This window comes from Micropterus dolomieu, unplaced genomic scaffold (assembly GCF_021292245.1).
Source record: "Micropterus dolomieu isolate WLL.071019.BEF.003 ecotype Adirondacks unplaced genomic scaffold, ASM2129224v1 scaffold_346, whole genome shotgun sequence".
NCBI lineage: Eukaryota > Metazoa > Chordata > Actinopteri > Centrarchiformes > Centrarchidae > Micropterus > Micropterus dolomieu.
This window is the reverse complement of record NW_025744333.1, coordinates 1-52,077: the sequence shown is the minus strand read 5'-3', so window position 1 is coordinate 52,077 and position 52,077 is coordinate 1. Positions and strand designations below refer to the sequence as shown.

Sequence of the window (52,077 nt, the reverse complement as noted above, 5' to 3'; positions counted from 1 at the left end):
AGAAGCATGTAATACATGCTACCACTGTGTAGATTATTTAAGAGGTCATATTATGCTTTTCTACCACTTTGCTGTGACGTCACAGCAAAATGCGCGTCATAATGCTCGCCTAGCGGCTAGTCCAACACGCCCTCAAATACACTGGTGGAAAAACACACTGAGCTGCAGCACATAGTGACAAGAGGTCCGCCTGCTGCCTCTCCTCTCCCTTCCAAACACTAGCTAACCTCCAGGCAGCAATGGACATAAAGTTGTTACTGTGATGTGGAGACAGAGCTCAGTTATAACTTTATGGATAGATAAAGTCCTCTCTGAAACTCTCATCTGACTAGAAGGCGGGATTTAAAGAAGGAGACAATAACATAAAATAATGGCGCAGCAGAAGCAGCAGGTAGGTAATCACAGCCCAGTGCAGCAAAAGTTGAACTTTTAATGGACAATTTTTTTGTTTTATGGTTAACCAACCCCGCAGGTCCCCTTTAGTTCTACGAAGCATTTTAACGTCTTCCAGCTCATTGTTTTGATTTCATTCCCCCCAACTTTAGTGTTTTAGTTCAGCCTCACTACTCTAATCAATCTAGTTTCCAGTCACAGCAGGCATCTGTTTTTAGTGAAAAAGCTCACATAAATCCAGTGTACACAATGGCAGACGGCAGACAGACAAAGTTAGCGACTAGCTGGTGCACATAGTGAAGCGCGTACAGCTAAAGAGCCAGCTATCTCCCTCAGGAGTGGGTGGAGACCAAAAACAGAGCTAAAAGGTGAATATTGGGTTTGTGTTTATCCAGTGGACACAAACACGACTCCAAATATATGCTAATTTTTTCTATGTCTGGTGGATATAATTATTATAAGGTGATAATATGTCAAAAGTTGTGTTTACAGCTTGCTTTCTCCACTGCCTATAAACAGCCAAACCACTAAAATAAAGCTAATTCTTGCCCCAGGGTCAGCAAGCATGTTAATCTCGCTATGACTGAATTGCATTATATTGTACGTAAGTAAGTTGTTGGTATTATTTTGTCCACCACCTGTACATTAAGCATAAAAATAAATGTAAAAAATGTAAAAAAATAAAAATGTTCTTCTCAGACTGAAAAGGGACATACATGTCTGACACTTCAGAACAGCCAATTGACAATAACCACTAAGCAGCATGCTGTCTTTATATCAAATCCTCTTTGTTTTATACCTTCATAAACCTGTGACCTACACAAATCTACCACACAGCCTGTGCCAGCCACCGAGGGCTCATGCCAGGCTAGTGGATAAGCCTGGGAAACTGCATGGGCACACACGTGTTCTGCTGATGCCAGCCTTGTTGTACAGTGTGTCTCCTTCAGCTGAGTATACTTTATGAATATACTAATTAAACAGGACTCAAAGCTTGGGAAGCAGCACAGTTCTTCCAGAAAATACGTGAAATGGGCAGAAAAAAATGTTCAGCTTGGGACTAGAGACCCACATGTTTTACACTATGCTTACAGCGAGCGTGTGCCAAGTGTAACAAGTTAGAAATATAACTTGTGTTTGTCATCCCTGTGATTTCAGACTTTAGGACATCATGAATATAAGGATCCAAAGGCTCTGTATCTTGTAATTACAGTCAGCCACCCCTGACTCACCATCATCATTACTATCATCATTATCATCGTCAAGGATGTGGCAGCTAGCTTGCAGAATGACGATCTCATCTCGAACAGCATTTATAAAAAGAAAGGCAAGACATGTCTAGCAATGTGGAGTAAGTTATGTTAAGAAGAGGCTACAAAACTGGTTCACCACAGCTTGAAAACAGGAAGACGGGATTCCGGAAGCTGGGGGAGGATAAAGCCGAGTCACCCTGGAGAGGCCAGGCGTACTGACAGGATGACATCCACAGAGGCCGTGACAAAGGACTCAAACAAACACACTGGGCACAGCAGAGAGGCAGAGAGCTGTATTGACTGCTTTGGCAAGAGACTACTACAGGCCAAACAGCTTCAGAGCACAGGGGAAGTCCGTGTGAAAGGCCACTCTGTGTTCCAGTGAGATTATACATCAGCCCCGGCACTGACTGAATAACACATCCTCTCTCAGGCAGCAGTCTCTGAGCCACAAACTATCTCCTTCCAGGAAAAAGAAACAGTCAGACCCTGGAAAAATACTACATAAAAGCATAAGTAAAGAGTTGGATTTAAAAAGAGGTGTTCTAAAGCCTTAGTTTACTGAGCTATTTGTGTCTTTTATAGGAACATTTTAAAATACACATGGCTTGGGCTGTGGTAAGTGTGAGAAAGTGGACTATGACAATAGATCCTCAGTGAGCACCAATCACAAGGGCAGCTTCTGAGGAAGTGTCCAGGCAGGTCTGTCCGGAAAATTCAGCAATTCATCTGCTTCTGAGAGGAAACAGGCTTTCTGCACAAGGTCATCTTTTCACAAACAGCTCCCACTCCTTACACACACGTTCATCTGTGGTCATGGCATCCATATTTACATTCCCGCTAACTTTGGGATACCTTTTTTCAATGAAAGACTTAACAGAGCCCCCACACTTTAAGACATCTATGCAAACAGATTTTTACCATTTCCAATGAAACACTGTAACTCAAAGTACAAGTCGATTTTAGACCCAGTTCTTCTTGCTACATTTTTCCTCTAACCCGTTAGTCCTGATTGTTAAACAGTTAAAACCTCAACATACCTGCAAAAGACACCCCTGCATAGTTGTACATGCACAAGTATACAGTTTGTTACGGCTAATACTGATAGATATTTCAGATTTCAAAAGGACGGACATAAGCCTATATTCCTATAGGCTATAACATAAACACATAACAAACAAATGTTTATAAAGATCCATTACATTCGGTTATTAAAGAGTTCTAACAAAGATATGTACTGATCTGGACATTTGTATTAATAACTATAAAAAACTAAATTTTAAGATCTACTAAACTATACTGAAATATAAAAATTAAGTCATCCGTATTGTGGGGACATTCATTTAATTTTTGATATTTAAAATTACCCGTCATCGCTGACTAATTCATCTATACTTATTGACCTATTTTTCAATAACTGTTTCTGTCTGTCATATACAAGCTACAGAAAAGCCGTTATTTATGTCAGCAGACAGGGACGCAGCCAGCATTATACAAAGGTCATGAGTAAAAACCTAAAAGACTGATTTGACTTATCATCAACTAAACTCTGTTGAAATTTAATTTTGTTAAAAAAAATATACTAAAATTCCAATTTTATTTAACTGTTAAATTAGATTTTCCCTAAATTTGATGTACCAATGTCATTTTCTAAAATGCCAGCATTTTCTAAAATGCCAGGTATGTAATTCTAGTAGAGAATACCAAGCCACTTTAAATTAATTATATTATTATATACTATCATATAATTGGCACATCTTAGTCAAAAATCCTTGAAATGAGAGTTTGCAGTCAATGCAATGGCCTTCTTGGAAGAGCACAATGTTCGTGAAGTTTTCCAATCTGGTTTTAAAACCCTCCATAGCACCAAATCAGCTCTTTTAAAAGTTTTTAATAATATCCTTTTAGCTACTGACTCCGGGGATTGTGTTATTCTTGAGCTTCTTGATCTGACTGCTGCATTTGACACAGTGGACCATGAAATCCTGATCTCTCGTTTGCAGTGGTGGGTGGGCATCAAGGGCATAGCACTCAAATGGTTCAGGTCCTATTTGGAAGGTAGAACTTTCTGTGTCAGCTGTGGTGATTCTGTGTCCTCTGCTCCTCTTTCTTATGGGGTCCAACAGGGCTCAATTTTAGGCCCTCTTGTCTTCTCTCTTTATTTGCTCCCGCTTGGTTCCATATTTAGGAAGCATGGTATGTCAGATTTATGTGCCTCTTAAAAAGAATGAAACTGACAGACCATTACTTAAGAAACTTGACGACATAAAGGCCTGGATGGCTCTGAACTTCTTAATGAAAGTAAGACAGAAGTGATGTTTGTTGGTGGCACCAATTGGACCCCCATCTCGATCTGGGTTCCTTGAATCACCATATCAAGCCAACGATCACTAACCTTTGGGTTAAAATCGACCTTTAGCTCGACAGATAGATAAGGACAGTCGTTAAAAACAAGCTTTTTTCAATTGAAGCAACTGGCCAAAATAAAGCCAATTCTTTCGAGGCAGCACTTTGAGACAGCATCGAGTCTTTTAACTGGAACACGTAAACATGAGCACATTTCCACCATTTTAGCCTCACTCCACTGGCTGCCTGTACATTATAGGATCCACTTTAAGATAATTTTACTTGCTTTTAAATGCCTAAATGGTCTTGCCCCTCCCTATATCTCTGAGCTGCTACACCCTTATAGACCCACCTGTTCTCTCAGGTCAACCTATCAACTGCTCCTAAGTGTGCCCAAAACAAAGCATATGCTCAAAGGGGACCGTGCTTTTGCTGTAGCAGCTCCGAAACTGTGGAATGATCTACCTCTGCCCATTAGACAGGTATCTTCACTGTCTGTTTTTAGGTCTCTTCTTAAAACCCACCTCTCTTCCGTGGCCTTTGAAACCTGAAGTTGACATTTTTTTGATTGTATTGATTTTCTTGTTTTTACTTGTATTTTATGCATCATGTGAGCTATGTATTTAGTGTCTCTTATTTATTTTTCTGTACGGCACTTTGTGTCCAATTTGGGTGTTTAAAGTGGTCTATAAATATATTTTGATTGATTGATCTGTACCCCAATGTCCAATCACTTAGTGACCAACACATATGCTAATACAAGTATATGTTTGATAAACTAAATTCAGTCAATATTATTAGCCCAGTTGATGTATCTGGCTCTATTACAGAGTCAGTTCTTGATTAGCTCTAAATTTTTCAGTCAGTCTAAGAGAAAATAATGCTGCGTAACACAGTGTTGATAATGAAAGCTACACATCAGAGATCACAGTGAAGAAACAATGTTTGTTTTTTGTTTCTAATCTGCAGTAACTGAATACAATCTGTAATACAAGATGTTACAAAGTAGGATTGAGATTGGCAAAGCAATCCTGGCAGTTCTACAGTATGTCCTCCCTGTCCCTACCCAACTTGCTGCAGCTTAAAATGGTTTCATTTGTGCAATAGAGCTGTAATAAATACATTCTAATGACATTACATAAGATTGCTGAGTCCACCAGCATGCTCTTCAAAATCAGCATCTCTCTGATCAACGACTCCTGTTGATCAGAGAGATGCTGATTTTGAAGAATTTGATTTGAATTTATATTTGAACTTATAGATTAGTCAGATTACTGCAAATCATCAAATAAAAAGCAAGATTTTCATTGAAATCACCTTTTAATACACAACGCACAGTATTTCTGCTTTCCCACACCACCACGCTGAGCATTCCAACTAAAAATAGAACTCAAGGATATATAAGGACTTGGCCAAACAACTGGTTCCTAACTCTCCAGTCCCCTTGCGGTGAATAATTTCCCTTCACTTCACTTTCCCTTCCTCAAGCATGCAAACAAGAGCCATGTTCAGAAGGCAATCACAGCAGTTTAATACAGGGTACATGCTGGATGTCCCATTGATGACAAAGCAAAGACACATTCAAAGCCCTAATCCTAATCCATAGAGATGAACTGCGATAAACAGGCAGGGAAGGAGTGACAGATGTGCAGCTGAGACTGTGTCACAGCATCACATTCCCTATCACAGAAATAATCATGTGGTCTTATTTCATTACGTGGCTAACACACAGTATCAAAAGAAGAAAGGAACTTTCCCTTGGCACTCTTTTTATGTGAATATATGAAAACTCCTGTTTGGTGTCAAAATGACATGGACACAAAAGCACTGCATTTCCACTTCACAGCAGGACATTTAAATATGAGAAAGGATGAGTTTGCTATTGGTTCTGGAAATAGTCAAAAGTGGGAAGTCACAATCAGAGAAACTTTGGAGGCTTTAGAATTAAATTTATTTAAATCATCAGTTAAAAGTACCACCGATAAAATATCAGTTTTATTCGACTGATGGGAAGAATTCAGACAGCAATTCCCAAAGATACAAATAAAAGAGCAAATATATCTATTGATTCATCCCAGAAAGAGCTGGAACTAGAATAGTACCATCCATAATTCTCCATTTCTCCACTGGGAAAAGGCACAGTGCCGCCCAGCCTGGTGCACTGACTGATCGCTGATCAATGTGTTTAAATAGCTCAAGGGGGACAGACTCCTGCTTGTATTGCTCTGACAAAGAGAGAGAATCAGAGCCCAATTATTGCTCCCTACTGTGAACATATTGACCATCTACACGAAGATCAGTCAGCTGATGGACCGAATTTAGATTGCAAGTTCCCAAAAATCAACACCACATAGCAAATGTGTTCATCGATCCTGCTCAGAAACGGCTGGACTTGAGATTTAAGCATCTATAATTTACCCCAGAGCAAAAAAAAGTACAATGTGGACAGCCTTTCTGTCGCCCCTCTAATGGTAGTATAGATCTGGAGAGAAAAGTTGCACCTTTGGAAAAAAGTAGCAGAAGATGCCAATGTGAGATGGTGTTAAAAGCTTAGCACCACTTTATGGCTCCAGCAAATGGATGCTCCTCCGCACTGTGTGGTCACTGGGGAAACAGCAGTGGCAGCGAGAGTAAATAGAGGGGAACAGGTTGAAGGGTGATGGCTTTTCAGACATTGGAGTTTTCCTCACTTCATGACAAGTGGAAATATCTTGACAGATTTATCTATATTGCACTTTACAATGACTCTTTGGTGACTACAAAGATTCTACTTGAATCCAACACTACTGTCTGTCACTGATCTGCGTGGTGGCACTCAAATCCTGTCATTGCCACATGATTTCTTTAAATGTATATTTCTGATTCTGAGCCATTATGTTAATGAGGCATCCACAAAATGTTGCACTTACAAAAAACTGATTGAGTTGCCAGAGACAGATAAAAAAAATGGATGCAGCAGAGGCTGTAGTAGGCCCTAGTATGGGTTAAGATACTGAATCCTACATTTACCAAAATGCAACTCCAAAACGTTTTTTAGATAGATAGATACTAAGTAACGTCCATGTCTTTCAAACTCCACGCCCCCTGTTTCTAATGCAGGCTTTCTGTTAACAAGACTAAGAATCTACAGCCATGTTAGTGGCTCAGTGTGCTTTCAGCTAAATGCTGACGTCACTATGGTAACATGTTCACAATGACGCTGCTAACATGCTGATGTTTAGGAGGTATGTTAACCATGTTCACCGTCTCAGTTCAGTGTGTTAGCATGCTAACATTTGCTAATTGGCACTTAAGATGGCGACTCTCTGTATGAGAAGTCTGAGGAAGCTAGCTTAATAAATCCTTCCAGTGGGAGCTATTTGGTGTACAGATTTATCTGTTTCAATTCTGCAGTACAAACAGCTTAGGCTTAGTATTTGATCATAAACCAAAGTCTTGGACAAATAAACATTTTGGCCTGATGATAGCGATGAAAATACATGGGATCACCAGAGTTATTGCAGTTCATCCTGAGGGGTTTGTGAATGTGTGTGCCAAATGTCATGACAATCCATCCAACAGTTGTCGAGACATCTCACTCAAAACCTTGGTGTTGCGCCAGAAGACAAGTCAGGGGTTTACCAACTTCAGTAGGATTCATTCTCTGGGGACCATGAATGTCTGTGCAAGTTTTCATGGCAATACATGCAATAGTTGTTGAGATAGTTCAGTCTGGAACAAAGGGATGGACAGTCCAATCTACCAGAAGACTGACATTACCATTCCCCTAGAGCCATGATCACTCACATGCCACATGAGTAATTTTCTCAGACTTGACAAAGCTCCTCCAGAGCCACAAAAGACATTAAAACAACTGTATTAACAGGCTGTATAGTACTCCCTGTGAGTAATAAATTGACGTATAAAATTGGAAAAGTATCCCTTTAACCTTGTACTGTAACTGGGGCATCTGTTGTGGCAAATGCAGACACCGGCTGTGTGTTTTGGCAAAAAAAAATGTTAGCCAACACATTCCCATCCTGGGCTATCTGAAGTGTCTACTGGATTGGGAGGCCCATTAAACCACAGGGCCGGCGAAGGCAGTGAGGCCCACCAGCACTGGCCTCTGATCTGTTGTAAGGCAGCCTAAAATTAGTGCCAGTCGTTGAGCAGTGTAGGTCAGAACTGGGCCGCCCAGCCCAGCACACCTACTAATCAGCGTGTGTTGAAATAGCTCAGGGTGGTCAGACTACTGCTTGTAATGTGCTAAATAAAAGAGAGAATCAAAGCCCAATAATTGGTCCAGTCTGTGAAAATAAACATAGACAATGGTGCACACGCATGCATTGGCTATACACAGATTAGCTTAAAAGCAGAAGGGAATACAAGCATGTCTAATGAGGTACAGTAGCTATATAGTCCTATTTTGTTATTTTAATAGGGAATTACTCTCATTTCCATAATTTGTACTTGAGCCCGGCCACTTTTAGCCATATACATAGCCTCATGATGAACGCACTTAAGAAATTTAATCAGCCACATGAAAAATCACAGTGACCTCCAGGTATGATCAAATATTAATATGCATGTCTGAATAGAATTAAATATTAGTGAACAAACCTCACCTGATGTGCTTTAATGTGATTGGCTCAGACATACTCTGCCTAGCAACACAGGTATTACAGCACATGTTTGCACTTAAGAAGTTGGTTAAAGCTAACAGTGTGTAGGCTGAGAGTAGAATGAATCAAATGATCAGATATTCAAAAATCATTTGCTTTGTTTCGCTAAAATGATAATTAAATTAATAATTAAAATGATGCGGCTGTGAAAACAGTTATTTTGCTCATGTCTTCCATGGCTCTGGGGAAGCTTCATTAAATCCCAGAGAAACACCCTAATGATGTCATCAGGGTTATCTGGGCTTGGACAATATGAATGTATAACAGAAACCATGTATTACAAATTGTGGGCATGAAGTTTATTTTTTCAGGCTATATAATGTCGCTCTGGGGGAGCTTTGTCGAGTCAAGAAAATAACCCTTAATGATATCATAGTGATGTCATCAAGGCTATCTCAGCATGGGCTTGGAGACTGCAAGTTTATAATAGAACGTTTGCATTACAATTTGGGGGCTTAGGAGTTTGCCTGGCAGAGAGGGTCAAATTAAGAGACACTACTGTGCATTATGGGAAATGTAGGATCCCATACTGGAGTATAAAAATCAAACTGACCAGTGACACAACATGCTCCACGGGTCAGTCTGTAGTGAGAGAGGTGAACTCATACTACACTTAACATTTCATTAGCTGTTTCCCCCCACACCCACAAGCAGCTGAGACATTCCATAAACACTTGGCCTGCCAGCCAGCAGCACAGTGGGCCCTTTGAGTGGGACCAGGGAGGGGAGCTGAGACTGCAAGACCAGAGGGCTGATGCCGAGCACGAGGGAGGATCACTGAGCCGGGGGAGGCCTGCAGGCTTATAAACATGCAAAAGCTTTTTTTTCTCTATTAAGGGTTATCTATGGAAACCCGAATGTTAGTATGTGAATAGAGGAGCTAATGGGATAATCTAGTGTGAACAATCTTGCATAGTTTCTAAACAAGTGTTTTTGTTCTGTTTTCTGATAAGAAGGAACAAAAGGTCTATTCATTCTTTTACTGCAAGAGCAGCTGGCAATGCCTGGCCTGGTGTACTGATGGCCTGCCAGCTTTTGACCACTTTACCCAGTACACTGCACAGAAGAACAGGTGTCTTACTTACACACACAGAGGCAAACTTGGCTGCCCTCAAGAGCTGCCTTGCAGGCCTACACTTACCATAGGAAAGGGAGAGGCTGAATTATTTAGCTTCCTTGACCAATAAACCTCAGATGTTGATATCCAGGTACAAGGATAGGCTTGTCTGGGCTTCCTTAAGGGACCTCAAATATTCATGAGTCTGCAATTAACCAGGAGTGCGGATCAGCACCGGTTTGACTCCCGCTGAGGCAGCAAGTAGTGCCAACCTCTGGACTAAAGCCAAGACATTCAGACAGACTTCATCACCTTTTAGACAGACACTTTCTATTAATGTCACATCCTTCCCAGGCAGCCCTGTCTACCTACAGAGCCAGTGCCATACCCTGACCGAGGCAGGCTCAGCTAAATGCATCCTAAAAGACAATCTCCTGATTTTTGCAGAGGGATTACGATTAAACTAATGGTGAGATTTATTATGTCCCTTTTGGCCGACCTCTTCCTCTATGCCCTCTCACTGTAATACTTTAACCATGAGACAGTCTACACACTCAGGCCCTTCCTCAGCCACAGCACAAAGCTGTGGCCACGGGCATGTCAGTGTCATGATGATAATTAATTATGGCAAAATAGACCCATCAGAGAGTTGGCCTTCTTAAAAGGCCCACAGCTAATCAGCAGCTCTATTTGCAGCTAGGCTTGACAAATGGCCTAGATAACCAGAAACCAGGAGACAACACGTATTCTTCTATTCATAGAAAAAATCCCTTGAGATGTGTCAATTTTAGACTGACCATTTCAAGATTTCACGCGGCAATGCAGCTGAGTAGCGGCAGGAAAAGAACGGGTTTGTTTCAGTCAGTTAGTACAGTAGGTGTTTTTCCCAGGCAGCGACATGCTGCAACCATGCCAGACACTGAGACACTCACACAACAGCAGCAGGGACCAAGTCAATTCTCTGTCTGCTGCAGCGTTCACATATTCCATGACAGGGTGCAAAAGTATAAAGTAAATAAACCATACACACCAAATCTTACCGTCCAGAAAGCCTAATTTAGACATGTGTGACGTATGTTGTACTGTACAGTTTAGGAATAGGAATATTTGAATAGTTACACAATACTCAGCTAACTGGATCACAAAGCGTCTTTACATACACTGAGATTAAGTTAGCTTTACTAGGCTGATTTAATAGATTTTAGGGAATGCCGCAGTGCTTTATCATAAATACAGCAAAAAAAAACTTTCCAACTGCTCCCTGAAAGTCACTCACCACAAGAAAGAGCAGTTTATTGCAAAAACTTGCCTCCAACCGGCTCGCTGCCAGAGGCCTAATCCAGCAACGTGCACAGTAATGTTATTTCAACATCAGAAAATAATAAATCCAGACTTCTGGTTATCCACAAAGCAAGGTCCACACGAGGCAGCTGTCCCATTCTGTCAGCAACAAGTCCTCTCTGGACAAAAACTTTTAACGTAAGGTGTCAAACAGGACAGGGTACATTAAAGGGGAACTCCACAGAATTTACACTTAAAAAGATCTGGTTACTGATCACAAGACGTACTACTCACCCTGTGAAAACAGGTGGTTAATGAGCGCGAAAGATTATTCTTGACCATAGAAACAGTAGTTTGACAAAAGAATACATTCATATCTCAAGGTCCACTTATTCCCTTTTTCCAGAGCTTTCGACCACATCTCAGTCTTCATCTCCATGACAAATGCGAAATGTCTCGAGATGTCTTGAGTTGAAAGCTTTGGAAAAACCTAGTAAGTGGTCCTTGAGTTAACACTTCTTAATGTATCTTAGGTGGCTCTGGAGGAGCTTTGTCAAATATGAGAAAAATCACCCCGGATGATGTCATCATGATTTCATCTGGGTAACTGGCTTAGTCAAATTTATTAGAATGCAGAATGCCTGCGTTACAAACTGGGGGCATGGAGCTTGAAAGACGTGGAATAAAGGGTTTAGCAAAAAATGATAGTGGTTGCATTATGGGAAATGTAGGCTACTTTGGGACTAAAAATCAGGACATCTCTGCCTGTGCTGCCCTGTCTATACAAGTCCCCCAACTTTATGGAATTGCAATGCAGAATCATTGGAAGGTAGTTTTAATATCATTCAAGTGAAAACAGGTTTTCCTCCAGGTTTTTTTTTTCAAGCAAGTGACTCATAAATGTATAAATTCTTTGGAGAAATAGAAACGTTCTGCTCCTAGGTATTGCTCCACAAGAAGGAGCTATGAGTGTGACCAAGAAAAATCCTGACAGTAGTACTGACCCAGGTCGAATGGATTTGGACATTTCAGTCATCCGAGTTTACACTGCATGCTGATTATATCACGGACTATCTGCTTGTTTGTCACATGCTTTGTGTCAAAGAGCTTTGGACTGGATCACCTTATATAACAACACACTATTCTGCTCATCTGCTTAATCTGACCCACAGTGGATAACACTTTTTTTTTGGGTAGAGGCAGACAATTTTGCAGCTCCAATCCTAATACTCGCTCTGTATCCCAATCCTTCTTTGGCCTCAGCCAGCAACAATATGTGTCCTCGCATGTCATTCACTTTGACAAATGTTCTCGCTGAGGAACACTCACTCCCGCCTCTCCTTCTGTCCTTGGCATTACGAAGTTGCCCAGACCACTCTCGTTATCCCACTTAACATTGTTATATTGTCATGTCAATACTCGTACTCAATGAGTGATTCTCCTATTGTGTTCACACATAACAACAGGAAACACTGATGGCAGGCGTTTTGATTGGAAGCCGCATGACACACTTTAAGCCCCTCGATTCGCTTTTTTAAGTGAGTTGTCAGGGCTTTTCCTACCCACCTCCCGTAACAAAGAGGCTCCCTAAATTTATCACGCTAGACAAACCCCTTTAAGTTAATTACTCGGCACCAAGGACAACAACACTGATGTGTGCTGACACGAAAACAGTCAGTGTGGACAGGGCCGAGAGGCTGGGAAGCCCGGGGGTAGTCGCTGTCTCAGCCAGAGCATCTCTGTGAGAGTGCTGCAGCACTCAGCGGGCAAAGAGCAGAAGGGGGAGAAAAAGAGAAGGCAGGCCTGCTTACAAAGGGTAAAGAAAACACTCCTGAAAGAACTGCAAAACCACTGGGTTACTATTAAGAATCAGTGTATTTAAAGTCCATCTTGTCAATCCCAACCCCCTCGTGGCAGGCTGGTGAAAACCTGTTTAGTCTTTTTTGTGCAAAGGCTAATCAGGCTTGACTGGAATGGGCTGACATTCCTGACGCACTCAATATGGATAAAGGGAGATAAAATAAAATTCTCATTAACGAGAGGAGAAGATGAATTCTGTAGTGGCCTCTTTTTCCCTTTTTTTTTGTAGCCCACTTCAATCATAATAGGTCCCCTCAAGCTAACTAACTCTGCTGAAACCCAAGAAATTGCTAAAACAACAAGAAATGTGCATAATCGTAGCTTCATGAAACATTTTTACATGCATTTAGCGTATATGTTCGAAATATTAGGACTTAATTAAAAGGGCCGCAGGTGCGTTTTATTCATCAGTGACTTATTCAGGATCAAGGCCAGGCAGGGCAAGCACAGGCATCTTTCAGACAGTGATTAGAGAGGGCCTTTTATGTGCTTTTTAGTACTTTATGATCTCTACCCATTAGAATACTTTGCTGTTTTAATCCTGAAAATGAAAGGCTTGAAGAACATCTGTGCTGTGCAGTGTGCCTTGCAGACCTACCCAGATCTCCTTGAACACTGTTGTCATGAGAGGTCCTGCTGGACGTGGTGGAGTCCCCATCACTGGGCCAGATCTGGCCCGTTTTACGGAGCCCGATGACAGAGGCCTCAGACACCATCACCTGCTGCTTCAGACGTTTCTGAGACAGGGGTGTGGGTGGGCTGCTGCTCTCAAAGGACTGCTGGGAATGCTGGGAAGGTGAGCGACTTTTCTCCCTGTACATCTGATAGGCGGTGGGGCTGGGAGACACGTGGCTGGACTGGCCCGAGGAGAAGTCCTCCTCGCTGGATGTTAAGTTCTCGTTGGAGCTGCAGTCTGGTGTGTACCCTCCTCCTACGTCATCAAAGCTGCCGGGAGAATAGGAGCGCCTCGGCCAGGTGAGGTGTGCATCCTCCTCTAGGCTGTGGTCCCTAATGTGGATGACTCGAGTGTCCCCGTCAGCCATCATTCCTCCAACATACACACTAGTGTAAGGCTGGCACTCAGCCTTTCCCCCAGTGGAACGGATCACACCGTCTTTCAGTAAGTGTGGGATGACCTCAGCATCATCATATGACCCGTTGTAGCTGCAGTTCCCCTCAGTGGATCTGCCTCTCTGAACAGCATGGCTGATGTCCCCCGTGGCGGCAGACAGGTTCCCTGGGAGCGAGTGCAGGGATCTCTTACGCTCCATCTGCATGGCCTGAGAGCCCAGGGTGCTGATCTTGTCTGACACCTCCCTGTCGTTGACTTTGACCAGCCCTCGCTCGTGATGGTACTCCATGTTCACATAGAAAGGTTTGTCCTGGCCGCCCATCACTGACAACCCTCTGCCATCTCCGGCTGTATGAGAGTTGGCTCTCCTGATGCGCTCAAAGTTGGATCTCAGAGCTGCTACCGAGCCTGTGCCCAGCGGAAAATCAGGAATCTCTGACTCCTGGCGGACGGATGACACCCCACCCACCTCTCCTTCTGGAAGTGGTTTACACCTGGCTGTCTTGCCAGGCACTCTCTTTTGCTGCTCTTCCACTGGTGCCTCATCAACATGGGACTTCTGGCAGTCTGGCCCAGTGGACAGGTCTCCAGCATTCATCTGGGGTGTCCTTTTAAATCCCCATCGCTGGCCATCATAAGACTTCCTCTCTTTTGCAAGCAGAGTCTGCAGGTAGATCATCCGGAAGCGCTCCTTGTTTACTTCCTTCTCCAAGTGCCTGATAGATGCCTTGCATTTGTCCAGCTCCTGTTCAATGTCCCCCATTGAATTCATCTCCATGCAAGGGGGATCAGACTCAGGGAACTGGGCTCTCCATGCCTCCACAAATCCAACCGGTTCAACCATTGTTATTACTGTGATAGAAACTATTCAATCAACTAACAACACAATCATATACATTCCTAAAGCATGAACTGGACCTAACTCTTTACAACTTAAAGCTTGCATAGTGCTATTACAGAGGAAGGAAGGATCCACTCCAGAGGACGGAAGGATCCACTTTACAGGGAAGATAACCTGTTCAGTTTAATACTCACAAAACACAGGAATAAAATCCTACAGAAGCAAGATCACTGGTCGAGTCTCTTTACTCCTGTTGACATAGTCCAAGAAATGCGAGTTTATCCTAATTCTCGCACTTGATCCCTTCTTGTGCTCGTCTATTCTCTGGAGATCCTCTGTCCTTGGTGTCAGACTGACTCGAAGCTCTTTCGTGTTTTGGCTCTCCGTCAGCGTTACAGTTGCAGCAGAAAGAGGAGGGGCTACATGGATGTGATTTACTCCAAATCCTTTTTTTTTTAAAGGGATGATTTGTCAAAATGCAGTTTCTAATCGAAAACGGAGTTTCCAGGTAAAGCTGATTACGACAACTGTCAAATTCACCAGAACATATTTCCCGAGGAAAACCGCTGCCAGCAAAGTTAGAAGACGGTCTGATAAGGGAGATAAACCGACCCTTTAAAGGCAGAAAACGTCCCACGTTGTGGCGAGAAGGGCTTTGTGCAGGAAAGTGTTGTCTTGTGGCCGTTATAGTTTAGGTGGATGAAGAAAAACGAGGTCCCGTCTTTCAAACCGTCTTTCCTTTGTTGGTTGTTCAAATTCAGCCTTGATTTTTACCCCCCTTAAGATAAGAAATCAACGACCCTAATAGCCTATGTCCCCCTGTCCAGCCTTAGGTCTCCAGATATGTGCCTTTCTGACAAAGCACACTTGTCCTTTCAGTGAACGTTATGCTCTGGACACTACCAACCATCCTACCAAAGTTCATTGTGTTGCAATCAACCTGAAGCCGTTCCTTGTGAAAACATCGCCATCTGACGGTTCAAAAGTTCAGACTGACAGTGGGATGAGTTCATACATCTCCTTTCAACTCGGGTCACTAACTTACATGATTTGTGCGCAGTTCAGATAAATGGCCCTAGACGTGTTAATGCTGCAGTTTATAAGCGAATAGCTGTTTTTACCATTGTTCATTTTTTTTGCATTAAATGCGACGCGATGCTACATAAATGTCACTTCACATTAAAGAGGATGAGCAGTTCGCATCCATCAACCAAGCAGTAAGTACTTTTAGTTTATTTTTAGCAGGTAGGTATTGAACATGCTTTAATCCTTAAGATATTTAAATTCAGGGGAAATACTTTTTAGATGCGGGGAAATAATATGTAAGCTAGCAGTCATTAAAAGTTAGCGTTATAACAAGTTAATTCTAACTACACACAACGGCAGGTCAGGGGTGTTTGTTGTAGTAAGCACTATTTTTTCCATGACCAACGTTATGAGTTTTCAGCAATTTTGTACTCACAGGTGTGTACATCCCTGTCTGAGCCAGAGGTAATTTGCGCACTTATAGCGCAACACAACGGTCTTAAAAATGTCAAAGCTACTTCCTGTTAGCAACCAACTCGCGTTTGATATGGTTTCCATGGGGCTCTTAAACAGCTGCTGCATTTTTCTCTACGCTAACTAGCAAACTGAGGAATTAACACGACGAACTAACAACTTTACCGGGCATGTGTCTTTATCATTTGTAAACAGTTGTTAGCCACAGTCACCAGCAAGTCGGGCTGGTTGTTTTTATAAAAGGTTTCTTTGCAGGTTGGATTGGGGAGCTAATGTTAGTTAGCTTAACGTTAGCTGGCTAAACCAAGCAAAGAAGACGACTCATTAACTGAACGTTAGAGCAAGCACGTTTCGTTCAAAATGAGTGAGCAGCTGAAATTCATCGTTGAACAACTTAACAAGGACCCGTTCAAGAAAAACTTTAACCTCATCACGTTTGACTCCCTCGAACCGATGCAGCTGCTGCAGATTTTAAACGATGTTCTGGCTGAAATAGACCCAAAGGTGGGACACAATCTTCAAGGACTGTACAGACTTCTGTTACTTGTGTCAGTGCAAAATGTTGTATAATGTCAGCCTGGGTCTGGCATTCATGAGATAATCTGAACTAACGCAATATACGGCCACTCTTGTCTTTAGCAAGCTATAGATATCCGTGAAGAAATGCCTGAACAAACCATAAAGAGGATGTGTGCTCTGCTGGGGATGCTGAAATACAAACCTCCGGGCAACCCCTCTGATGTGTAAGTAATGACATTCCATGAGAATTGAAACATGTCTATTTCTAGGGATATTCTCATCATGTGCTCCTTCCCTCATGCAGAAGCAACTTTAGACAAGGTTTGGTGATTGGCAGCAAGCCCGTGGTCCACCCTATCCTCCACTGGCTGCTACAGAGGGTCCCTGAACTAAAGAAAAGGGCTTATTTAGCTCGCTTTCTTGTCAAACTGGAGGTGCCTGCAGAGTTTCTGCAGGATGACATTATCAATGACACCTATCACCAGGTTGCCAATATATCATAAACATTTAATTTCCTAGTTTTTTAGCCAGTAATCCAAAAGACAAGAGAGGCTATGCACTAATGTTGTGTGTTCACAGTATGAAGAGCTGGTGGAAGGTTTTAAGACGTATCACAAAGAGTGTGAGCAGCTGAGGACGTCAGGCTTCTCCACATCAGAAATCAGAAGGGTGAAAAACACTCAATGACTCTTTATAATCCCTTTTTGTTAGACGTTATTGATGATAAGCGTTGCTCAGCATAGCCTGTCACTATACCTATGCCTGTCACACATGTCACTACATTATAATTCAACTTATCAAGCTTAGCTGATGTAATTCAGTAAGGTATTGCCCCTTTTCTCCAATAACAGGACATCAGTGCAATGGAGGAGGAGAAAGACCAACTAATCAAACGTGTGGAGAGGCTGAAGAAGAGGGTAAGGCAAACTGTTCCGAGAGGCTGCATCTCTCTTCTAATCCTTGGAAGGCTTTAGGATTCACTGAGGAATGACAACATGACCCCAGACATAAATGATCAGCTTCTATAAAAGACCTGACAGGGATCTGACAGGCTGTGAGGCTGTCTTAGCAAGGCGGTGAAGTAATGAGGTGTTGATTTAATAGGTCTCCCGCCAAAAGGTGAAACCTGACTCTGTTTGAGGTGCTTGCTTATTTCTGCTTACCATGTGACAACCTGCAATCTGAAGTCGTCGTATTAACTTGTTGATCCTCCACTAGGTGGAGTCAGTGTCTAACCATCAACGGATGCTGGAACAGGCCAGACAGCTGCGAGTGGAGAAGGAGAGAGAGGAGTCACTGACTCACCAGAAGCAAGAACAAAAGAACCAAGTAAATGCTTGTTGTTAATTGTGGTTTATCATCATGTTTGCTCACCTTGGTATAATTTAATAAGACATCATCAACCATCATTAAAAGATGCTGTCTGCTGGGCTTTTTGAAAAGAAAAATGAACCTGTAGAATCTCAGGTGTTTTTCCGCTGTTTTTTTCTTCTCAGTTTATTGGCTTACTATTATGCCCTAAGACTTTTCAACACCTCACACTATTATTTGGCCCTTGTTTCTTGTTTGATATTAGGGCTAAAACAATGAGTCAATTCATCGATTAGTTGATCAACAGAAAAAGCAGCTATTTTGATATCAATTAATAATTTCAATGACTTTTCAAGCACGAATAGTGAAACATTTTCAAACATTCTCTTGTTTCAGAGGATGATAATTTGAGAGGATGTGTTGCTTTTCTCTGTTTTATAAAATTGTAAACCGAAAATCTTTGGGTTGTGGCCTGTTGGTCAGACAAAACCAGACATTTAAGGACACCACCTTGGTCTGTGAGAAGTTGCAATGGGCATTTTTTTACTATTTTATCACTATTACTTAAAGTAATCTGCAGACTAATGGATAATTGAGATAATCTTTTGTAAAGTTGCTGCCCTGTTTCATGTAGACATCAACAACAGAAAAGTTTCAAATAATTAATTTTCATCCTTCTGCAAGCTTTGGTTTATAAATGTAAAAATATTCTACAAACATTTTTCAAGAGATTAGAAAGTTGCAGAAGAATCAGATTGGTGTGAACAGTGTGACCAGACGGCTTTCAGCTCAGTCACTTGTCAGAAAATGAATTGGCAACTATTTTGACAATCACTTCATCACTTTGTCATTTTTAAGACCAAATTGCTTTTTTCTTAGTCTTCTGTGATAGTAAATTGAATAGCTTTGGGACAAAACAAGTATTTTAAAAATGTAATCTTGTACGCCAGGAAAACGTGATGTGCATTGTTCACTATTTTCCAAACAATTAATGTGCTAATCAAGAATATGATTTGAAGGTTAATCACAAATGAAAATAGTTGAACAAACAAATTATCAGTGGTAATGGCAAAACTCCCACATTACCTGTATTAGTAATCATTTTTGTGTGTTCAGCTGTTCCAGGCAGAGCAGAGACTGCAGAGATCACAGCAGCAGTTGAAGGATTTGCGACAGGCAGCAGCAGATGCCAATCCAGAAAGTGAGTGTCCTGCTGTTGCCTTTGCAGGACACAGCTGGATGGGTAGCTCAAGGACACAGCAGAGCATTAGAGGGTCTCTTAGCTAATAGGCTTTCATCTGTTGAGACCATCTAATTATACTTTGATCTTTGAAGTACCATAATAAGGCTTATCTGATGTTCAAATTGTCCCCTTTTGTTCTCATCTCGTATCGGGCTCTTCAGCCAGAGGAGAGATTTACACGTTTGCAGTTTCTAATATGACCTAAAACTAAGGTGGAGCTGCACAATTGGGGTCTGCATTAGCTCAGTCCATGGGGACTTGGCTCTAGAACCAGAGTGTCCAGCACGGACCCCTAAATGGTGTTTAGGCACTGTACAACAGCCTGATTAGGATGGGTTAAAGGCAGAGAACAACAAATTTTATTAATGAAGTATAATAATAATAAAAAATTAAAGTCACAAAAAAGTACATTGAATGCTAATTGGGGCGCTGCTGTTTAGTATAATTAATTGTCTTTTAACAATTACATTTCAAAAGATTTACACAAGTGATGTAGTGGTGTGTCTTTCATATGCTTAGTGAATTTGCATGAGTAAGTGATACTCAGCTTTTCTTAAGTAATCAGAGCTGTAGAGGTTTCAAAAGCATTATGCTCAAAGTGCTTAATTTAAAAGTTCTGTCTCTTTCAGGCTTAATGAAAAGGCTTGAAGAGGAGATCAAGATCAACTCCTACATGGTTTCTGAGAAACTCCCCAAAGAGCTGGAGAGTATGAGGCGTACAGTGCAGCACCTGCAGAAAATAGCGTCAGAGCCTGCCATGGGCCAGGCTGATCTCCAGGAGCTGGAGGACAAGGTCTGTTAAGTCTGTGCACCTCCATGCACTGCAAAATTCACCAATGTGTCAGTCTCTTGAGTGTTCTGCACTTGTCCCTTTCACAGATTAAAGAAGTTGATTCTCAGATAAACCAGCTGATTGAGAAGAAGATGATGAGAAATGACCCAATGGATGACAAACTCACCCTTTACAGGCAACAGGTGTTGACTTTATTGAATTTCTTTGATGTCCTTCAAGTTTTTTTTGTCCTGTCCTTATTTTGTCCTGAGTGAGCTGGACTTTTTGGGTGCGGACTGCGATGCTGTGTGACGTAGAAGGTGCCCTGTGGAGTTTACTTCTGAGCAAACAAAAGTTATGTTTACATTCAGTAATACTCCCCTAAGCCCATTGTGTTGTCCTTGAACTCCAACAGGTGTGCTCCATGGCATTTCCTTGATCATAAAACATTTGAAAAGCATTGTTTAAATCCATGTGGGCTGGCATGTTGCAGCATATCTTGGGAGTGTTACCGGCACCTGTAGATCAGTGGATTAGTGTGAAACCATTGGCAGGACTTTGTATTGCCTCACCTCATGCACGTGATAAACATGGGGGGTCCACTCGTACAAAAACAGCTCCATCGTGTTACTAGAGGTCAAAACCCCCACAGAGAACCTTTAAATCAGTCCATTAATGTATTGGATGATTTTGCACGGCAGAGATGGCACTGCATAGGTCATCTCTCTTTCCAATCTTCTCATGAAGGAGTGGTGCTCATGTGCTTAAAAATAGCATAAAGTTGTAGGTTATATTAGTACTGTTTAGTCCTGAGGAAGACCTTGTGGTTAAAAGTTGTCTGTTTTTATGATAAACCCTACTATGTACCACTTTAATATGTACTACATATCCATTCTTGTTTACACCAAAAAGTGAACTGTTTTTCCCACAAGGTTGTCCTCTGGCTCCTGTCCACTATTTTTTCATCTCTTTGCTAAAGTGTATATTTCTTGCCCCAATAACATCCCCATTGATCAATTGCACTCCCTCTCCCACTGGTTAACAGTCGCTCAAATTGTCATGTTTGTATATCCAATGTAACATTACTCTTGCAGGCCTCCATTATCATTCGAAGGAAGGAGTCGAAGGCCGAGGAGCTCCAGGAAGCGAGGGAGGAGCTGGCCGCGGCAGAGAGGGAGCTGAGGCAGAGAGCCAGCCAGGCACAAGCCTCAGATGGGGGAGAGGTCATCCGGGGTGACGAGGTACACTGTTGGAAATGCTTCTTGCCGTCACAAAGTTATGCAATCACTAAACATCAGCCATCTCTGAATGCCCTGGAAGCTGTGTTGATCTTACAAGCTGGACATAGATAATGGCTGGCTTTGTTTCTGATAAGAAAAAAAATTCAGTAATGATTCATGATTCTTCTTTGTGTCCGAGGTAACAACACCTACAGAAACTTGAGCTTTATCTAAGCGCGCCCTAGTAGATTTGCAAACTGCAGAAAACACAAGAGGCTATTTTTGTTCTTATCCAAACATAGAGGGACTCGGTGTCTAATGGCACTTATCCCTTTTCCTTACTCTCCCCCACATTCCCATGCAGAACCATAAATAGAACACACCAGAGAATATCCAGAACAAGGAAATGTACGGGACAAACTGCCTGAAAGATGGCCTTTTCCCTAATCTCTAGTGTAATCAGTCTCCTAACTCAAGTCAGCTGGACACATTAAACAGACATGGGGCATAAAACCTGTCTTTATTTATATCCTGTGATGAGGATGTACTCCCCCCTTTCAGACACATGGCATGGTCTACTCGGACCTATCACGTTTAAAAATACAGTTGACAAGGAGAAAAAAATAATCTTGAGACGCTTAAATCCGAAAGCCTTGAGCACAGTCACTCCTTCTTTTGCCTGTGCACACATTACTCTTACAGTTAAAGAGTCAACAGTTCTGTATTAGCAGAGGGATGCTGAAAGATGGCGGTTGTGCTGTGACCGTATGCACTGTGTGGATGAGAACGTTTTATGCATGTTGATATATGCGAGGTGAGAGCCGGACTCTCTGCTGAGGCAAAAAAAAAAAAGTCACAGCATGTCTGAAACTGCAACAGCTTTCTCCCTGCTCCCCCCTTTTGTCCTGTAGGGCTACTGTCCGTGCGTTTTGTTCCAGGGGTGTTGCTGACCCTGTCCTCTGACCTGCCTGTGTTGGGTTAAACAAAAACTTTCCATCATAAACATTTATGATGCTAAATATAGCATTTTATTTATTATTACCACAATACTTTGAGACATTTAAGATAATTACTTAAAACAAACAAAACCAATACACACAGAATACTTATGGCCTCTACAGTGCAGTTTTTGGTTTCTACAAATTAGTCTGATCTTCTGAGAAATCCTCTGGGTTATTACATAGCTCTGAAAGAGGGTGTTTTTTTTTTTTTTGTTTGTTTTTTTTGCAGCAGAAACAAACTGCTTTGACTGATTCCGGCAAATGATAGAGGAAGTGAAATGTCAGTGGAAAAATAACTTCTAACATGTTTATTCTTTACAGGAAGGGAAAAGAAAGCAATCATCTGTGCAGTGCAGTGGAGGAGAAGTAGCAAAATCTGTTTTTGTGAGAGGAAGATATATGAGATGTTTAAAAAGAAACCGGCTGGCAATACCACTGGACTAAGACAGACGCTCACATGTATTTCAGCCACTTTAGTTGTTCTACATCAATGATACCAAAATATTACAATTAATTTAAGGGACCCACCTTTAAGTCTGACTGAAATGATGAGAGGGGGCTGTTTGTAGGTACAAAGAGGGCCCTTGAGAGTATACATGAATGAAGTTAATGGAAAATGTTTTGTCAAACACAGCTTATCAGACTCCTCCGTAGTTTTGGGCCATCAGCCACGGTGGAGATGATCACTTTATCGGAGGTATTTTCCATTCTGCTGGTTATGTGTCATCACATACCACCCACCAACTGCAGGGTCTCTCTGAGAGGGATGACTACATCTGCTCGTCATTGGTTGGTCAGTAACATGAAACCACTTTATCAAACACCCTCATCACTGGTTTAATTTTAGTGTTACTGCAGTCAAGACACAATCTGAGTAACATGCTCACTTTTTTTTTTAAATACTGTGGTGATCTTCATAGTAACTAAAGAGTTACTCTGCTACTGTACACAGTAGTTTGATTCTTCTGGATTTCATTCTACGGAGCGCAGCTTATACATTAATACCAGCTTCCTAACCTCTTGATAATGTAATTGTTCTGCACAGTTATTTGGAGTGTCTGCTGCACCATTCATGTTTCTATAGACTTGCCTGTATGCAGGTTTGGGTGAATGTACTGTATGTCTGAGACAAGAGGTGTTATGACTGAGCTGTCGGCCAGTTTAACAGCAGTTGTTTTGGGGACACACTGTCGGGAACACTATGCAGTGTTACTCTGCTGTGCTAATTCCTCTCCCAGCCATGTCTGCCCTTGATGTCCCAAAATACACAAAGAATAAATGTGTACACACACACACACACACACACACACACACACACACACACACACACACACACACACACACACACATCAAGCTTCATGGATTCCCAAAGGACACAAAGCACATTCTGTGATTTCTGGGGCTATTCTCCTGTGTCCATGTTCATTTATAGCTGCTCTTCATTGTAGAGGAGTTTCATTGTGTCCTGACAGACAGTCAGGGTTGGGAATAACTGAGCATCAGCTAAAAGCAGTTATTCTGCCAGATGAAGCTGTTTGCTGTACATAGCTGGCTGTGAATCTGAAGGGATCGAGTGACTGTTTCAGATCATGGCATGGCCCCCAGTTGCTGCTGTTCTCTAATCCCTTCCCTCCCCTGGCTCAACCCATTGTCTTCTCCTGTGGCCTTTCATAGTATCTCAGCTGTGCTGGATACCAAGTAGTCAAATATAAACTGTATTTATGCCTCTTTCATTGCATTTCCCAAAGAAGCATTTACACTTTCTTGCTTGTTGCAAGCACATGAACACCAAATTTTTTTAAAATACATGTCTGTTTTTGCTGTTATAATTGAAATTTTTTATATTAATGTATCAAATAACTACATTTATGTGAAGGGCGTCATTACGTACTGACGAACCAACAGATAACGAAGCTTTTAGCAGCTAAAGAGTCAGATTATCAGGAGTTGGTGGAGAACAAACCAGGACCTATTGGAGAGTCAATATTGGACTGACATATATCAGGTGACCAGCGCAGCTCTGTAAATGTGTAAATAAACAACTGTTCACTATATGAACTCAAAAGGGGATAATATGTCAGCAGTGTTTACAGCCAGATTCTGCTGCCCTCAAAATCAGCTAATGCAGGTTTAAAGACCTTTTCTAAATGCAAGTGTAGCAAAGAAACCACAAAATGTCATGTGAAAGCAGCGTTTAGTATTCACTTCTCTTAAATCTAAAATCAAGTGTACTTTTAATTTGAAGGTAATGTTAAATTCTGTTTCTTTGTTCTTCAAAGCTAAAACGCCTGGTGATGAAATTGCGCAGCAAGGGAACAGTATACAAGAAGAAACGTCAGGAAATTGCTGAGCTGAAAGTGGAGTATGGAGTCCTGCAGCGGACAGAGGAGATTCTCAAGCAGAGGCATGACACTGTCCAACAGAAACTGGTAAGACTAAACAAATATTTACAGCAAAACAAACAAAGGAATGGGATCTACTTGTTGCCCTTTATATGAAGTCTTTATGTCATTATGTCTAGATATCCTTTATAGTGCTACAAGCCACAAGCAAAAAGTCCATTGAATTCATAATAACTATAGGGCGAGTGCTCACACATTATTATCTTGCATTTTTTTTTATTAACACAGGGTTGTATAACGAGATTGACTTGTAGTTCCCTTTATACTACAAAAACAAACATTATAAACAAATAATATGTACAGCCGATGGGTGGATAAATGATAAGTCATAGAAATAAAACAATTTACACGGTGGAGTGCTGAGGATGAATTTAGGAGTTCATTCAGTGAGCAGCTCCAAGTTGCACAAGAGCACTGGTAGTGTCATTAAAGCAGCATGAGTTATCATTATTACTTTTAAATCTTCCTTATTCCACGTGGACTATGGAAATCCTCCTAATTGTCCTCTCTGACCCGTAGCAGTCATACTGTATCCCACCCACCCCTCTCCCCACACTCGTGCTGCCATTCGAAATGTCCTGTTCTCCCTTGATCTCCCCATTCACGCAGTTCGTGTTAACAGTGAAGTGGTAGAACCTTCCTGGAAATGGCTTCACGCCTCTGTACGGTCCCAGCACCTGACTTGTTGATAGGCTGTCTGACGCAGGCTGAGCTGCTATTTCTGATGGCTGCATCTCACACTAGGATTTGTTAAGACAATGAAAGTTTTCATTCTGATCACATGTCTAGCAGGCGACGTGTCTGCTCCTTTCTTTATGTGTGAGCCTGATTTTTTTTTTTTTTTTCCAGATGGATAATTATTCATACATTGAGAGTCAAATGACTGATGTGATGAGTGGGTAGCACTGTTACTGAAATGTGCTGTTGTAGTGTTGCCTGTATTGGAAGACATTTAAACCTTTTTGTGTTCAGTTCAGAAAGAGTTTTAATATCACAGCTTCAGCAGATAACCTTAGCTTCATGTGGAAGCAGCATTTTGTGGTATGCTTAAAATCACCGTTCAATAAGAATGCACTTTAATTGTAAAAACACTGAATTGATGGTTCATATTGATGGTGACCATTTTGATTCCATTGCTGATTTATTTATTTATTTTTTTTGTGTGTGTGCTGTTGAGTAATCCACTCGTCTCTGTTGTATTTTTCAAGCAAACTGTTGAAGCTGAGAAGGGTATCTCTGGCTACAGTAACACTCAGGAGGAACTGGAGAGGGTGTCGGCCATCAAGAGTGAGCTGGATGAGAAGAAGGGCCGCACGCTGGATGACATGTCTGAAATGGTAACTATACCAAAGGGGCCTTGGGTAAAATCCACCCTAAACTCGTTTTTTTTCATTTTGCTGTAGGTGACACAGCAACACCAGATCTCTTTACAGATTCTGTCTTTCCAAGGAAAGCTTAGACATATGCTGACATTGATTGGGCAGTCAAAGACTAGTGAAATGGAAAATGTGTATTTTATTAGACATTATTAATTGTATAGTAAAACCCCCACTGACTATAGAATTTAAAGCCTCCACACAGCCATGGCACCTACGCAGGTGTTTTCACTTAGTTTGGCTAATAGACCTTCCCTCAGAACTGTATGGGCCTGTACAGACTGTGTTTGGGAGGTATCTTCCTAACTCTGTTAGGGCAGGACAACTTATACCATTATCATTCCTATAGGCCTTTTTCAATGCAAGCATTTGACATGCACAGTAGGAAAAACACAGGTGGAACTAATAAACTGAATGATGCCTGAATTCCATATCGCTGCTTTGGTTTCAGAGTTGAGGTGTTGTGTCACACTGTCATATTTCACACTTTCAAACCTAAGATACAAGACAGAACAGGTACTAAAGTGAGCTAAACAGAACATGCAAATGAAAAGGAGCAGAGCCAACATTAATGCCATTAGTAACACCTGGGGGACGTTCAATCTCAGAACATTTTGCACCGGTTTGCTACGCTGCGCAACAGGCTTTGAGGTATGTTTTCTCTTGTTTGGTGTGTAAGAGGTGTCACCCAATCAGCAGTGACATGTTTATAAACACTGCTGTATTAAAAAGGTAGTGAAGTGCAGTGTGCTTGTGTACCTTAACAGGGTGTTCAAGGCACCACCGTTTCCGCACCACGTTTTGTCTGGGCGACCCTGTACTTTTCCTACTATAACAAGTCAAAATGTCTGCTGTGAGAAGGGCCCATGGTGTTTGGTGACCTCATGTAATTTCCCAACATAACTCCCCCAACTTAAGTTTTAGCAGAAGTCTAAATAGTGGAAAAAAAGTGAAATCCTGTGTGGGTGTGCGTTGGGCATTTTAATCAAACTAACTGATTTGTAGTTTTTCAATATTAACATTGATCTCTGTTGTCAGTAATAGTACAAGGTCAATTCTTAAGATTATAGAAATAGTTGCCACTCATAGGGCCATGCTCCAAGCTGTAGTTTAAAGTACACCTTTACACTGGCACAGATACTGATGTGAATGTTACTGAATACTGATAAATAACCCATATTGTGGCTATAGACACTTTACATATTTTTTCTACTGGGAACCATTCATCATGTTTGATAATGCTGCCTGCTTTCATTATCACAGTAAATCATTAGTCAAAGTCACATTACCTGCTGTTTTCTCTGCAGCCTTTAAAGTATACAAAGTTACACATTTCAGCCTGAAATGCTACACTGCTCAAAAAAATGAAGGGTATAACATCACAGTATAACATCAAGTCAGTTAAACTTCAGAGATATCAATCGGTCCAGTTAGGAAGCATAAGTGATCGTGAATCAGTGTCACATGATTTGGTGCAAATGAAAGTGACAACAGGTGCACCGGAGAGGCAAAAGCAAGACTACCCCCATAAAGGGAATGGTTTTGCAGGTGGTGTCCACAGACGGTTGCTCTCTCTTTGTCCTTCCTGATTGATTGATTGATTACTCGATTACTCTCTATTTTGCATTTTGCTAGTATCCCTTGTCACTACTGGTAGCATGAGGCGGTACCTGTAGGTTGCGCAGGTAGTCCAGCTTCTCCAGCATGGATGGATTGCAAGAAGTTTCACTATGTCTCCCAGCACATTCTCAAGAGCATGGAGGAGATACAAGGAGACCAGAGCGGTAGAAGGGCATCAACCCAGCAGCAGTACTGGTAGCTGTTCCTTTGTCCCGGGAGGAACAGGTGCAGCACTGCCAGAGCCCTACAGAATGACCTCCAGCGGGCTGCTGCTATGCATGTTTCCGACCAAACTATCCGAAACAGACTCCATGAGTGTGACATGAGGGCCTGACGTCCTCTAGTGGGATCTGTGCTCACAGCCCAGCACTGTGCAGCTGGATTGGCATTCACCAGAGAACAAGAGAATTTGCAGGACTGCCATTGGCGACCCGTTCTCTTCACAGATTAGAGCAAGTTCACACTGAGCACATGTGACAGATGTGAAGGAGTCTGGAGACACCGTGGTGAACGTTATGCTGCCTGCATCCTCATCTAGCATGACCGGTTTTGCGGTGGGTCAGTGATTGTCTGGCGAGGCATATCCTTGGAGGGCCCTCAGACACGTGCTAGCCAACACTATCCTGACTGCTGTTAGGTACCAGGATGAAATCCTCAGACATTACACTGGTGCAGTGGGCCCTGGGTTCCTTCTGGTGCAAGACAATGTCCAGCCTCATGTGGCCAGAGTGTGTAGGTAGTTCCTGGATGGCGAAGTCATTGCTGCCATTGACTGTCCCTCATGTTCCCCAGACCTAAATCCAATTGAGAACCTCTGGGACGTTGTCTGTCGGTGCATCCAACGCCGCCAAGTAGCACCACAGACTGTCCAGGAGCACTACCGATGCCATGATCAGGTCTGGAAGGAGATCCCCCAGCACACCATCCCCCGTCTCATAAGCAGCATGCCCAAATGTTATCGGGAGTGCATACAGGCACGTGGGGTCCATACACACTACTGACTCACATTATGAGTCACCATGATGAAAGTTACGCAAGTTAAATCAGTCTGTGATTTAATTCTTTTTCCCTTTGATTTTCAGTGTGACTTTGAATCCAGCCCTCTGTTGGTTGGTAATTTTGGTTTCCATTGAACGTTGTTTTTTTTGTTCTCAACAAATTTTATACAATGTACACAAAAGATCTGGAACTTTGAACTATTTCCTTCATTGAGATATAATGTGTGATTTAAGTGTTCCCTTAATAATTATTATTATTATTAATTATTAATATATTTATAATTATTATATAATTATTTTGAGCAGTGTATTTCCTCTCAATTTACATTGTGATTATTGTAAGGTGTATGTTTTGTTTTTTTTCCCCAGTATTAATTTAGTGTGTGTTATTGGCTTGGATTTACAGGTGAAGAAATTAAACTCTATGATAGTGGAGAAGAAGTCTGCTCTAGCACCAATTATAAAAGAACTGAGGTCACTGAGACAGCAGTGTCAGGTGAGCATCGCCCGCATTATAACACCTACTTCAAAGGCTTCTCACACCATATCAGTTAGTGTTTGTTAAAAGGAAATTGGCCACCTGACCACATTTAAATAACCTTTTAAGGACCTTCAACAGCCATAATAAATCATTGCTGCCCCCCTTGCACACAAGTCAGGAATAAAGGAAGAAGAAGTTGATAAAGATTTTTGAGTCGTTCTCATGGGGATCAACAGAGTTTGAGTCGCTTATCAGCTACAAAAGGGATAAAATTCATATTTTTAAATGCCATAATATATAGTATATACGATGGTGTAGGATTTTATACCAGTGCAAAAAAAACACAGTTCTCACAGCTCCCAAACGACTCCCAAATTCTGCACAAAAAACATAATAAACTATGAATCTGTCCTAAATTTAAAAACCAGTGGTGGTATCTTTACTGTGTGCCTGCAAGCCACTAAGAGTTAACTTGTATTGTGCTTGTGGGTTATCATAGACACGGCCCATTGAGAATAATTTACATAGTCCATAAATAAAATGCACGATGGGAAAGCCCCACATATCGCTGAGCTAAAGCAGAGGATTAAATTTTCCTACACGTGTTCCCAGAATCGCTCTTCCATCCTACTGGGCAATGTCAGCTAATGAAGAGCTGCAACAGGAAGACATAAATAGACTTTGTAGGAGCGCGATATAAATTAAACTGCTCAAATGCTAGCTGTGATGTTATGTTGATGTGAAACAGTGCTGAGAGTATGACAAGGGTGTTGAAAATTGTGTATTCTATCTATTTATTTCTATTCCCATACAGTATGTTAAATCATTTGTCTCTCCATTCCTGTGTATGCCTGTTCGGATTCCTATGTTAACAGGAACTAAGCCAGGAATATGAGGATAAGAAGGCGCAGTATGAAAGTTGTACTGCTGGTTTGGAGAGCAACAGGTCTAAATTGGAGCAGGTATAGTTATTACTAGAGAGAATATAGTCAACAGTTTAAATGTATGTATGTATTTTTATCCAGTGTATTCGTCTTTGATCTTGTTTTTCATTCACAGGAGGTGAAAGCACTGAGAGAGGAGACGGCGCAGGAGGAAAACCGATATCATTACATCAACTCCATGTCAGAGGTAAGACGGTTGCTTAAAACAGAAAAAAAAACATTATAGCCATTAGCCACAGTGAGGGTATCAAGCATTGTTATCACTGTTTTACTGTTTTTCAATGACACTCTGAACAGTGACTTGCTACCCACAGGGGCGCTGCAGGAGTGGCTAAATGTTGCAGCATTTTGCATGTGACCTGGCCTCAAACGCCCACTGTGACAGTAAACTCGATCTCTCCCTCTCTGTCCTCAACAGATCATTGAGATGCAAATACAGCGGGCGGCAGAGGAGATGAAGGCTTACGTGTCCTCTGATCCGCAAGAGAGGAAGAAGGCCATCAGGTGAGCGTGCTGAGCCAGACCAGCAAGCTGCTCACAAAATGAATACCCCTTTTTACCTCTGGAAGCTTTTATTACAGTCAGTTTAGCTGCTGTCACTTTATTCTTTCGTGCAGCAGTAGTTGTCAAGAGACTCATGACCACACCTTGTTCTATCAAGATATGCTGATACACCACACCTTTATTTAAACACCGTGATTGATTCACAACATGGTTTGCATTTTAATTATACCCTTCTGCTTCTTTTGTAGGGAAGTGTACATGAAGAACATTTCAGAACAGGAGTTACTTGGCAAGGTGAGAACTGACCTAGCAGATGCCATGTGTCAATACTTCCTGTAGTCTCTCAAGAACACGGTCTGATGACAGGCAGGGTGGATAAGGAAACTTACAGAACTCCAGTAATGTAGATTGTAGTGAATATTTTTTTGCGAACGTGTTTGTAATTTTGGCCTTTTTTAATAAAGTAACCTGACTTATTGAACAGACAAGTGCCATTTAAAAATGTTTTCTTGCTAATCACTCTTTTAATTTGTGGACTCCAGAAGTTACGCGAGAAGCAGAAGATGGTGAGGGAGAGCCACAGCGCCAACATGGAGCAGATGAAGATGTGGCGTGACCTGGAGCAGCTGATGGAGTGCAAGAAGCAGTGCTTCATAAGAGCTCAGAGCCAGGCATCTATTGGTCAGGTCATCCAGGAGGGAGGAGAGGATAGGCTGGTGCTGTGACACGTCTAGGCAGGGTCCACTGCACATCACCTACAATACATTCACTACACAGAGTTTAACTTAATATTCTATGCCTTCCTCTAACATGTCTACATCTTTTACAATATAATTGTTGTACGTAAACTGTTACTGTGCACTATTGTAGATTTAAATAACATGTACAAAGTTCATACAAGGTTTGTTTGGTCATGGAGGTTCATCTTGTCTGTTACACACCATCATCGAGTTTCACTTGATGGTTAATCTTGTGTAAGAACCAGACCAGTAGCTTCTTGGTGATGACATGGTTTGAGATCCTTTGAGCATCCACAGTTTAAAGAGCACATGTATCAAAAGGTGGTACATGTTTTCACTTTCACCGGCCCCTGGAGACTCAGTTTTGCCACATCTTTAAGACTACACTTGCAATCCAAGTGTCCAAAGATAACAGCATACAAAGTGGTGCACTTGGGATGTGGCCGCGGTCAACTATTTTTGGCAACAACTACCCTGACCTTGGACAGGGTGTCTTGCCAGTTTTGGAGTTCACTGGGACCTCCATTGCTTTGGACAGTGCAGATGAAACAGTCATATTATTCAGCTTGTTTCTATTTCATATCACAACATAAACAATTTTTCTATAATGGAGCCGTAGTTCCAGATAACCTTTGACATTTAAGGCATACATAGTTAGATATTTTGGTTGTCTATGTATTTCTATTAAATGTATTATATATTCATTTCGACTCATGTTTCATTGATAATATTCATCTAAAATACAACTTACTGGCAGATAGTTGACCACACGTAAATTCTTAATTATGATGAGGATGTATTCAATTATTTCAGTTTAAACAGAATGAGAGAATACCTGTTGTACAATTAATGCTAGAATACAGAGAGCCCAGTTTATTTTCATCAAATCATGTGACTGATTTGATGTTGATTTAGAGCATTCTGTTTGCTTTCTTTAACTGTAGTATGAAATCTTATGTTGTCTTTATGACCTGTTTTATATATAACAAGACCAATGCTGTTTTTAGTTCCTGTGCTGAAGTTTTATTACTTTTAAAGCAAGTTATGTGGCTCACAGGACTTTCCACATAGACTACGGTTTGAGTGCCTTATGTTGTTCCCAGCAAATGTCTTCATGGATGTTTCTGGATCCCGCCCTCACAGAAACTTAATCTGCTGTTGACAGCCGATGTTAGTGGCTCTTGTGCCAAACGGATCAAGTGTGCATTGTAAAAGTCAGCTTGATGTCCAACTGGCTGGTGTCATTTTGTTATTGTTACAGCACCTTGTGCTTCTTGGGGCCTTATTAAGATGTGTTAACAGATGATGCACGCCAGTCCTCTAAAACATCTGACAATGATACCCCCCAAATTACACAAGGGGGCCAGGGGGTTGACCTAGTGCCCTCACACCTCTTTAGGAAATGATCTGCCTTTATAGTTGTTAAGCCTATGTAGTTGATTATTCTGGTATTGTCAGTCTTATGTTGTTATGTTATGTATGTATGAGCAAGGGCGTAGGACTGGGTGGGCAAAGGGGGCTCAGCATGCCACAGCCCCTAGTGTAAATGAAGAAGTAATACACTAAGACACGAGGCCTTTGTCATGACATGCCTGTATGTAGTCTGAGGGAATTGTGTAAAGGCTTGTGCAGACTACACGACTTTCAGCATCGGCTGATGGCCGTGCTGTTCAGACAACACAACTTGCCGTCTTGTGACAGGAGTCTTGAAGTCGTCGTGGTGTTCACACTACGTGACTGATCGGTGACAGGGGGTCAAACACTACACGAGATGACAAGGACTCTGTTACGCGACGCTGGACTCCAAGAAAACACACGTGAAATGTGAATCGGGGAAAAGTGGAAAACCCACACAGGAAACGGCTGATGTTTGTTATATAAAGATACCAATTATATAGACAAACAATATGGGTGAAAGAATGGATTAGCACATGCAGGTAGCAGGGATTGTCTGAGCTACAGAGAGAGCTGGAGGGTAAAGAGTAAAAAGTGTTTTTTCAGTGAAAAAGTAGCTGCCTGCTCTGCCAGCTGCCTGCTTTCATTGGCTGGATGTGGAATCTACCGACTCCTCCAGATATTTGGCATGCTAGATATCTGACAGACGTTGGCGATGTGTCAGAAATGTGTCGTTGAGTAGTTCACACATAACGACTGGTGACCGCCGATCGATCACTGATTTACCCCTGATCACAGCCTGACGGTTGCCGAGCTCACATACCGGCAAATTGGGATAATCGTGTAGTGTGAACTAGGCTTATAGTAGTCTGGGAATATATACAAGCAGATTATACACTGCCTGGGTGTGTACACACTGTGTAGCTTTCAACACCAGCATGTCAAATATGTTTCTATATGGTAATAGCAGTGGTGGGCCGGAACTAAGTATGTTTACTCAAGTACTGTTCTTAAGAAAACAGTAGTGTATTTGTACTGTTCTTAACTTTTGTCTTTTCATGCCACTTTCTACTTCTTCTGTGCTACATCTCATAATTTACTTTTTATTTCACTACATTTATCTGACAGCTTAAGTTACTTTAAAAATAAAGATTTTACACACAAAACATATGACATTCGCTGATTGATAGAAATTTAGTTATATACTATTTTGATAATCGTCATTTTTCATGTAAAAACATTTCATGGTTCCAGCTTCTAGCTTCACAAATGTAAAGATATGCTACTTTTCCATTTTAATGTATTTTTAATACTGACAAAACAAGCATTGTGAAGGTGTCGCTGTGGGCTCTGAGCAATTGTGACAACATTTCTCACAATTTTACAATTGATTAATGGAGAAAATAATCAGCAAGTTATTCCAAAATGATTAAAGTAATCAATTTTCAGTCTGAGGTTGAACTAGTTTGTATCAATCAACTACAACATTAAATTCCTGCTTTTACATTAATGCATGAGTAATAATAATCTAATGATATATATGGCTGATTTTTATATATATATATATATAACATGGGACATTTTTCATTCTGCATTGAGTAGCCAACTTTTACTCATAATTTTTATTATAATCATTTTCCTGATTATACTTACATACTTTTACTTAAGTAACATTTTCATTGCAGTGCTTTTACTTATAAAAGAGTATTTTTCCAGTGAGGTATCAGAACCACCAGGTAATAGTGACACTGGTTGCTTGTCTTGTAACTTGAACGCTGACCCTAAATGGGACATGTGATAGCCTACTATGGAAGCCCAGAGTGGTTAGATTAAATTACTACAAAAGTACAAAAACGAAAAGGACTCCAACCGGCGTCCCTACTACGTCATACGACCGTGGCTTTTAATAAAATGATCATAGCATAGGGTAGGGGCGCAGACACCAATAGATACCACTACACATTTTCCATTACAAACATTTACAGTCATAATGTCAGTGTCAGCAGCCATCTGTGCTGAGGCCGACATGGCTGGTAACACAAAAAGCAATAAACTAAAGTAAATTAATCCTGGCGTTGTGGTTTTCACGGGGTATACGAGCATGTATTCCTGCTTGCTGTTTCCTGGTTGCTTCCTGTGTTTTTTTTTTTTAATGTCTCCCTGGCTTGAACGTAACTGACACCGTTCGTCCAATGATATTTGTCCACATGCGGCGCAGGGAAGAGGGGAGAGGGGCAGCAGTGAGGCACTTTGATAAAATCAGACTGTCAGCACCGAGTGGAGTCACAGAGAGCTGCGCCACTGTGAGGCAGGACACGCCACGGTAGTACCGTTACTGAAGACTGGACCGGGTGAATGCAGTCCTCAACGTAGGACACTGCCGCAGACGTTTCCCCATCATTTTCGGAGATAAGAGGACGGTCAGAGTAATATTCATCCACGCAGGGAAGAGGAATTTGGCTCACCACAACATTTCCGTAATTTGCGGGAAGAAAAATCCTAACAGGGGCCAGGGGGACACGTTCAGACCGCGTTCAATAGCTTTCGATAGCTATCCGAGTGTGAATGCACAGCTCTCAGTTGGAAAACTCCTTATTTCTTTGAAAGTGTTGACAGTTTTACCATACGGCCGTTATTTTGTGTAAAGCTGTGTGGGAAGCCGCCTGTCCGCCATGGAGAACGCACACACGAAGAGTGTGGAAGAAGTTTACAGTTATTTCTGCGTCAATGAAAGCACAGGACTTTCCCTGGACCAGGTGAAACGTCAGAGGGAGAAATGGGGCCTAAACGGTACGACACTTTACACTCTAGACCACCACCAATGCGGCTGTTGTGAATGAGACGCGGCTCCAAAATGCCATGTCACTGTTAACACGGGCAGCGTGAGCACAGTATTCAGTATGTGGGGTAAAAGTCAACCACACCGAGCCGGGCCAGGCCAGTGTTACCTGGCTCCGTAAAGTCATTCAGCTGACGTCATCACTGGTGACCTCGAGGGTTTCTTACACATTAACAAATTAATCATTTGGCTACTCAGGACACTGCTACATTGTTGAACAGTGGCACATTGTTAGGTATGGCGACATTGTTGTATCATGGTTAACGCAGTTGACTGGGAAAGCGTTGTTAAACATAACCCCATGGTGACATTGTTGACAGTAGTCGTAAAATATGGAGACCGTGTTAAGCACCGTGTCATTGTTGAGCACCAGTCACCTTGTTGGATGTTCCTGAAAGCAGAACTGCAACACACCAGCCCATCTGCCTGGAGATCCGGCAGGCATTTGACACTGAACAGTGGCCACAGGATCGCTGGAGTAACGTTATCGGTCAAAGTTAATCTCTCTTGTCCCAGGCCTAAACAGCTGTTTATATTAATATCACCTGGGAGGTCATGGCGGGTATACTCCCCTCCCCTTATCCACTCTGAACTCTAAATTGATTGGAGTTTTTCTATTTTATATATATTTTTTCTTATTGTGTAACACAGATGAAGGGAGAGAAGTTAAATGCCATAGTCAGAAGTGTAAACCTGATGCAACAAAACTATTGCTATATGATTGTTTCTTGTTTAATGGTCAAGCAGATCAACACCCTCACTACACCATTGTAATTTTTCAATACACAACATCCCCTTTTGTACAGTATGTCTGAGTAAGTCATCAAAATGTGAAGTGAAACCGGGAACATGCTGGTGGTTTTGACACCAACTTGTGCTTGTCTGAGATTTGGCCCTCTGAAGGAAGCACTCATTTGCTCTGAACATGCAGATGTCCTCTTGCTGCGGGAGTCAGTTCCCCATCAAGAAACAGTAACTGAGACTCCATCTGGCTAAATGTTTTTAATGTATTTATACACCACTTACCTCCCTTGTCTTTTCTTTTTTGTCCATCTCCTGTGCACCCCCCGGATTGACTGCCACATCTCTAAACACACACAGAGTTACCAGCAGAGGAAGGTAATCACTACTGTCACTGATGTTGTTACTGTCATTTAATGATAACACGTTTCTGTGATGGATTGGTTTTTTGTTTGTTTTTTACCAACTCTCCTTTCTGCAGGGAAATCTTTGTGGGAGCTTGTCCTTGAACAATTTGAAGATTTACTTGTTAGAATTCTTCTGCTGGCAGCATGTATATCTTTTGTAAGTATGTCTCTGCATTTTCTTTGCACCATCTCCTGTTCTTGTGATGTTGTAAGTCCAAGTCAGCTCTTTTTTTAAATCCCCACTGTCACCCCTGTTACTCAATAACCTGTCCAGTAAATGAGAAAGCTAATCTAAAAAGCTAAGGGAAGTCAGACAAGTCAGCGCATCCTACACACAGCTTTCTTTTTCCACCTCGGGCTGAGACATTGTGTTAATGTGAAGTCAAAATAGCAGACAGGATTATTATAAAGCCCTGTGTGTTGGAATGGCAGGGGAACAGTTTATGCAATGCATGGTGCCGAAGTGTGAACGTCTTCAGTTTGTTTAACCCGGTTGGGGTTACATTTCCATATTAAAGAGTTAAACAGCTGAGAAGGCTAGCGACCCATCTGAGGAATGGTGACAACAGCAGTAGCAGCATTGAGTTGCAATCACCACTTGCCAAGTAAGACATTTGAGTCGTTAAGCTTGGCTGCTGTGTAATGACTGCTCTCCCTTGGGCCCCCGACTTTGAGTGCTACACAAGATAAATGTTCATGGACTGAATCCTCAGCATATATTTCTTTAAATTTTGCAATATTTGTCTCTCCAAATGTGAGCAAAAACCACAAGTTTGTATGGAATTAAACTACCAAATGGGTATGTTTTGAAAATCTTCAGAGATGGATCAAAAACTGGAATTAATTTTTGCCATTGTGCGATGCCTGAATCATTTTACTCTTTCCACGTTCTTTGACTCGTCTGCACAGTAGATTAAGATGGCAGAACAACATTTTGATAAGTGAGCCCCCCCCCCCGTGTGTGTGTGTGCGAGTGAGCTGGTATGTAAGTGTGCATTGTCCAGTCAGGTGATACAGAGGTGTCAGTGGCTGCTGTCTGACAGGGGAACAGAGCACCACTCGAGACCAAATTTGGACCGTCACCCCTCAGTGGGAGGGCTCTTATCAGACAAACGCATATGCCCACCTCAACATAGAGTTAATCACTCCCATTGTTGATTATGCATCCAGTTTGGAAGCTGTTGGCTAACTGTTGTGGTTTCCAGTGATTGACAGTAATTAACTACATTTAGTACAAATTTAAGGTACTTGTACATACTAGAGTATTTTCTTTTCATGGCACTTTCTACTTCTACCCCACTACATCTCTGAGGGAGATATTGTACTTTTTACTTAACTACATTAATCTGACAGCTTTAGTTACTAGTTACTTTAAAAATTAAGATTTTTACACACAAAACATATGAAGACTTAATAAAATATGTTTAGTTATAAATTAAACTACCCAATATTTTACAGAAGTACAGCTGACACCATTATTAGATTGACATTGAAATTAACTGGCAACAACTTTGATCGTTTAAGACATTTTTCCATGTAAAAACATTTCACGGTTCCAGCTTCACTAATGTGGAGATTAGCTGCTTTTCCTTCTGATTATTTCTAATTTATTTGTAATAATTTAGAGCTTTGTACTGTTGATTAGACAAAGCAAGCATTGAGAAGGTGTCACTTTGGGCTCTGGGTAATCGTGGTGGCATTTCTCATTTTATTTTTTTCAGAATTTCCAAAAATCGATTTTAATGGAGAAAATAATCAGCAGATTAACACACAAAGAAAATAATCAGTAGTTGCAATCCGATACAAAATAGTTATAAATGAGCTCCCCTTAACAATTAAAACAGTAAAATCCTGATTTTATTTTAATGCATGAGTAATAATAATAATCGAATATATAATAGTATAACAGCCAAAGGACACTTTTCGAGTACTTTTACTTACATATTTTTACTTAAGTAACATTTTCAATGCAATACTTCATCCACCATACACACACACACACACACACACACAGACACTTAGAACTGAGTAACTTGAATTATTATTGAAATGGCAACCTGTTTATAATGAATGCCATTGTTTAATAAAAAGGAACGTTTGCCTGCTATATTTTTAAATTCTGTTTGTCATGTCAGCAACCCCTGACAAACATAACCATACTAATAGTACTTTTAACTTTTGATACTCAAGTATTTTTAAAAGCAGGTACTTTAGTACTTTGACTCTAGTAGAAATTGAAATTGAAGCAAGGGGTATCTGTACTTTTACTCAAGTACAGGATTTGTTTACTTTGTCCCCCACTTTGTTTACTTCGTCCACCACTTGTAATTTATCAAAACTAAATCTCTAAACTCATACAAGTTTTGATTAGTTGTGTTTGCATGATTCAGTTTGGTGTTGACAGAAAAGTGAAGCGTTTACTCCTTTTTTTTAAAAAAAAACTCATTTTATGAGGTCAAGTACTATAAATGTGTGTTGTTTTTTTGGTACATGTTCCAGCTTCTCGGATGTGAGAATTGTCTGCTTTTGTCTAGTTCTATCAAAATAAAAATCAAACATGAGATGCAGTAGAACACTGAGCCCTGTGCTTCTGTATTGACACTGCTATTAAGAGTTATGCTGTCCATTTAAGTTATGCAATTTAAAATGTCTTTGGCATCTACCACAGCTAGATACTTACAGCCTCTTACTGAGGTTGATTGCTGTATTATATTATGGGACATTAACTAATTGCTTGTGAGACACAGGGTAATTTTAGGGCAAGCCAAATGATAGTGCAGGTAAGAATACTGTCTTTTTTTTCCTAGCAGTAAGAGGTTCTATATGCTAGAGGCCCAGCTGTGTTAATCTTTGTGCAATCTTTGGGAATTCCTACAATCTCCTTGATGGCTGACATGTTTGCATTTTTTAGTCAAATGCTAATGAAGAAGCTTGCATTCCTACACAGGTCAGGTTGGGCTGTAGTATCTACGGGCGGATAACAGCAGTGGCCCACAGTGAATAGAAGAAATGCGCTGCGAGTAGTAGAGGAAAGCTACAGATATCCTATTTCCAAATTTTAACCTAAGCGTTCAGTGTCAAGATGCAGTTGTACAATTTTATGATTTTTTTTCTTTTCTCTCAGTACATGAAGTTCTATGTAGGAAGTGTATAAGATGATCCTCAGCTATTAACAATCACTGTCTTTAGTATAGAGCTTCTGGCAACTGATAAACCGCTAAGCCCTAAAATTATTTAAATGAAATTGTCAAAAAGCTCTCGAGATGAAAATCTTAAGCAGTTCATTTAAATGTATCATATGTGACTGTACAGCATGTCTCCATCTATCTGAGATTATTTTTATCTGTTTTGAACCACTTTGTTTGTTCTGTCTAGATTTGTCTCTTATTCTCATTGTAGTAAGCGAACACCTGCTTGTTCTGTTAAATGTCCTGAATAAATAATGACTTCTTTTTTGTACTGCTTTCAGGTCCTGGCCTGGTTTGAGGAGGGAGAAGAAACAATCACAGCTTTTGTGGAGCCATTTGTAATTTTACTCATTCTTATAGCCAACGCCATTGTCGGTGTGTGGCAGGTGAGAAACTTCCAGACCTATTCTAATCCATTGCAACGTTATCATGAACTGCAGCGTCCAAAATGTTGAGACAACACCTCTCTGACTCAGTTTCAACAGAAAAAACTTTTGTAGTTGGATTTCACAAGATGTAACAGGTGAACCTAACACACCCGGCAGCCAAGTATGTCAATCTGAAAGCGAGAACAGACATGATCTAGAGATGGTGCCAAAGCTCTTGTTGTGTTGTTATGTTGTTAAAGACATAGCTGAATATGGGTGTAGAATGTCATGAATCAAATCTATCAGTATGGCAGCCTGCTGTATTTGTAGGTTTAACATTTGTTGTACTGCGCTTGCGCTGTATGTCAACACGTGCATGTATCAAAAAGTCTGCACACCCCTGTTACAATGCCAGGTTCTTATGTAAAATAATGAGACCAAGATAAATCATCTCAGAACTCTTTCCACCTTTAATGTGACCTATAATGTGAGCAATTCAATAGAAAAACAAACTGAAATCTTTGAGGGGGAAAAATGAAAAACCCTCAAATAACCTGGTTGCATAAGTGTGCACACCCTTAGACTAATACTTTGAAGCACCTTTTGATTTTATTACAGCAGTCAGTCTTTTTGGGTAGGAGTCTATTAGCATGGCACATCTTCACTCTTCTTTGCAAAAGCGCTCCAAATCTGTCAGATTGCGAGGACATTGCCTGTGCACAGCCCTCTTCAGATCCCCCCACAGATGTTCAATTGGATTCAGGTCTGGGCTCTGGCTGGGCCGTTCCAAAACATTAATCTTCTTCTGGTGAAGCCATGCTTTTGTGGATTTGGATGTGTGCTTTGGGTCGTTGTCTGCTGCTGAAAGGTGAACTTCCTCTTCAGCTTTCTAACAGACGCCTGAAGGTTTTGTGCCAAAATTGCCTGGTATTTGGAACTGTTCATAATTCCCTCCACCCTGACTAAGGTCCCGGTTCCAGCTGAAGAAAAACAGCCCCAAAGCATGATGCTGCCACCACCATGCTTCACTGTGGGTATGCTGTTCCTTGGGTGATGTGCAGTGGTGTTGTTTTTTTTTTTTTTTTAATGGCCAAACAGTTCTACCTTGGTTTCATCAGACCATAACACATTTTCCCACATGCTTTTGGGGGACTTGATGTTTGTTTTTGCAAACTTCAGCCGTGCTTGGATGTTTTTCTTTGTAAGAAAAGGCTTCCGTCTTGCCACCCTACCCCATTCATATGAAGAATACGGGAGATAGTTGTCACATGTACTACACAGCCAGTACTTGCCAGAAATTCCTGCAGTCCCTTTAATGTTGCTATAGGCCTCTTGGAAGCCTCCCTGACCACTTTTCTTTTCGTCTTTTCATCATTTTTGGAGGGACGTCCAGTTCTTGGTAAAGTCACAGTTGTGCCATATTTTCTCCACTTGATGATGACAGTCTTCACTGTGTTCCATGGTATATCTAATGCTTTGGAAATTCTTTTGTACCCGTCTCCTGACTTATGTCTTTCAACAATGAGATCTCTCTGATGCCTTGAAAGCTCTCTGCGGACCATGACTTTTACTCAGAGATGCAACTAAGAAAATATCAGGAAAATCCTACTAGAACAGCTGAACTTTATTTGTGATTAATCAGTCACTTTAAATGATGGCAGGTGTGTAATGACTTCTAGTTAACCTGAGTTTGAATGTGATTGGTTAATTCTGAACACAGCCACATCCCCAGTTATAAGAGGGTGTGCACACTTTTATTTTTATTCACATGATTTATCTTTGTCTCATTATTTTACATCATAAGAACCTGGCATTTTAACAGGGGTGTGTAGACTTTTTCTATCCACTGCATGAGGCTGGGTTTTTCATGTTTTTTTTTTTTTTATTTTTTTAAATGAGTGGGTTGTTCGCTCTGAGGTTGAAGATGCTGGTGAGGGAGAAAATTGGAAAACATCAAGAGGCAGAAAATCTATGTGATTTTATATTCCCATTTTCCTACACCTAAATGTCCCCAACCAAAACCCGATAAAAATAAACAACCAACTAGTCTCTAACCTTTTAGTCCAGCAGAGCTAAGGTGTATGAGCTTATGTGATATTGAGTTCATCTTAGAGCGTTTCTGAAATCTGTGGAACTGAATCTCATTTTCTCCTCACCAGGAACGCAATGCTGAGGATGCCATTGAGGCGCTTAAGGAGTACGAGCCTGAGATGGGGAAAGTGTACCGGCAGGACAGGAAAACTGTGCAGAGGATCAAGGCCAGAGACATTGTGCCTGGTGACATTGTAGAGATTGCTGGTAGGTTGACCTGTGCATATTTAAATGGACATAGCTTGGTTGGTATTGTTATTACTGGTTTAACTTTAATCTGCTGTTATACTGTTGTATATGTTCCTTAGACTAACTGAAGTGTGAAAGGTTTAGTTGTCTGTTTGATTTGTAAACTTCTCTCAAGCAAAGGAAACATCTAGATGTCACATGAATCTTGAAATTCACAGAAAAATGCCACTGCAGCTTCCATTAAGACTGAAATGGCGTTTATGCTGTTTTGTATGTTATGCATGTTTGTTTTGGTTTTTCGGAGATCAAATGAGAGATGTGGTGTTTTAATGATAATTCTTCGCTGCTCTTTGGCTCTGCCTCAGGTAAAGCCTACAGTGGACAGATCAAATGAGTACAGGTATGGTCATGGATCAAATTTAGCACATGCTTGAGTTAAAACCTCCCCCATCACCATGTGCCACTGCAGAGGTGACTCACCCTGCAGGAGTGATGTATTTTGAGATGTTCTTATTAACCCATTGTCTCAAAGGGATGGGCGCAAATGCTATTAAGGCCCAATTGACCCTTTGTGCGTGTGTGTGTGTGTCTCCTCACACACATAAGTTTGAGCTCACTCAAACGACATGCTGCTACTGCATCCTCACAGCTTGTCCCAACTCAACAGTTTCCCCCCCCACCCCCATGCAGTATGTGAACTAAGCGCTGGAGTGATTCATGCTGCTGAGATGCAGTCAGCGTATTTCAGCAGCTGAAATCCTCAGGATGTAAAGCAGAGGGATGAACAGAGACAGATGTGTTGATGAATGCTGAAGTCCTTGGAACAACTTGCATTATCTCGATACTCTGTTTAACCCTAAACCACTTAAGTGAAGCGTTGTTTTTTTGTGCATAGTGGTAGGTTTTATTTTTAGCTGTCATGGGACAGTTAGATTATGGAATACTGTATTTATAGAGTCGTAAAGATGACAGGTGTCTGGTCCCACCCGTGCATACCCCCCCCCCCATCCTGCTGTAGGGAACATTGCCACAGTGGCTGACGTGGGACAGCATTCAGCGGGACTCCTGAGTAACCTTGACAAGGGCAAATGGAGAAGGAGTAAGCTGTGAATTAAAATGTATCTTGTTTCTAGTGTTATATGGTCTACTATATATATGATTTTGGTTGACAGTGCTAATCATGACATTTGGATTATGCGTTGTGGGTGAAGCAGGATGTTAAAGCGTAATTGTTTGGTTCAGGATTAAAGAAACTTGTGAGTCAGATGCACTCGCCTCGTGCATATTAAGAGACCTAGTTATGGGAAAACTCTTAATGAAGGTAGCTGTAGGCTTTGCTGTCAGCAGCTTGAGGCTGCAAAACTGAATCATTATCCTGTGGTTAAAAGCTCAACTTACTACCTAAATCCTTCAGACACCTCCTACAGTGGTTCCTGTCAGGCTCCCTGTTTTTCTGAATATTTTCCTGAGGCGGCAAAGTGACCCCTGCCATGCAGAGGAGTGTGATGACGCAGATGGCCGGCTGGTTGTTGAGCCGAGGTAGAGGACACTGAGACAAGCCCTCTGTGGCTGCCTCAGCCGTGAGAAGAATAGCCTGCAGCCAATCTGTGCTGTTCTCTGTCAGGGCGCTCCTGTGGGTTTGAACGCAGCCTCCTACTCACACCTCATCGCTCATCAGCCTCTTAGTCGCATGCTCACTGAAATTTGTTTAAATGTCATGGAAATACATTTGTCAGACTTTTATCTAAACTAGACTGTTTTATGCTTGGTTTTGTCTCTGTTATTTGGTGTTTTCGACTCTGATCTTGAAGCGGTTTAAGCACAAAGGGCTGCTGTCGGCTGTCCTGTTTAATCCTTTGACTGTTGTTGTCGGGCTGATAAAAGATGCGTTAACAACAATGTGGCTCAGCCAAATGTATGCAGTGGCACATCAAAACTAACCCTTGACTTGTTCTGAAATGATCTCACTGACAGTCGCAGCAGTGATTTTGTCTGAATAGCTTATATTCTAAAATAATCGAATGGAAATGATCAGTAATAATTAAGCATAAGTAAGCATTTGTTTTAAGGTGGGAAATTACGCCAAATCCCACTTAACTAACAAATAATAAATGATATAATAATAACTAATAAATGACATTAGCTGATAACATGGAGAGTTCACTAGATCCATCCAAAAGATTTTAGTTATTGTCATAACAGCACACACTGAATGCTGCCAGTTTACAGTTTGATGTTGAGGGCTTGCAGATTTGGATGTTGGCCTTTTCTCAGAGCAGCAGAACTCGGTGGGTTTGTTCTCTGCTGCCTATGAAGCTGTGGAGTCGGGTAGTGACGGGCCTCATGTGGTGGGGGGGGAGTATAGAGGGGAGGATCTGTGATCTGCTCCTATTGTGTTGGAAAGGGATGACCTTATAGGGAAGCACTTTGTGGATAACCGTCCCACCCCACCAAGCTCAATGCACAGCGACCCTAGCCCTTGGCACCCGCACCCACTGCTAAGATTCCAGACACCATGGATAGTATGTGGTATTTAATGTGGTCTGGCAAGCGTCCGTTGTCACGGAGGGACTGTCTTTTGGCAAATGTTCCTGACTTGTCAGCAAGACTGAGAGGAATGGTCTAATCTTGCCGACAAGGGAAGCTGCCTTTAGAAATGTCAAAACCTAATTTGTAGTGAAGTCCTGCAGAAGGGCACAGAGGTTTTTATTCAAACCAAACGGGGTGAGTTGATGACGCTAATCGGCGAAATCAGTAGGCACAGTGCTTGGTTGAATAGAAATTTGGGAGAGAAGTATGCATGTACGGTTCTGCATAAAGTGTGTGTGTGTGTGTAAACCCAAATGTCTGGGGTTAAAGGAATCTCGTACCGCCTATTGAAGTAGTAGTTTTCCATTAAAGCTGACCTCTAGTTTTATACAGATTTATTCCAAATTTTGTCCCAGGAAAGGCTTTCACGAGGGGCCACCACTGAAAGTGTTGACCTTAAGACATGAAGGGAATGTACCCTTCTGACCTGATGTTAAGATATAAAATGTATGCTGATCTCAAGTGATCACACGCATTTCTCATTAACATTTCAATGTCGTACATGCCGGCAAGGACAAGTGAGGTATTATATTTTGTGTGGTATTTACATTACGTTCAGTCTGCTAATATTTTTAAGTCCAGATCCTTGTGTCCTTAATTTGTTTATGCACACTATGTGGGCACACGTGTGGGCCGTGGTGAATACTCCTTAAAATGTTAGCGCAGTGGTTAAAATCAAGATTAAACACTACACTAACACCCCAAGTTAATTTTGTCAGGACTTTTAGTGCTCCCAGTCCCGGGACACAGGTTGTCACTATGACAACAGAAACATTTGCATGCTCTGTGGAGGCCCAGCCTGCGGCTGCTTCTTGAGATTCATAAAATCAGGGAGACAGTGTGGAGATGGTGCTTACATAACTGAGGTCAGAGGTGAGGAGCCAAAGTCAGCTGACACGTGTTTGCATCTGCAACAGCGGGGAGTCAAGAAACTAGTCAGCTGTTGGTAAATAGTGATTTATCTCTCTTACAGCCTACTGCCACCTAAATATTACTTATTCTGCTTTTGTCTGCTGATAAAATAGTGAAACACACTCGTGACTCTGTGCTAACACATGCACACCATACAGTTGGGGGCTGGGCAATAAAACAATGATAATTATCGCAATAGAATTTTCCTCAATAACAATATAACAAATGTATCGTCAATACATGTTTGCTTCAATTCATTTGAATTACGGGAAAGGGGACTAAAAAAAGATTTACTAATCATATTTGTCTCTCAGATTTGTGAAGTGATCCACTGTTTGTCATGTTTTGACAATAAAGAAAAGTTTAACTACACAATTAACCTTCGGATATCTCCATCTTTCGCTCGGGAGCAAATATTAACCTTTAACCTCAAAAAACAATGATTTGACATTTATTGTGATAATTATCGATATCGCATGATATGGAATGTGTGCTCCCTTACATTTGCAGCAATAAGTTTATGATTTTATTTCCTTGCATTGCATTTTCTTCTATTGATTGTGCTGAGGTATGGTAACGTAGCTTCTCCAGTCGAACCTGGTTGCCAAAGGTTAGAAGGGGGGGAAAAAGTTTAATTGAGTGTTGAAGAAGCAGCGAAAGGTTGGTATGTGTTTTTTTTGACAACGCATCCATTTGAATAAAGTATTGGCATTATTGTAAATGTAGCTTGTGAGTTAATCAGAAATAGAGCTGTGTTGGAAATCTGCAGGGTGCTTCACCTGTTGACCGTTCTAAAATGGCCCACTCAACATGACAGGAGATCAGCCTTTTGTTCAGCTGCCATCAGCACATGTACCCTCCTGGCTGGCCCAGAGGAAATCTGGCCTGCCGCACCACACGCTTTCCCCTAACACCCGGCAGAGGCAGGTGCCAGTCAAAGCTGGCAGCTTCTGTTCAGTGACTGGCTCGCCTGCTATTGAAAAGTCTGTTTAAAAGGCACCTCTGAGAGTCATATTGGGTGCAATGCATCACCAGGGTCTGAGCGTTTGTCACTGTAAAATCTGTTGGTGAAAATGTGGTCATGCCTGAGGAGATACTTGGTCTGCTACCAAGTAGGATGTTGACATAAAGGGACATGATATACACACTCTTCATCAGGACATTTCCAGTTTTTCACAGTGTCAGTCTTTTCACTCACTGGTTTCTTTGTGTGAGTACGTTCGGAAGTGTTACACAACCATCTAGGATGTAATTGTAAAGCTCTTTTGCCTTTTGTTCCTGTGGTGCAGCGAAGGGTAATCCTTTTAATCTCTTCCAGGGATGGGATCATTTCCTTTTTAAGAAAGTTAAGTGTAGCTATGAAATGAGTTCCTCTATTCAATGTGCAAAGATTATTGATCCACACAAGCAGGAAGTTAACTGCAGTTTTAGTTTGTACGTTGAACTGACCCTAAGTCTGCATCGCTGACCTTCTCAGAAGGGAAGCTTCCATTGCACCTGTCGTTCCAGGTTCAGATGCTTTAAAGATGCAACTGGGCTCGACATCAGTCTTTCTCAGAAAAGCTGTCGCTGTCCGTCTTGTCTGGCCAGGCCTGCTGACAGATCAGAGTTCCTGGCACCGCTGTCAGGGCATCTTTTATGAGTTGATGGTCATGTAGCTCACAGGGCGGTGTCCCATAGTGACAAGTCGATGACCAGTTGAAATGCATGCAACTTTAACAAGGCTGTACAAGAAGTTGGAAATGTGTAAAAATGTGGACATCCACTTGGTAACGGAATAGGTATTGTGATGATTGTATTACATGTGTCTCCAAGGACTCCAAGGTCATGTAGAGGAGAGCTGGGGCCCAGTCTTTGGCCCCTTGTCTCTTTCTGTGCTGTGCAATGATGAGGAAACAGCTATCACATGGCCACATTTTAACTTGGGGAACATGTTGAAATGCCTTTCCTATTTTTGGCTGCATGCATTGTTGGTCCCATTGCAGTTTTTCCCCCTCCCTTCTCTCAAGGATTGGATTACTGTGCGTGTCTCCCTCAAATGGGAATCTGGACGTTGGTACATTTGATCAAATCTTTGTTTGTTTTTGATTTTTTTTTTTTTTCTTGATATTTTGTTAGATTCTTAGATATTTAACAGGCTTGTTTTGGCTCCTGGATTATAACTATACCATGTTCTTGTAACAATTTGACACACTTTGCATTTTTAACTTAACTAGGCCTATATGTAGACTACGCCCACAGAACTGTGCCATAGCCTGAACCATTTCCCTAGTTTCCATTGCCTTTATGTACCATTAGGAAGCTGAATTGGGTCACCGCAATTCAAATCTACCCAAATTGGCCTTTTCCTTTGAGACGGGCCTTTTATGGCTCACAGGTCCTTCATTTCCTCCTCTTTCTTTGGCTCTCCTCCTCTTTCTTTGGCTCTCCTTCTCTTTCCCTGCAGCGACGACAGCACTGCTCTGCTGCTGTGTGGCACAGCAAACTCTCTGTAATGAGCGGTGCTTCATCAGTTTAGTTTACACTAATGCCAAGTTACTGTCTGCAGAAGATAGACAAGATCGCAACTGTTAAATCTTCATTTAGCCTGTACACACAAACACCGCATTGCACAGTACCAGGAGTGCATACGTGGACTGCTATTAAAAGACTGTTTGGCCATAATATATGATGTTGGGACAATTTAACTGTTTATTCTGTTTGTTGTCGATCAACTTAAGCTATCGTGTATTTAAAAATCATTTTAACTGTTTTTTTTTTGTTTTTTTCATTAGATCTCTCTCTGTGCTCCTTGTGGTTTGGCGGTTTTGTTTGTGTATTTTCTCTAATTGTGGATCTGTTTGGTTATAGTTGGAGATAAGGTGCCTGCTGACATTCGGATCTGTTCAATCAAATCAACAACTCTGAGGGTAGACCAGTCCATTCTGACGGGTAAGACATGGCTGCTGATTATATCACCATCAAATTATTTTCCTTCGCCTTTTCTATCAGTTAGATTCTCAGTTTCTCACAATAACGTGGGGATTTTGCAATAGATTTAACTATCCAAAGAAGGTTAACGTCTAGGGCAACTGGACTTGGTTGAAGATACTAGAAAATGTTTTGTCTCTCATCCAAAAGACTTCTTCAGTTCTGAAGTGACTGGTAGGGAAACTCAGCTATTTAACCTCTGTTGGATCGTTGGCAGGATCATCGAAACTGCTGGTTCGCTAGTGCTCCCAGATGTGGTAACGAAAGTCGTTATGGTTGTTATAACCACCCGTGGCCATTGTTGGTATCTTCCCCTGAGGCCAAGAGGTAATGCTTGTTGAGTTTCCTGGGAAGTGATGAAAGGACAGCATTGTAAGTAGGGGATGAGTGGTGGCATAGACCCCCTCCTCTGTTCAGCGACTGCTTTTCAACCCGGGTGTAGATGGCTTCCTTGAAACCTCTTTAAAACCTGTATAACATGTGCACCTGATCCTCAAACGAGTGTCCCTTTATCCTTCACATGTAAATAAACTTCTGAGTGTTTATTTACATCTGAAGGAGAGACGAAACGTCTTCTAGTATCTTCAGCCAAGTCCAGTTGCCCTTGAATTTAACCTTCTTTGGATAACTATGACCTGGATGACTGAGAACCTTTACAGACATCTAGATTTACTGTTTTCAGACGCTTCTTTAAGAACTGTGTACCTTATCAATGGGTTTTGTTTTCAGATATGGCCTTAACCTTCCTAAACATAAATTTTGCTCTGGCTGCCATGAGCAGCAGATGCAGTAGTAACTGGCCATGCCAATCCTGTTTTATTTGAGGCTACAGTAACATTTCATTTCATAATTATGCTTTGGATAAAATCCATTCCACAGCTTTAAATTGAATTCAGACTCTCCAGTGACGCTTCCCTTTATTTCAAAATAAGAGCACAAAGTTATCCAAACTAACCTCATCCAAGATTTATAAATCAATCTTCCACCTTTTGTTTGAAGAACCAGAATAGCTGGCTGACAATGAAAACTTTCTAATTCAGAAACAACCGTGCTTATTTGAAACATTCATGAGCATGGGGAAAGATCAGTGAGGCAGCATGAATGACCAGCAACACAGATCTGTCTATAGAGATATTTGGCTGTGCTTTGTTCCTAAGATCCTCTAAAGATAGATATAATTTAACCTGCTGCCCTGTTGTCTTTGTAGGTGAATCTGTCTCTGTCATCAAACACACCGACCCTGTGCCAGACCCCCGTGCTGTCAATCAGGACAAGAAGAACATGCTTTTCTCTGTAAGCTCAACTCTGCGCAAGTTATGACACACCCTGTTAATGTCCTTCAACTTCTAGTTTGTTTAGTTTGTTAACGTCCTGGAAAGACTTGCACCAGTTTTTGGCCCAACTACATGTGATAACATCGAAAGTTATTATTATCTCAATATAATAAGTATATTGCTTGTTATTTCAGGGTACCAACATTGCTGCTGGGAAGGCCGTGGGTGTGGTCGTGTCCACTGGTGTTAACACAGAGATCGGTAAGATCCGTGATGAGATGGTGGCCACCGAGCAGGAGAGAACGCCCCTGCAGCAGAAGCTGGATGAGTTTGGCGAGCAGCTATCCAAAGTCATCTCCCTCATCTGCATCGCCGTGTGGATAATCAACATTGGCCACTTCAACGACCCCGTCCATGGGGGGTCCTGGATCCGCGGGGCTGTCTACTACTTCAAGATCGCCGTGGCACTGGCTGTGGCCGCAATCCCTGAGGGTCTTCCTGCTGTCATCACCACTTGCCTGGCCCTGGGCACTCGCCGCATGGCCAAGAAGAATGCCATTGTCCGTAGCCTGCCATCCGTGGAGACCCTGGGCTGCACCTCTGTCATCTGCTCTGACAAGACGGGAACCCTGACCACCAACCAGATGTCTGTCAGCAGAGTGAGTCTCACAAACACACACACCTAGTGTTGGGTATTGTTTCGATTTTATTGATTCCGATTCTATCTTATTCTTATTATTACTATAGTTCAGTTCTGATTCCAACCCCTTCACCACAAATCTTGGCACTGCTTGTTGACGTTCATCCACTTTCTCCTTGCTCGTCGTCTTTTTTTGATGCTAAATTGAGCTGAGTTTCTGTACTAGAGGCGTGTCTCTGGGGACTTGGATCTAATAATTTTATATATTGGAATAATTTGTAGACATCATTCGTTTATCTTCCATATAAAAGGTGAATGTCAGCTCATCTGTGTTTTGCACCTGAGCGTGAGATGTTGCTATTGTTAGGGTTATCTGTATCTGGGGCGTCACTTTAGCTGAGAGACCGCAATACAGTGAACATGGTGCATTCACACTCACTGCAGTTCCATCAGGAGCGGGACTGAAATATGCAGAAAGTTAGGAACCAATGAGCACTATAGAAATTAACCTTTCTTAATGAATCCACAGTTCTTGAAATATTTCCAGTTTCACCTTGGAACCGGTTCTTGATACCCTACACACACCCTGCTTGGGGTTTGAGTAAGGTGATAGCAGTTAGAGAAACTGACTGCGTCACTTTCAATTGATTCGTCAGCGGAAATCCTAATACAGAGAGAGTAGAATGTTGCTTGTGATCAAGTATCCAGGTTATTAACAAGAAGGCTACATGCTGCCGCTCCTCTAATCTACATTGAGCTGTTGGATGACTTGCAGTGCTGCTGTTGCATAACTGGTCTTGCGTCACCAAGCTGCAAAGCAGCCAGCCTGTAGTTCTTTTCTCTCTCTCTCTTTGTCTGTGAGTGGCACCCCAGAGCTACTTAGCCCTACATTAACAAGACATTTCAGCATTAATTAAAGTTTAATCCTCCTTTGTTGCTTGTTCAGTGCTTTCTCAGAACTTTGGCTCAGCCTGAATTAGATTTTTAGCATTAATTCAGTTTTTATCAAACGGTAGTTTGGGCCACATGTTGTATTGGCAATGATAAAATAGCCTTGTGATTCTGCAATCACTGCTGTT

At 41.6% G+C, this 52,077-nt stretch overlaps 3 protein-coding genes across 4 annotated transcripts; 2 read left to right on the top strand and 1 right to left on the bottom strand.

The window, feature by feature from the left end:
- Positions 1 to 13,449: 13,449 nt before the first annotated feature.
- LOC123967397 (breakpoint cluster region protein-like) lies at positions 13,450 to 16,945 on the bottom strand (the record flags this gene model as incomplete). Its single annotated transcript, XM_046043489.1, has 2 exons — positions 14,959 to 16,945; positions 13,450 to 14,775 (listed from the first exon to the last, which is right to left on the bottom strand). A coding segment is annotated over exon 2 (1,318 nt), but the record flags the coding sequence as incomplete, so codon positions are not given.
- Positions 15,784 to 32,099, top strand: ift81 (intraflagellar transport 81 homolog). Of its 2 annotated transcripts, none has more exons than XM_046043492.1 (18): positions 15,784 to 15,981; positions 16,904 to 17,007; positions 17,088 to 17,268; positions 17,363 to 17,452; positions 17,635 to 17,700; positions 18,002 to 18,112; positions 19,211 to 19,295; positions 19,967 to 20,130; positions 20,217 to 20,312; positions 21,204 to 21,350; positions 24,610 to 24,759; positions 25,941 to 26,069; positions 29,133 to 29,222; positions 30,083 to 30,169; positions 30,267 to 30,338; positions 30,570 to 30,655; positions 30,904 to 30,949; positions 31,198 to 32,099. In XM_046043492.1, exons 1-18 carry the CDS (start codon positions 15,931 to 15,933, stop codon positions 31,378 to 31,380), a joined length of 1,938 nt encoding a protein of 645 aa, XP_045899448.1. In that variant the 5' UTR covers positions 15,784 to 15,930; the 3' UTR covers positions 31,381 to 32,099. The 2 variants fall into 2 exon arrangements, with proteins under 2 accessions (XP_045899448.1, XP_045899446.1); XM_046043490.1 differs by lacking the exon at positions 15,784 to 15,981 and adding an exon at positions 16,249 to 16,768.
- Positions 32,100 to 35,030: 2,931 nt separating this feature from the next.
- On the top strand, positions 35,031 to 51,044 carry LOC123967399 (sarcoplasmic/endoplasmic reticulum calcium ATPase 2-like). The gene is made up of 8 exons (XM_046043493.1): positions 35,031 to 35,580; positions 36,731 to 36,748; positions 36,852 to 36,934; positions 40,247 to 40,351; positions 42,493 to 42,631; positions 48,965 to 49,045; positions 50,292 to 50,377; positions 50,553 to 51,044. Exons 1-8 carry the CDS (start codon positions 35,463 to 35,465, stop codon positions 51,042 to 51,044), a joined length of 1,122 nt encoding a protein of 373 aa, XP_045899449.1. The 5' UTR covers positions 35,031 to 35,462.
- The last annotated feature ends 1,033 nt before the right edge of the window (positions 51,045 to 52,077 follow it).

Excerpts from the sequence above, each read along its gene's own strand:
- ift81 (XM_046043490.1), top strand. The coding sequence starts at position 16,625 with ATGAGTGAGCAGCTGAAATTCATCGTTGAACAACTTAACAAGGACCCG. Across the intron at positions 17,701-18,001 it reads TGGAGAGGCTGAAGAAGAGG|GTGGAGTCAGTGTCTAACCA; the intron begins GTAAGGCAAACT and ends ATCCTCCACTAG. Across the intron at positions 21,351-24,609 it reads AGGTCATCCGGGGTGACGAG|CTAAAACGCCTGGTGATGAA; the intron begins GTACACTGTTGG and ends TGTTCTTCAAAG.
- LOC123967399 (XM_046043493.1), top strand. The coding sequence starts at position 35,463 with ATGGAGAACGCACACACGAAGAGTGTGGAAGAAGTTTACAGTTATTTC. Across the intron at positions 49,046-50,291 it reads AGACCAGTCCATTCTGACGG|GTGAATCTGTCTCTGTCATC; the intron begins GTAAGACATGGC and ends TTGTCTTTGTAG. Across the intron at positions 50,378-50,552 it reads AGAAGAACATGCTTTTCTCT|GGTACCAACATTGCTGCTGG; the intron begins GTAAGCTCAACT and ends TTGTTATTTCAG.